Source organism: Nothoprocta perdicaria, unplaced genomic scaffold (assembly GCF_003342845.1).
Source record: "Nothoprocta perdicaria isolate Ctin4 unplaced genomic scaffold, notPer1 scaffold_313, whole genome shotgun sequence".
NCBI classification, from domain to species: Eukaryota; Metazoa; Chordata; class Aves; order Tinamiformes; family Tinamidae; genus Nothoprocta; species Nothoprocta perdicaria.
In genome coordinates, this window is record NW_020455548.1 from 271,624 (window position 1) to 343,712 (window position 72,089).

At 40.4% G+C, this 72,089-nt stretch overlaps 1 protein-coding gene and 2 long non-coding RNA genes across 4 annotated transcripts; 2 read left to right on the forward strand and 1 right to left on the reverse strand.

The window, feature by feature from the left end:
• Positions 1-685: 685 nt before the first annotated feature.
• Positions 686-29,709, reverse strand: CCDC158 (coiled-coil domain containing 158). 2 transcript variants are annotated; one of them, XM_026042742.1, is made up of 24 exons: positions 29,665-29,709; positions 27,609-27,645; positions 24,719-24,846; positions 23,879-24,123; positions 23,436-23,545; positions 22,824-23,160; positions 22,112-22,188; positions 21,320-21,430; positions 19,730-19,844; positions 17,208-17,327; positions 15,549-15,746; positions 13,874-14,356; positions 13,293-13,482; positions 11,869-12,021; positions 11,292-11,404; positions 9,909-10,067; positions 8,844-8,936; positions 7,412-7,537; positions 6,571-6,731; positions 4,675-4,734; positions 4,254-4,321; positions 3,671-3,871; positions 2,027-2,131; positions 686-792 (listed from the first exon to the last, which is right to left on the reverse strand). In XM_026042742.1, exons 2-24 carry the CDS (start codon positions 27,632-27,634, stop codon positions 716-718), a joined length of 3,456 nt encoding a protein of 1,151 aa, XP_025898527.1. In that variant the 5' UTR covers positions 27,635-27,645; positions 29,665-29,709; the 3' UTR covers positions 686-715. The 2 variants fall into 2 exon arrangements, with proteins under 2 accessions (XP_025898527.1, XP_025898528.1); XM_026042743.1 differs by lacking the exon at positions 29,665-29,709 and adding an exon at positions 28,824-28,838.
• On the forward strand, positions 28,533-32,584 carry LOC112950255. The gene is made up of 4 exons (XR_003249990.1): positions 28,533-28,662; positions 31,197-31,297; positions 31,819-31,882; positions 32,492-32,584. It is a non-coding gene; the product is annotated as an uncharacterized LOC112950255 (long non-coding RNA).
• Positions 32,585-36,495: 3,911 nt separating this feature from the next.
• LOC112950254 lies at positions 36,496-37,314 on the forward strand. The gene is made up of 3 exons (XR_003249989.1): positions 36,496-36,542; positions 36,750-36,838; positions 37,198-37,314. It is a non-coding gene; the product is annotated as an uncharacterized LOC112950254 (long non-coding RNA).
• Positions 37,315-72,089: the final 34,775 nt, after the last annotated feature.

Below are 72,089 nucleotides of genomic sequence, written 5' to 3' on the forward strand. Positions count from 1 at the left end.
ATATGAGTGCTGTGTCTACAAAGCTAACCCCTGGGGCGGGTGGTGGACTCCCCTTCACCTAAGCACAAAACTTAACATCACAACAAGAGAAAAGAAGGCAAAAAATACCATTTGATGAGTCCATTCTGCTTCAAGGAAACATGGTATAGGATGAAATCTGTGCAGTCTTGCAGCTGTAGGCATGGGGTCAACACCTCCTCTATCCCAGCGTTAACGAGTGCCAAGGGAAACTTCCTTCTTGCATTGCAAATATTTGGTCATTCTGGAAATCCAGATGAATCATAATTTATTCAACTAATAACAAGAAGGATAGGTAGAAGGATAAGGGATGGATTTTTTTTCAGAAGTTTAAAAAAATGAAATAAGATTTTCCAAAATTAACTTTCTAAACAAGAGTACCTGAAATGGTGTGCAAGCAGCAGAATATACAGGGTGCACATGCTTTGCTGGAACTTGGCGTAGTCAGCAACTCCCTGTGGCCGGCGTCCCTCAAGGCACGTAGCTATTCCAAATGTGTGCCAGTGAAAGAGTCCGTATTTAGATATATGCTCACTCCTCTGTACTTCACACTCATTTCAAATGAGGACCGCAATAAATGTGCCAGTTCCAGGCAGAGATTATGAAACTGCAAGAACCTTTATTCATCTTCAAAGGTATAATATATTTTTAATACAATATACATACGTGAAAGCAATTACTAAGGCATAAGATGTCTTCATTTAGCTATTTTTTTCTCCTTTTCTTTCACTTTCTCTATCTTCTTCTCCTGAGTTCTGATCATTGATGACATTGCTGAAAATAGCAGCAAGAGGAGATTATCTGAACACTGTCCAATGTTAAAATGATTGAAGTGCAGACACATAAAGCTGTATAAGACCATCCCACATGTCATACTCTGCACTTACCAAGCCCTTACATATATAACTTCATGTTGTATTTCTTAAACTTCAGTCTTTTAATAGCAAAGATCAACCCAATTACCAATGGACACCACTTAATCTGCTTTCTGGACCAAAGGGTCACATCTGAAGCTGGACTAAGTGACAAAATGCTATTGAATTTAGCAACTGAGACTTTCTCTTATGTAATAATTTCAAACTAATTGCATCACTCATGCAATGGGGCTTACTTTGCATGCACATAAATTGCTTTTTGATTTCATCCTTTTCACATAGATAACTTACAATACTTCAATATATACTTTGAATGTATGGTACAGCAAACATGTGACCTAAAAACATTAACAGACATGGAAAATAGTTACCTTATACTTTATATAAAACAATTTGACTATTTTTACCTATATCAGATTCTTTACATATCCCTATATGAACTGTATGATGAGGGGAAATAGGAATTTTCTAAATTCATGGAGGGAGACTTCAAGGCCAACACATGGAATGTGCAATAAGCATGGAAAAGACAGGAAGTCTGTCTCATCTGGCATCCTGCTATCATGTGAATTTATGAAGGTTTATTTTATTTATTATTATTATTATGAAGGTTTATTTATGAAGGTCATTTCAAAGATGGTAAAGGAATGAACTTCAAGAGTCCTCCACAGACTTGACTGTGGTCACCTCAGATAAAAAAAAAAAAAAAGGACAAACAAACAAACACAACACTGAGGAGGAAAGGAAGTGCTTGATGGCCACTGCTGGGAAACTATGGATGTTTTGAACTCTTCTACCATGAGAATATCTATGTTTCCCTGAAAGTATCCTCAGCTCTTGAAAATTTTCATTTAATTGGACGTGATAGCACATGGGGTACCTGAACAGATACCACATTTGAAATGTAAAGGATCTTGAAGCTTGTTAGAGTTAAGGGGCTGAGCAACAGCGCATTGTGCCATGAAGCTAATTACTCTCATAGGAGCTGGATAAAGTGCAAGTGGGTGCTACTAAGTCAGACACATCTGAATTGATAGAATACGAAACCACAGCTAATTCTATAGCTGGTATCACAAATAGTTTATGGCAATATGGGTATTCTAACAAGGCATTGTTTTGATAAATTTTGGCACCTTGATTTTTCATCTGTAGTGTTTCCACCAGGTTCTGCAGACTTTCCATCTTGTTCTGTAGCTTCCTCGATGTATTGTCACTAGTCTCCACAGGCTGAGAAGCTACTGAAAAAATTAGACAAAGGTTATTACAGATCAAAAAATAAAAAAAAAGAAAAAGCTACTGAATTATTCAAAGATGCCACCTGAAGGGAAAATCCTAGAAAATAAAATTACCAATGGCAGAAGTTCCAGTAAAAAAACAAGGTTATCAACACTGTTTTAGACTTAATAGTACTTCTATCTCTAAATGAGAAGGGAACCAAATTTTCAGATTGCCTGTAAATGTGTTTTGGGGAAAGGAGACAATGTTTCATATTATTAAAATAATATTTATGCCCACAACTTATAAACTGCTCTTTGTCAGTAGATCTGAAGGAGTTGTACAAACGAAAGCAGTAGCATAATTTGCATTTTGCAGATGAGAAAATTGGAGGACAGAAGGATGTAACTAAAGCCAGAAACAAAATCAAATTCCAGATAATCCAAAAGCTAGATCAGTGCAGAATTCAACAGGTACTCTGCCTTTCTGACAGCCACAAGCCTATCTGAAACATAAGGTTGCAACAGCAGTGGACATCTTTGCAGCTGCCACAGCTGGGCTCTCTAGATGCCCAGTATTAAGTTCAGAAACAATCTGAGATTTAACTCCAACTACAGTTGCAGAGATATCCACACCACAAAACCATTTACTACTGATTGCGTGCTTAAGAGAGATACCATCCATAACTCAGTCCCACTTCAGGAGAACATCATGTTGCTCTCCAAAGTACAGAAACTTGCCTGAACCCACATGGTCAGGTCAGCACTTTGATGGGGAAATGCCACCAACAGCTGAACTCTTTATGAGCAGGCACTTCTTGGCTGTTAAACAAGCATCAGAAGTAGAAATTAGCTAACAACTGCACGCTTCATCTTTGCACAGGAAGACAGGCCACGGAAGCAAAGGTTATTCAGCAATAATGTGACTGTTCTAGCCAGGACGGCTGCTCAGGCCAGCTTAGGCATTCTTCTGCATAAAGCACAAAGAGCAGAACCCGATCCCTCTAAGACATAACTAATAAAGTGATTGGAAAAATGCCTGTATTGCTGTGATAACAGCACAACAACATGCATGATGATTTTAGATTGAAACTACCAAAGAATCCCACCACAGCAGCAGGAAATAACTGCCTTTTTTTATATTCTTTGGAGCCACAGTTAGACAGTTGTTTGTGCCAGAACTGGCTTAGAGCTCAGTGGGAAACTTCTCAGTTACACTGCTACCTGCAGTGCTTACACACCCTCTGAAAGAAACCATTTTCTGGTTTTTTTTTTGTGCCAAGTTAGAACAAGAGATTTTTTTTTTTTTTAAAGGCTATTTGGTAAGTCAGTATTGCCTGAGAGGTTGCTCTCTCACCTACTGTACCTAACCATTTTGAAGGCCTTTTGCAACTTCTTGTAATAAAGCAAGCCTGAAAGGCTGGTTCACTGGCAAGCCACATGAATCTTCAGCAACATGGATTATGTTAGCTACACATTATAAACATACATGAAAATTCAAGGTAGTGCCACAATCATGTATTGCACAGGAGCTCTTTGGACTGGAAATAGGACCACACTTACGTATCCGGGTGCCTGTGGCTGTAGCTTCTGGAGAGCCTCCCTTCTGCACAGCCGATGAAGTGCTAGGAGCATCGTCAAGGGCGAGCGTCGGAGCAGTCAGCAGCGAGTGCACTGGGGACCTTGGTCGGCCCCTCTCTTCCCCAAGGGCCTTCTTGGGGGAGGATGTGTAACGAGGAGCTGCTAAAAAGAAGGATGCTCCACCTGGGAAATGATCAAGCCCCATGAGCACGTTCCCAAACACGTGTACCATTACCTGTGTTCATCTTAGCTGTGCAATGCGTACAAAGTTGGGTGCCCCTCGTTGCACCCTCCAAATGTTACATTTTTACACCAATTGCAACAGGCAATTTGTAAACTAGTTTCTGCTATTGAGCTATTTCAATAAGTGACTTAGGACTTATTATAATTATAAAAATAATTATAGTAAAATATAATTCCCATTATAATATAATTATAACTACGTAATTATAACTATATAATTATAATGATAATAGGAAGTATAGTATTTGGACCACATTTCTTTTTCTACTATTCCATAACGTTCCAGTTCCACATCTAAACAATGCATTCAGTGCAAACTTACCCGTGGATGTGAAAGGCAGCGAAACATCCTGGGACTGAAGATCTGCTGTACACAAAGGTAAAGGATCCCTGCAAGCCAAAAGAATCAAAACTCACTTTTGAAGCATCATACTCGGTTTTTGCACTAACTTTGCACTAACTTGCACAGTGAAGCTTTAATATGCAATCCACAGATCTCATACATGTATATTAAACACTGGAAATAAGTTCCAGAGCTCTTGCCCAAAGGGATCAAATAAATTCACAGCTTAGTCTGTAATTCCCAGGAAGCTTTTAGCATAATGAATAATTTATGAGAAAGCTCAGGACTAATTATTTTTAGAAGTGCCTTAGAAACTGCTTCTTAAATCAGTACCTTAAACCTTTCAACCTTATATCAGGTTGAAAAGCAGGTAATTCAGCTAACTGAAAACACTTCTCACCAGCTGACGGTATCCTGCTCCATGCTGCTTACTGTGCCTGAGTCTCTAACTGGCGTTTCTCTGCGTGGAAAGACATATTGCTGTCAAAATCACAACAAAAGCCTTGCCAAGACAACCCCTATATTTTATATTTTTAGATGATTATTTTCTTTTTTAAGCATTTGCAAAAATGCTCTACTCACCTTTCAAAGCACCACAATTCTTAACTGAGGCATTGGGAATAGCTACAACAAGAACCCAAACCATCTTAATTTCAGTTTTCATGGGAGACGGTCAAGGAAGTCTCAGCTCTGCTTCAGCTAGCTAGAAGCAATTTTTTTTTCTAGCTCTCCATACACCACGTATTTCTGTTCAATTGAACTCTACTCAATTATTTTCAAAATCTATTTAAAAGGAAATATATTAATTTCTAGGGCTTTCAGTAACATCCTAGGGATGTCATTGTCAAATTTTTCATTACAGAAAAATGTGAAGGTACTCTTCTGCGAAAAGAACACCTTTTACATGTGACCTTCTCAGTCACTAGACACTGAGTCACTGGCACACAGAAATGGAATATTAGGATATTAAGGACCACAAGTCTGGTCAATTAATTTTATACTACTTGACTTATTCCCTCAGAATTTTGATCAGCAAGGAATTCCTAGCTTTTTGCAAAATCATTAGTGTATTCTACATTTTTTAAAATCCATTTTGCTAAGCATCTGCCTTGGTTTCTCAAAATATTATCAGGGTCCTTTTGCTGTATCCACAGTGAAAGGTGGAAATTTCTCACCTTTTGCAAGGATCTTAACATGGACTGAAGGTAGTAGCACATTCTCTACTTGCACCATCTCCGTGTATACAAAAAGACATCAGAATCAGCACAGTCAACAGTATTTAGAAAGCCATACGCTTTAACAGATAACTTGATATTTTGAGTGATATTTAGGTGTAGGATTCTCTCAGCGTTGCTTAAATTTTGAATGAGAAGACTACTGGAGGAGAGAAAACACCAGAAAAAAAAATTTTCTCCTAAACCCTGCTTTATTCCAGTCCAAACCTGGAAGTTTTGGAATATATCTAGGAATATAGATCTAGGAAGCAACAGAAATGCTGGCAAATGAGCACTGTTGACATCATAGAATCAAGGATTCTATGAAAGAGAGGCGAAGTTTACAGAAAGAGGTAGCATATTTATTACTTCAAAGCTGGGATAAACAGATAGGTTTCTTAAGTCCTTTAGAGGGCTAAAATAGAAGCTTTTACTCTTTAGTTCTTAAAAATGTGCATGTTGATAACAGATCTTTGAGTCACTATGAATAAGCAAAAAAAAGAAAACCATAAAAGGAAAAGAGAACAACAAAAAAACAAACATCAGTATTAGCAATCTGAGAGTGATATAGTCTCACTAGTATATAATACAAGAGAAAAGTCATGTTTGTAATACAAGAATCCTACTGAAAGTCCTTGAATTAAATTTTCCTGTTATAAAGGGTCCTTATTTACTGAGCTGGAAAAAAAAACAGAATTTGTGCTGTACTGATTTTTCAAACTCCTGCCATTGGCATTATCATTTATATGATCAGAAACATTTATCTGCTTCCAAAATAAGAAAAGGGATATTTAAATAACACACAAAAAAAGCAAGGAGTTAAAAATTAAAAACAAATAAATTCCCAAACAAAAACAATGAAGGCAGATGATGTAGTCACTTCCTATTTCCATACCACCTAAAGCATCTGATGAATCAGGCAAGCAAGAGAATTTGAAAAACCCTTCGGATACCTCAACTTTATTCCTTAACCCATTTTTCTGACAGAAAAACTCCTTTTACTGCTTGTCAAGTGCACAATGGCCAGACATTAGTTCCAGATGGCAATGCAAGTACACAGCACACAACCGAATTAGTCTTACACGGTGCTCCTCACGGTCGCTGAAGGTGATGTTCTTGCCCCGTCACTGTCATTCTTGGTAAGAGCCACAGCGGGGATCTCACTGTCTGAGCTTAATTCCTGAAGAATCTTCTTTAAATCTCGAAGTGGTTCCTCCTTCAAAATGCCTGATTTGGGTGTGAACTGAAATAAAATCCTTCTGTTATAAAGTACTTTGATAACAGCAATCTATTTTTCAGTTCATATATGTATATATATATTCACTCAAAGCAGTTATATTCCCCCTAGTTGACCTAAAACTTGGAAACTAGTAATTTTCTGGTCATTTTAGTGGAAAGTTAGTGGAGATAAGACAAGGTTAACTTTTATAAAATCCACACAGCAAAAAAAATGTATTTTAGCAAGAGAGATTCAAGATGATGCTTTCTATGATGAACAGTCAGAACAGCACTAGCACCTAACCTAAGTCTAAATGCAGGTGCACAAAAACAAAAAGGAAGGTGACACGTGTAACATTAGGAAAAAAATGGTCTTAATCTGTCCAAGTGAACTTTAAGAACTCAAACATTGAATAAGCAAAGCTATTACTGGTGAACTAGATGTACGAACGCAGTGAAGTTAATGAGATGCTATGTAGAGGTCTATTTTTGCCACCACCAAAGCGAAGTCATTTACACTAAGTGAACCACTAGCAGAAACAAAAAACGAGAAGCAATGAGTCTATAACATAAGAGAAATACAGGGAAAGATCTAATCTTTAGGGGTAGGAATCTTGCCACCTGCTCTCCCCTTTAGAAACGCCGTGCATTTGTCCCGTTTGGCAGAGGCCCGTTGCGGGTGAGCACGGGTTGGCAGGTACTCACGTGAGGAAGGCAGCTGGCAGCGGGCAGGCAGGGCGGCCCGCTCGCGTTGTGCTGCTGGGGCAGCGCCAGCGCCGCGCGCTGCCGGCCTGGGGCCGAGGCGGAGGAGAAGCCCGGGCCCTGCAGCTCCTGGCAAAGAACACGAGTCACAGGCCAGGCACGGAAATGGCATGCGGAGAGCAAGGCCTCTGGAATAGGGCCTCTCTTCGTTTCATGCTATAATATCCAGCATTCAATTCTCAAAACACTCTCTAATATTTACTACGCATCCTCAGACATAACCCCTTCAAGTCCTTTTGGGATCCAAGTGGAGGCAATAATGATTGTTTTATTTATTTTCAGGCACTCATTGTATCCTCTGGATCCATGCAAGCAGAGAAAGTCTCACCATCATTACAAAACTGAACTGTGCCATGTTTCTTATGTGCACTTTTCCCAGTGAGGTGACAGCTGTTTTCATCAGTGTGAGATTCTCCACCTTTGTCGCAGTTCATATGAAATTCCCTTTGCATCCTTTACTTAAGTCTGTATTTGGAAGATAATATTTCATTTCCCAATTAAAACTAAAAGTTTTGCCCCTCCAAGGTACCTACCAATCATATTTGCTTTACCCCTGCTAACATCTTAGTATGCTTCTTAAAAACGTATTTTTTCATTAAATACCAAACTATTTGACATCATCAAGACAGACCCAATTCCATCGTTCTCAGTCTGCATATAGCTCAAAAGCTGTTGCTTCTGTTTCAAACCTGGAGCAGGATAGGCATTCCCCAAAGTTTAGCACATTCCAATAACTAAATTGGATCTAATAAAGGGCACCAGCCATCCCTATAGACCTTGCCTCTACACTTATTTTGAAGTCAATATTCCTAGAATTGTTTACTTTTTTGATGTCCTTCCAGTATATAGCACTTCAGAGTAATTCTCATCATGAACATTACATCGTGCAGTAAAGAACTACTCCACATTAATACAAGTTTCCTAATGCAAACTTTTGAAAGCACCTTGAAATAAATGGGCTTAGTCCTGAAATACAGACACAAAGTTAATGCACCTACTTTCGATCTATACGTAGAATCACAGAGCGGTTGAGATTGGAAGGAACCTCTAGAGATCTAGTCCAACCCCTCTGCTCCAGCAGGGACGCCTGGAACACGGGACATAGGGTGGCAACCAGGCAAGTTTGAAGACCTCCAGAGAAGGAGAATCCACAGTCTCCCTGGGCAGCCTGTTCCACGGCTCTGTCACCCTCACGGACAAGTTCTTCCTTACACCCAGATGGAACTGCCTGTGTTTCAGTCTGTACCTATTACCCTTTGTCCTCTCACTGGTTGGCACTGAGAAGAGTTTGGTCCCATCCTCCCTACATTCTCCCCTCAGATAGTTAGACGTGTTGGATCAGATCTCTTCACAGTCTTATCAATAAAGTACTTACCTTCACATCTAAAGCATGCTGCAACCTGAAGCGCATTGCTTCTTGTTCCTGGCACTGGATTATGCACTGGCACTCTGAAAACTGCATGGATGCCTGTAAGTGAGGAGATACTAAATTAAGTTTCCTAAAATTTACTCTTTTACATATATATATATATATTTTTGTAAATGACTTTCTCTTGTGTTCTTCATCTGACACAGGAAAAAAGTGCACACATGCATTATATATATCTTTTTAACCTATTTCTAGCAGTAGGGAAAGTGTTTTATAGAAACCTAAGATGGTCAGATGCCTTTCTCGATAGGGTTACATGGGCAGACCTGTTATATGATCCCAGGAGCAATTGGCATCTCCTTAACACTACAACACCAAGAAAGGTGTTAATCCTGTCCTAAACTTACTGAACATTTTCAGGATTAGACAATTGAAATGTTTTATTAAAACTAAAGCCTACTCAGTGTTTTAAAGTACATATTTAATAACTTTCCTGATGTATCTCAATGTCCACTTCATTTTCAAATCCTATTCTATTCTTCCAAACAGTATACCTTAACTAGATGTGGCAACTTAAAACAACATAAGTATTTTTCATATCAATTAAAATTGAGGAAACCTCTAAGCAAAAGAAATAAACTGCACACAAAAAGCATGCTCTTAGGGAATCAGACTGCTTTTATTAGTTTAAAAAAACTTAATCTTCAGAGTTAAAAACAAAACATGACTTTCTGTGCTTCTTTATGAGTCCCACTGATGCAAGTGTCAGCTCACTCGGGCAGTGTGTGTGTATGGTTAAAAGCAGCAGCTTTTTGCAAATATACCATACTTCTATTTTACCCAGATTTCTATTTTCCTTAGCTCGTAAGGGGTAAACCAAGAATTCTTACCAATATAGTAGAAGTATTTTACCGTAAAAATCCTTATAGGACTCACAGATTTGTCCTCAGGTGTGCAGCTTGCAATACACATTAGCAGAGCATAGCAAATACAACCTGGATAAGAGGTCAGACTTCTCTTCTTAGGAGACCATGGTAAAGCTCCCTGCTCTCTTACCGAACCCAAAACTACCTTATCAAGGGCTGTCTCCATCCTGGATATTTTTTCTTTCAGACGTTTGTCTTGCGACCTAAGGATCTCCAGTTCCCCAGCCATCTTGGTATTTTCTGTGACAATATAGCTCAATTCGTGGCTTAGTTTATTATTTTCTTCTTTGAGATAATGCTTTTCCTGAGGTTAAGGAGAGGAAGAACAGTGTGAGACTAAAATTTGTAACTGCCCATGTTACACATTTTTTCCTGTGATGTTCCATTTTTCAAAATTTTGAATGAATCATTCCAGAAGCTTAGCTATTATACTTTACAGCAAAACAAGGATTTTTTTTCTCCTCAGCAAGAAGATAAGTTCTTACAAAAAAATGATGTAGTTGGACTTTTAGACCCTTTTTCAAACTGAAATGTTAAGTGCAGGAGTATACCACCTGGTCAAAGTTCCCCATTACACTTTAATAAGTACATTATTATTTTTTCTCTTCTCCTCTCCTCGCATTTAGGGCTTGAAGAATTTTCTAAGAGTCCAACTACTACTGTAAAGATATGAAGAGGTCCATTGTATATGCAAAAAGTTAACCATAGCCATCAAGCATCAGTCCAAACCCATGCAAGTGCCAGAAGCCAGAGAACAGGTAAGCGCAAACAGATAAAAAAACCTTTCCATCACAGAATATGATGGACAGACCTCAACACACAGAGTTCAGCACCAGAACTGCAGAGGTTGAAAGTAGGAACCATGACAGAACAATCTGCAAAACAGTCTTCCCTTGCAACCAGCTGATTGTATTTCCACACAGACAACAATGCTTACAGAAACCACGGAACCAAGCTGTTGTACTGCATAGCTCATACGTATTAGTTGCTAAATTAAAAAAAAAAAAATAGTTGACACTGGGAAGTATGAACCCTAAACATCCCTGGATGGGGTTTCCAGCTTTACAATATAATGTTTTCTAGCTATGTAGCTGGAAAATGATTATTTTGAGACAGTGTGGCTTAGGAATCCTTGCCAAGATAAAGACCAGAATCTACAGGAACTATATCCAAAAAATCATAATTTCCTAAAATTTCAACAAGCCTCATCTATATGAGGGATGAGAAATTCACACATTGTCTCAAGTCTACCTTTTTAAAAGATCTGAGATCACGAGCCCAAATCTCACCGATAGTTGCACTGTTTTTTCAGAGAAACTAATTTTCAGAACTTAGTCTGTGAGAGTCTAGCTTAAACCATGGACACATTCCTTGATCTATCACTTGCTAACAGGAAGGAAAAGGAAGGTGCCCTTTACATCAAATAATACTCCCTTTAGTACTCCTTGGACTCATCATGATCCTACATCTCTCCAAAGACCAGTTTCTCTTAATACGGTTAAATACTTCTACTTGGAGCTCTTGGGACCTTAGCTGCATTTGTCATTGCCTCTTCCAAGAATTTAATCTTGCTCTGTAATGCATCTATCTGTCCTCTCTTGGCTGTGATTTGCTTCTGCATTCCCATTGCAATTTTCATAGCTGTAAAACAACAAGATTTGCAACTGTTAATTCTGAATAAGAAAGATGAGTTAGGCATTCTGAGCTCTCGTAAAGGACTCTGGAAACCAGTTACCAACATTACTCTAAGATGTATTGTTGATATGCTGAAGCAGCACCCTATTGTCATCCACACCAGCAAACCACTGACTAGGCTGAGCAGAACTTCTCTAAAGGTGGTGGTACCAGGCCCATAATACACGCAAGACAAAGAAAAAGTCCCTTGGAGTCTTTAAAGATCTAATCAGAAAATGCAGCTCATCGTCTAAGTTTTAGAGTATGTAGTAAGTGGTAAAATGTATGTATATCCAACTTCATTCTATCGCACAGAATTTTTAGAACATTTGGAATACCCTTGAGATAACTAACTCATAAATTTTATCAATACTTATAAAAAACCTCTTGCGGAAAAAGACAAAAAGGTGGGAAGATCCCACCTTAATTACCATGGCCATCAGATCCTTCCATAGTCTTTAGAGCAGCTCTGGTCTGATCTAGCTCAGCTTTGGCTGATTTCAACTGCATTTTCAATTTCTTAGCATTATTCTCCATCTCTTCAGTTTTACCTCGGAAGTTTCTCTTTAAATCTTCATATTCCTCTGAGCATAAGACAGAAATCACAGTGGGTAAAGGTTATCAGTCTTGTAGACAAAAATTCCTGATGTGTTCCCAACTTCTTTTAAGGGAATATTAGATATGCAAATAGCTAAGACCTAAAGCAAGTAACAACCATTGCTAACAGATATGGAAGCCATAGCACAGTGTTTTGCACATCAGCAGAGGCTTCTGTTTCATTTAAAAAAGATGTGTTCTTTAATTGCTGACCAAAGCAATACTTGAACAAGGTGAGAAAAAGGTTGATTTCTGACTCCCCACTGCTATAACTTTGTGAAAGGTAAAGTTACTAATGAGGGCATCATTTTGTCCTCATTACACAGACCACTGTGCTCCAACTGTACCAACAGCTTGGCCTTCATTGCTCCATGCCATTTATTGCGATAAGCCTTCTTGAACCTCACGGCTGATTAGTACCATAAAAACCTAAGGGTCAAGTCCAGGGTCAAGGTCCCACAGCCAGGAACCAAGGTCCCTGGACATCGAGGTCAGGGTCAAGGCTGGGGTCAAGGTCCTGGGTCCCACTTCAACATAAACTTACTTACTTTTTATAAAACTCAATAAGCTTCCAAGTGTTACTGTGTATTTAGCATGATTTTGAAGCAGATGTCCCCAGGGACTACTTTATCCAAGCAGGGGATTGCTTAGATAACAAAGGACACAAACAGTATCATGAATGCATTGCAGCTATAACAAACTCCATGAGAGTTTTGGTGAGCTTACTCAGGTAGGGGCCCTCATATTTAACCTTGAGGGTTTTTTTTTTTTTTTTTTTTTACTATTTATTTGCTCCACTTGCATCTGTCATGTGTTAATTGTGAAAGTAGCAGCTCTAGCTAAGGCATAAGCATTTAAACAATGATAAAATGCAAACACATCAGAAGTCACATTCCTCTGTAATTTGAGGATAGTTAAGGATCTGCTAGTGTCCTCTGAAAAGCCTTATGTAAAGCAGTCAAGTTTACATTGTTTGATTTATTAAACATGCTTCTCTGGGCCCTAGACAAAGTCATTCAAGCAATCACTATTTTGGTGCAGGATGGAGACAGCCTGCCATAAAGATTACACCTCTGTCACTCTGTGCCCAAATCCCAAGTCATGACTTAGCTCTCCAAAGCAGCCTGACCATCACACACTGTTAGGAAACCTTCTAAAGTACCAGCAGCCATATTTGGATTCAGCAAGCAGGCTGCTCTTCTATTTTTAACATCAGTCTCATTTAGCAGCTGACTTAAGCTGAGCTGAGGCTACCTACCTGTAAGGCCAGCTAGCTCACCACGACTGGCTTTCAGCTCCTTCATTAGCTGCTCTTTTTCCAGTTTCATATCCTTAACTGTGTGGAGCCTTTCAGTGCATGTGTTCACCAGCTTAACCTTTTCCAATTCCAGCTCGCTCAGCCTGGCCTCCAAATCAAGTATTCTGGCTTCTTTTTCCTCCTTTACAATCTATTTATGCAAGGAAGAAGTGGATGTATGTAAAAAAACAAAATATTGCAATGAAAATGTGCAGACATTATTTTAAGTCTTGTGTCAGAGAATAACTTGGAATAAGCAAGAAGAGTAGAACAGAAATTACTTATTTGTTAATCCAGACAAAAAGGGTATAATGGAATCTGAACTGGCTTTAGAGCCCATTTTACCTTGCCAGATACAATTTGAGAATCATTATCACCTTTTTTGGATAGTTCATGGACCAGTATCGTTCTATCAATTCTTTTCACATGATTAGCATTCAAGATACATTGTCTGAGCTGCTTGAAAACCAGACAGCGCTGGTATATGAACTTAAACAATAGAACAGCCTTCAAGTAACATTAATACAACAGTATTTCCAGACCTTAATTTCTTGTGCTTCCATCTTCCATTCATTGATTTCTTTAATAAGCTGGGACTTCTCCACTTCCATCGCTCCAGCAGCTCGACTGTGCTGGCCCACCATCTGGGTCATATTATCAATTTGCTTTTGCAAGATCCCAATAATCCTTTCTTTTTCTACCACCTGCAGTCTCAGCGTGTCACACTCAGACTGCACGCTCTGCAAACGGTCTCCTTCATTCTTCAGCTGCTGAAGCTCCTGCGTCCTACTGCTAACTTGGGCACGTAGCTTCTTGATTTCCTTATTGGTAACATCAATGGCACTCTCTTTCTCCTGCAGGCAAGTTGTCAGATTTGATACTGTTCTCTCAGCCACCTCCAAATTCATCTGCTTGACTTTAAGATCTTCCCTAACTTTACGGAGCATCTCTTTGGTTGAGTCCAGTTGGACAGTCAGGGAAGAGATTCTTTCAATGCTTTCATTTTTTTCCTTAATGGCAGCCATCTAAACAAAAGCAATGAAATATTAACTAAAAAAGTTTATTTCTATTTTCAGAATTTCCTTTGTCCTCCCTATTTTCTCTTCTTGGTCTTAAATATTTAACAGTCTCACAAGAAAATTATTCTGGCATAGGCACGTGTAAAATGACCAAATGGTTCTTTTTGTTTCCTCCCTCCTCTCCCTGCTTATTTAACTCTTTGTTGCAAAATATATATGAATTGAAAATAGAAAATCAAAAATTAGAGTAACGTGAAAAAACATGTTTGCACTGTACAGCTTTTAAAGGAGTTTGGGGTAAAAATCTTTATTAAAACTCTGACTGCATCATAAATTAATCCCATACACAGATTTTTCAAATTAGCAATGATTTTATTACTGAGGCCAAAAAATGCACATGGAGCATCACCATTTATGAGTGTTGTGTTGTCAGGATTTGCTAACAGCACAGACTGGAAGCAGTAGGAAAGAATGAACATAGGAGGAGGACTGAAGGTAAAAATAATGGCTTGGAGAACTGTAGAAGATGCAAAGCAGCACAAGGCCAGTGGTTTACTTGATTTTTCCTCAGAATGCCAAGGAGCTAGTAGAACTGCCAGTGGTTACTTAAACATAGCTTATCTTTGAACAGCTGAAATCCTGCAGAAACCTCAGTGTTTGAAATGTGGTTTGGTGTCTAGGCGTCTATTTTGTCAGTAGTAGTTCTTCCTAGTCAAGAATTGCCTTTAGCTTAGAATCTGGGTTATAAATATGCATACCATGATAGTCTTACTAAGCACCGCATCAAGCCGGGCAAGAAAGAATGAAGGTCTTGAGTTTACTCATTCTTACAGAAGTGCTCACTACTGGAAATAATGCCTGGAACACTTCTGCTACTTCTGGCAGCACAAAACTTTTATAAAAAACAAAATCATATATCAAGTATTCATTTTCTCATGAATCTTATGCCACTGATTATACATAGAAAAATCATGCTTCTACTATAACAACAGTCAACATGGAACAAGGCAAGAATACATAGATTACCAGAGAAAAGATGCACAATATGACTGTCATGCGTTCAAATATTTGATTGGAAAACTTTGACACTTGAGCTCCAAAAGCGCAGTCACCAAAACCTGAGTTGTAGCAGCTCTGAGCTACAGTCCCTCTCATGCCACTTCCTCTCCAGGACACMGACATGCAGTAGCTCACCAACCTGGCACTCCATTTGTTCCTGACATTCAATCCTCATYGCCTTCACTGTGTTTTCCACGTGCTTCAATTCCATGTTCTTGGTGTCCAGTTCTCTCTTTAGATGGTCAATAGTGATGCTGCTGTCTCTGTCCCGATCCCAAAATCTCTTGTTCTGCTCTTTTTCTAGATTTAGTTCTATCTCTTTTTTATGCAGTTCAGACTACGAGAAATTACAGTGATCTCACTCTTAGTCATATATATTTTGTTCTTTTMCTTAATACTAGCAACATTCAATTACACAGTTGCATATCTGAACAGGAATTATTGCATGGATTTAAACATAACAAGACAGAAGTATTGACTGAGCTTGTTTTACACCTCCTACACTTACATCCTTACAACAAAGCAGCAGCTTTCAACTTTGTGCTTTAAATACTGCTACTATAATTATACTGAAGCAAATAGCATAGCCACACGGAAGTCTTTGATGTCATCTACATTGYCCAAATCAGTATAAGCAGCAAAATAAAAAGGGATGATATTGTGCCAACTTTAAAGGAAAAAACCCACTATAACTATGCCATGGAAAGCTTCTCAGATAAATATTCCTCATTTAGCACTATTAAGAATTATTCCTTTCTTGTTTGATTTCACATAATAATTTGTGACAAGTTTTCCAGACCTTAGATCTTATCTGTCTCAAAGATCATAACAATAGTACATGATTAAAATTATAATTTATAATTAGAAAGGTAAATCAAGTTAAGAAACTGACATGCATATTTCAGAGTTTCTAATTTAAAAAAATGAATTGAATWGAACTCTGAATAGATATTTCTGCTATAAATAACTTTTGATGTTATATCAAAATAYAGTTTAGACTATACATACATGATTAGAGCTGACTGAAGAACAAACTAAAAAGCTCAGGTAACAAAAATACTAAGTGAAGGCCTAGAAATAAWTGCAATCTAAAATTGCAATTCATAGCTTTCAATCTGACAACCATTATTCAGAGTCTATGCTTCCCTTCAGCTATGTGTAGCTCTATAGGAAATCTATAGGAAAAGACTGACTTGAGATATTTCTTACTATAAGCATACCATGGTGAATGAAATAATCTCAGCCTCTCTTTCAGAACACCATGATACTAACCAAGTAAACGGACCTAATGAACCACACAAACTAATCTACCAAAATTCAGTCCTTAAAGCATAATCTTTASTAAAGGATAGGAAGGGTGACTTTAATGCATGGAGCTAGCAGTGACAAAACCAACTGAACTTGACAAAATTTTACTACTGCACATTTAWTAAACATAACATAATAAGATAATAACATAATTTGTCAGTGCTTAAAACGGCTAAGGACATCTTGATATGTCTWACAAAATAGGTATAAAAGGACTAAGTTTGCTTAAGGCGGTCTACACTGTGGGATTAAAGGTGTCTGAAATAATCAATATGATTTGCWTACTTTCAAGTGTTTTGAACCTCTGACCAAAAAGCTTATTGTGATCATTTGCCTTTTCTAGTGAGTAGAAAGGTTCTTGGGAATACCTTCCTAACAAGTAATTCAAAGTTATAACAAAAGGTGAGTCTCAAACATAATTCTAACTCGGCTGTCCTATTCCTAAAACAAGCAATGCACAATTTCTTTAAATATTGTCATTTCTTCTTACCAACAGCTGATGAAGCTGGTCATCCAGATTTCCAGATTCTTGGCTATATTGATCTCGTTGTGTCTGAGCCTCTGCCATCTCAGAACGAGCTAGGTGCAACTGCTTTTCAAGRTCTTCTACCTAAAATAAAAGCACAAAAAGCAACTCAACTTCAAGGCAATTATTCTCACTTGCTCTACATGAACAATAGGTCTTCTTCTAGACCATTTCTAGCTSTTCCATAGATAGTGAAAATTAGGTTTTCTTATTGCAGTGATTAAACTGAGTTTCTTTGCAGAATGAACTCAGGTCCACGAGTATAAGTAGGATTCTACTCTGACCTAAACATCATCTAAAATTCCTCATCTTGTATAAGCAAGCTGCAACTTATATGGAGCTCTTAAGAAAAAACACACTAAATAACCTGCTCTTCTAGTACTAGCCTAATAATCATTTTAAGATCTGCAATCTGTTCAAGTTAGCACCAAAACATGTACATTTCATTTCTACTTCTTCAGGAKAGTTTCTTTGGCATGGGGCAGAAGTAGTAAATCTCTTTTTTTCCCTTTTCCTCCTCTGCAACTTGTGCCAGAGRCATTTTAGGAGACATGTATGAGATGGTAGGCCTGTTTACATTCTTTTCTAAGAAAAGAGAAACATACTGCTACTGCCTAACCAAACAGAACTGTAAATAAGCATTCAATATTTACATTGACAATTAAATACCAGATTTCCTGACTGCTGAAGTATTTGATATCCACAGCTGACAGTGACTTTTAATTTTCACCAATTCGCCTGAAACTTTTACTTTGTAATAAAGTTGGTAACTTTATGTTTCCAACCARAACAGCTGTGGAGAAACCCCTGTTGTAATAGAAATCCAATTGCAAAAGCTTCCTGTACATTCTCTCCCCTCCTCCTAGGTAATCATCTCAGAGTAGCCCTACATGAAATTTGTCACCTGTGAACTTATCTCTTACTCAAATTTAGCACAGTAATTCAGTATACTGTACCTCCTACTTGGAAAAAACTATATCAATGGACCAATTAATATATTTTTATAGGCACATGAAACCAAGCTTTCTTGGAGCTAGTATACTGTCAAATAAAACCTTTAATTCTGTATCTGTCAATTTTCCATGTGTCACGTGCTAAACATTGTGAAAAGGTAGACATGTCAGAAATATACACTACATTTAAAATGACCTATGTAATCTCTTCTTATGCAATGGACTGCCCATCTCATGTCAAAGACATTAGGTAAACAGATCAACATGAGAAGCACAACATTTGCCTGAGAATGAAATATAGCAGATATTGATAGTGGAAATAAATATTTTGCTTTTTGGATATGTGTGAATCAATGAAATTGGTAAAGGTATTTGGATGTGAAAAGTATTTGGATGTGAAAAAAAGCAATGCTGTTCAAGAATGAACACAATTTGTCTCTCTCATCCCTGCCACTCCATTCCCAAATGTTTTTAGATTGGAAAACATCAGCTCTGTCCATGTCATCAGATCATGGCCTGAACTTTCCAACAGCAAGTAGAGGGTTTCCTAAATGCTTATGCTTCCCCATCTAAACTGTATTTGGATCCGTTAARCATTACGCACAAGTCAGCTCAACTACCAGAACTGGTAATAATTTCTATCTGAGCAGATTTCCCATCTTCTAGGAGAGGCCTCAACAAGGTTGTTTTGCTTTGAAGAAGTTAAGTATTCTGAAATCAATCTTGCAATTGTCTTGCTGTTTCCATGGAATCAAAATAAATATATTTATAATAATAAATTCCCAATAAAGCCAAAGATTCTCTGATGGGACTGTATCAAGTTCCCTCCATCTCACTGCAGAAATTCCATGCCATATTACCCAGAAAAAATATCTTCATCTTCATGGCGGACTATGGCAGAAAAAAGTAATTTCAGAGTGCTTTCTAATAGAATAGTAAAAAAAAAACAAGTATACAGATCCTCACCAGCCTGTCTGCTCTGTCTGTTATTGTATCCAACTATTAAAAATACACTATGGATTTCAACACATTAGGTTTTAACAAAGTGAAAACAGTAGTGCATCTCCGGGTATTTGAAAGCRTCTCCAAAACTTCTCTAAGCTCTATGCTCTCACGGCTTTGCACTTAAGAACACAGTTATCAGGGACTTGTTCTTGCCACTACAATTTAAATGAAGCTCTTTTTATCACCTGACAGCTTTTTGTCCATATATTCTTCAGTGGCTGAGTAGAACTATGTCTACTACGTGACACTGATAATACAGAAWCTGTCTTTTAATGTGTTCCCCAAAGACAAATTTGCCTGCATTATAACAGGCATTCAATGCACACTGTAGAACCATTTCMCACTAGAGGAACTTTATTCTTAGGAACACAATTTTATCGAGTTTGGGATAATACAGCTTACCTTTCAATCCACCTCATTTTTCTGAAGTGAAGCCATACCAAAGCGTTTCCTCATCTATCCAGAATACTTTACATGCACACACCCAGTTTAGCTAGTGCTAATCCTAACACAATTATCCGTACGCACCTTGTGCTCGTACGTCCTCTTAGCTTCGCGTAATTCAGAACGCAGCTGAGAAACAGTGGATTCCAGCTGACTAACTTGATGTGCATGCATTGAATTTCGGCTTCTTGTCTGTTCCCTTAGAAATAATTTCAATTAAAATATTAAAAACACGTGAGAAATAGAAATTTGAAATATTTCTGGTTCTTCTTAGACTAACACTGAAGAATGTTTTTATAAATGTGATAAAAATATCCTTTTATTGAACAGACTTGGTCAGAGTTCYCACATAAACCTACATAGCCTTAGTGCTGATGACTCATTTATCAAGTCAATAAAGCTGGTTTCAAATGCACCTCAGCTACTGTGCAAACAGAAATGAGTAGCRTCTTGCTATCAGTGATTCAGTCTCACCTATACATGCCAGAAATAATACATATTGATCTCCAAATCCCATCTTACATTTGTAATATTTCAACACAATCTTGTCTTTTAACTGGCAAATGAATCAGCCATTTCCAAGACTTTAATTGGCTGCTAAGAATTACTATGCTGTTTTATTCACACTCAGTTATCAGCTATGTCAGCAGTACCAAAATAGTCACATTKCCCCACATTGAATTCACCCTTTATAATTACCATTCATTACTATTTGTATATGTATGCAAAAAGCAAAATTCTTTACCCATTCTGGTCCRTTTTTCTGCTTATATTGCTGGAAATATTTCTTGTATCTGATTATGTGAAACACTTACAAGGCAAAGATCACCYTACAATATGGGGACCCTCATAGCACCCACAACCACAGCCCTCAAGTTATGATTAAGAACTTAAACTCATTGTTGCAGTTCTGCTTGAGGAATTCAAAAGCAACTTTGTAAGGCAGCTAAAAGTTAGCACGTAGTTTTCATCAAAATTGCTAAAATGGATAAATGTATTTATGTGCTGAAAAAATGTGTTTTGACAAAAACCAATCTTAGCATTCCTCTTAGTTTTTTTCAAAATACAGAGTGACTTTGTATGAAAAATCACAGTTCCAAATATTTCTTCGAGTATGCTCCAGCAGGATACCCTGCACAACAGTAAAATATTCTTTTATACACACACACAAAAAAGAAAAAGGTTAAGCAGCAAGACAAGTGGCTTTGAAATGATTTCCTATTTTAACTCTTTCAGAAGGAGCATTTCAAGCTTTGTGCTGATATGATCCTTCAAGTGCTGCCTCCTGAATGGAGGATGGCTGCACGCACTGCAGAAACTGCTCACAATGGAGATGCCCCAACAAAATAATGTCAAGGGCTCAAAACAGGTCTGAACCTCAACTGACTCSACTTACTCTGCTTAACTACAGGAGGCAAAAAGAACTAGTTCATAAGCCTGATTCTCAKAGTTTGCTTAAAGGATGAATGTTTTCCATCTCACTAATTTAGCATAGTTTTTTTGTTCGTTTCTGTACTCCAATTCACAGTTTATCTAAGAACTACTTAACTCCTAAACAAAGACCCTAACAAACCAATAGGGGCAGAATATACTAGCAGTGTAAACTTCCTCTCAATTTAAGGTTACTCTTAACATGTTTTATACTTTCTTAACATTTTCTATGAAGAAACATACTGAATGATCTCCATCTGGCTTTGGATACTATTTGCATGGCTGTGCGCACTGTTAGCTTTTTCAGTTAGTGCTGCCACCTCCTGTTCATGTTCACTTACTAGCTGCTCAATCCTGTTTTAAGAAGAAAACATGAGTTATRTTTTTATATATTTAGATATATAATATCAAGTATTAACTTCTGCAATTACCTTCATTCTGTATCATTTAATAATGGAGATACTCTCAAAATAAATTCCAACCATCTCACTGAGCAAAAGTGCCTCCGCATTCGAATAAAGTGAGGTATACCAATATTCATGACAAAAACACATCAGGCAGAGAAGGTCAAACCTAATGAGCACGGCCTTCCCAATGCAGATGACCAAGTGCTCTAACTGTAAAATAGGAGGCAGAAGAGGCCTGACCCTGGTTAAAGTGTCCAGTCAAGCCCTGAGCTATGACTGAAAACTGTAATGCCTTAAATGACACTGCCATCAGTCAAGATGATCTTGATGCTTTGTTCAGCGAATAACATGCATGTGCTACATCCACTTGGGAAAAAATCCAGTACAATATGCTGGTACCTTTTTTGTCTAGATTCTTGGTAAATATTTCCTTTTGGGAAATAATTATTACTAGAAATTGTCRGCATGGAAGGAAAAGAATACCAGCATCATGGGCAAATAAACACTCAACATCAGAATAATCAAGAGCCCCCAAACAGGGACTGCATAGCCTCACCACTGCACAACTTACCACAACTAAAAAGTCAGAATCATTGCTTTAACAAATAAATAAATGGAGAAGAGGTACCTATTTTGATGCTGCTGAAGCAGAAGATCTGTTTTGGTCTGAGAGTCTTTTTTCAGTGATTCCAACTCTTCCTCCACCTATTACAAAAATATAACACTAAGCCCTGAACAAAACAGTTTAAACAGGAGCTTGCAAAGCAAGAACATAGCTATTCCTTCTGCGTTATACAACAAAAATTTGCAAATGTTGAATTCCCATCATTAATGCAGATGCAGCTAGGACAGAGCACAAGCCTAACATGCCAGCATTTGCCTTATTAACTCTAAGAGCATATTTTTCYTCTTTATGCCTGGCGTGGATTTGATTTTGCATAAAGCTTTTAAGTAATCATGTAATACAGATCAAGTATGTCCACTGAGGGTATAGATTTTTGGGGGAATGAACAGCCACTCTCGATTAAAGTACCRGGCTTCTCAAGCAAACAATATTTATTACACATTAAAAATCCAAGACTAAGTTATCCTCTGGACAATACTTCTGGACAATAATGCAAGAGTTGTCTGGAAAAAAAAGATTGTATACCTTAGCTCTGTCATTTGTTTGTCACAATAATCATTTCTATAGGGGRAAACTTCAGCTAACCTCTATTTTGTGAATAAACATGAATACTTTGTTTTCTTCARTGGAAATGCGAGCTCATGGAGTTTTGCAAAATACATGTTTCTGTATAACAAAATATTGCAGAAAAATAAGTAGCATACGCTCCACATACCCGAACAACCTTTTCTTTGAGGTACACCACCTCTGAGTCTAAATCCCTTAGGACCTCCGTAAAGGCTGTGCTCAGATTGTGGATGTGGAAGCTGGCAGTGTTCTCCTGCTCTTGCTCCTGCAAGGCTTTCTTGCTTGGGCTGCCTTTGTAGTCCATGAGGATGCCACGCAGTTCCATGAGGACTTCCTCATGGTCACGGACCATCTTTTTGAGATGCTCTCTTTGGCTGTCAGCCTCCCTCAGCATCTCCTCCTGCAGGCAATTGGCTGTTTCTAGCTCCTGAATGGTAGTTTTAAGCTGCATTTTTATGCTCTCTTGGCTGTGGGACTCCCTTTGCCTGAATTTTCGAAGTGAAGAAATACTTTAAAAAATAGGACTCAACAAGATTTTTATTCCAAATAAGAGTAGCATTATTGTTAATAGTTTAATATAAATTTATTAAGATTTAATAGAATAATATTTTGACAATTTAATAAGCTGCTTTTTAAGCCAAGAYGCCATAATCTCATCATCTTTACTCCTGACGCCAAGTCCCACATTAGGAAATCTGGTCTGCCCCTCAACACCCACATCTAAGCTCCACATAATGTACAGTTGGCTTGACATTGGTACCTCATATCCTCAAGTGTATCTCTTTCCAGCTGCACTTCCAATAGTTTTGTTTGCAAATAAGAAATGGTCTGTTTTAAACTGATTTTTTGTTGCTCATGTAGCTCTGTGGTCTGGAAAGAAAAAAGTCAAATCAACCAAACCAAAAGTGGCTAACTACACTCCAGATATTAACAGGTCTTTTTAAAATATTTCTTGGTTAACTAGCTACCCAAGCTGCACAGGTTTGAATCAAGTATGTTTGGGACATCAGTGGAGGGGCTGTGACAACACTACTACCTATCAACTCTTCTGTCTGCCACATAGTACTTAAAAAYCACAATAGCCAAGTAGAACATACAACAGCCAAGAGGCTGTTGMAAGTACTATTAGTCAAACTGTTCATAGACCTAGCAATTACACCAATGACAAAAGCTCAGCTGTRCTTAGGCAAATTTGCAACTTACTTCACTGAGCCACCTCTGTAGATCTCTGACTTTCTGAGAGTATTCTTCCTGGGTATTCTCTACGTGTTTTTTGCCAGAATAACCTATGTTTTTTTTCATGGAATCAATGTCCTTCTCATATTTTGAATAGAAAACAYTTCTGGGGTGGCTGCTAGCAGTATCAGAAGAGGCTGAGGTTTCCATTGCTGTGCTGAAAACAGAAGAAGCTAAAGTGTTTGGGTTGCTGAGCAAAGGGCTAACAGCACCTGAAAAGCAGAAAAAATACATGTTGAAATGGGGTCATCGCAGAAGAACAGTCATCTCTTCCTGAACTGGCTATTAGTGCCACTGAGCACTGATGTCTCTCCATCTGCCTCTACATAGAGAWGGACCATCTTTCCTAAGGACCAGAAGCTCAGGCAATTTCTGTCAGGCACATTCTTGCCTTCTGATACACACCACACTGGGTGTGGAGCACAACCACAAGCAGTGGCTGGCACAGCTAAGGCCTTGCTGCATTCCCCTGACACCTKGCTGGCTGGTMAGACTGTTGGTCTGGCAACCTGTCTGATGTTTTTCCTGGGATCCWGTATACATATGAAATTAAGTCAAGMACAATACTTTTGTATARAACCCTCTGCAGTCACCATCAATGGCTATGTTTTGTTATATCTTTGCAAAAACATCCTTTTCCACTGTTCAAAAGTCAAAATGTTTTCACAAGACYGGGAAGCAACTAGCTACCAATGTTTCAACTCTCATGTGAAATAGTAACTTTTTAGCCATCTTTAAAAATGTAATAGCCTGGAATATTAACAACGATTTAGTCCTAAACCTCTCTGAAATCTGCTTAGTACTTACCCATGCTAGGCATGTTGCCCCTTGGTAAAGTCTCCTCACGATTAAGAGAATGTGTGAGAGATTCCACTGAGAACCTGACAGATTCTTCCTCGAGTTTCACATCTTTCGTTTGTCTTTCTGGGGCCTCCCTGCAAAATGGTACATAAAAGCATTTATTGCAACAGTAGGTCTAAATACAGAAGTATACACAAGAACATTACGTCTCAAGTGGTACCTGCAGAATTGGTTGATGCTTTTCTGTTCTATTGATTTACACTTACATTTAGCAATACAGTGACAGAGCAGTTGACTGCAGTCAAGTTGCAGCAGTTGATAACTACACATTTCTGCCATTAGCACACCTAACAGAGGCCCCAACAATAGTACTTCATCTAAAAAATAAATGGTTTTATATTACAAAAACATATTTTCTTCTATAGCCGTATTTTTCTCTCAACCAGCCAGTACATTCTCACTTTACTGACACAAAACTTGATCTGCAACATTCAGCAACTGTTCGGATCCCTAACCCCTTTGCAAACAAACTCTTAGAACCGAGAAACAGTCATTTTCAGGCTTTGGAACACCTCAGAAAATTYGTACCATTCAATAAATGTTTTTTTAGGTAAAACCTCATTTCCCAAAGTAAATCAGTACAGCTTAATTCTTTTTTTCTTGAAATTGATTAAGCATCAGTTCATTCCCTACACAGTTCTAGCATTTTGTAAAATGATGAGATGCAAACAAGAGGATAGAGGAGAAAAAATCTTCATAATTATTTTTTGGAACAGATAAAATAGTCTTTTTTTCTTGTAACTGAAGTTTTCCTGTTTAATGATTACTTTCTCAGTAGCATTTGACTCATGATGGGAATTTAAGAACCCTCCTTTCTCTTGGGACTTCAAAGCAGCTGCCAAAGGGACTATTTCTCTCAAAAACCTGCAGTAAGCAAGTATGGAAAAGAGTAAAGATCCTYTGCTCATTCCTCTGTCTGAAAGAGCAGTATTTATGCACCTTGTAAACATTAAGTTTGCATTAATGGTTGTCTCAATCTCAAAATGAGAGATAACCCATTACAAATATTTAATTCACATTCCCCTTTTAGGGCTTGCCAAATCATATGCTTAAATGATGTTCCTGGTTTAAAAGGCAATGCAAGACCCCCAAAATGTCAGAGGAGTAAGTAACTTTTTTTTATTTTAGCAGAGGTAAAAATCACACCCACAAGACTCAGAGGAGGATGGCTGCAAATTTTAACAGCAAGCTGTGTGAAAAAAAGGGGTCGTCATAGACACTGGATCCACTGCTGACTGACTGAAGCAAGAACACTTTGGATTATTAAAACCATCAAGCTGAATTTGTACTCGTACAAACTTTATATACAAATACAAAATAATTTTAATTCCCTTGGAAAGGTAACTCACAGGACACTAAAGGTAACAAGGAAAAATAATSAAGTTCAAARGTTGTACTTAATTCTGAGTACTTGGAATGAAAACTGACAAAAAATTGTTGTGAATAACAACAATTTACAAGCAATGATCATAATCCTTKGGAGGGACATGAATCCCTTCACAGACTTATTGACTGCTGAAATTGGGCAAGGATTTCTCAAGTAATAATAATTTGAAGTCTATACAATATATACGGAATCATTTATAAACCTAGAAAATACATTTTGTGCCACTGGGAATTAAGGAAAAGATAACAAATGCAAAAGAGATKTTTCTTAACTAAAGAGAAAGTAATTCCACTTAAGTGAGTAAATKAACAAGATTTGGCAAATCATCTACAAGTTGAAAGAGACAAATTACAAAGATACATGAAGAAAAAACACTGAGACAGAAACAGAAATATAAAATTACAAAAAGAAAGAAGTTCACATAAGCCAGGAGATTATGTGATCAACACAGCAGGCAGCTCAGTGTCACTTGGTGTAGTTAACTACTGTGCATAAGTMGCAGGGCTGTTATATTCAGAAGTGACTCATTTTTTTCTCCTTAAACAGGAGATCACCATATGCATGTGTGTGTATACCATGCTTGTCATGCTGTCTCCCTGAACTTCATTCACRTCATCCTGAGAAATCTGGATTTTCATTTCATACCACATTAAAACAAAGGGAAGAGAAACACTCAGGTATAAAGCTATACAAAATACAAGGAAAAACACCTTGAAAAATCAGCCTGCAAACTGTGGAAACAGGAATCAGCTACATGCAAAGTAAAGGATTTTGATTAATATATTGAGTTACTGTGGAGTAAAACCAAAAAGCATGAAGGATCTCAAGACAATAACTAAAACAAGTTTTGATTTAGGCCATCAATATTAATCACTAGATTAAAGCTTAGAGAGTTCATGTTCCCATTCTTCTACTTTAGTTACTACTTTTCCAACTCAATCAAAATGCACTTAGCAAAAAAAAAAAAAAGACCACAAAAAAAAAATACAGACACAGCTACATATCCAAATTGTTAAATTTAGCTTAAACAATAATAATAATAATAAACTTAATAGCAATTCTAGTGGAAAAAAGAATTCAGTTCATCTCACAAGCATCTCTTTCCCAAGGTGGAACATAATAGCAAATAAAACAGAGCCCTTAAACTTCAATAGTATAGGACCATATTAGACCCAACCTTTACAAAAAAATTACTCTGCTGTTAAACAAATATATATTTCACTGTCGATGAAAAACATGCAAATCCAGAACATAACTCACTACAAGCATTGTAATACAKCCCTCCCTTTAGAATCTCTTGGGCACCTATATTAATTCTAATGTTTACTTTTTTTTCTGATAAGTTATTACAACAAACTATACCTTCACAGTGAATTTGCTTCTATTTTCARTGTGCACAATGGCTGAAAAAATAAAAAACTGATGCAGTATTTCTGATAAGTATCCTACCTTATTTCCTGAATATTCTTGCTCATTGTTACAGCACCTGCCCAAAATAGTAAATGTTAGCACTATAATATTTAGGTAGGTAACTTTTTGTGCTGAAAAAAGGCATTTTGATMCTCCACCCCCCAGGTCAATAATGCACAAACCAGAGGAAGTGCTATAGCTACTCTCACTTATGAAGTTTTTCCAGTAATTGACTTTCAGTGAACACAASAGCATACTTTCACAAACAGCATGCTTTCATACATAATTATTAGGAAGTCCTGTAAGTTCTATAAGAATACTTCATTGAAAAATAGCATATTAGCATATTCTTGAAATTCATTTTCAGATATATTAAGGCAAAGCTAGTCTCTTTACCTGTTTATCTTGACCTTACCTAAAGGCTTTGAGTATCAACATCACAAAAACCACATGGATTTTACTGCTCACAGACACRTTTAAGAAGCAACATACAGAGAAATACACACAATATAGACTAAGGTAAGCCTCATGCTAGCTAATCTGGACTCCTGCCCTTYAAACATTAGAGCTAAAGACCAGTACACAACGGCTAAACCAATCAAACAACATAAAAGATAGCATATAAGAAAAAACTCTCCTCTCTCAATATTCTCATATACTGCCATGCAAAAACCTCATTTTTTAGTGCATTTTATCACAACAAGACAAGAAAAAAAATACGAGAGATGAAGAAAACCTCTCAAAATGGCTGTATTAAACTGGAACCCTCCTCGGCTGGGTAAGAAATACCCCATGGAGGGGGCGGGCACAACTCAACCCACCTGCGGTACAATCTTCCYAGCCTTTATAAACCCTTCCACCACSCATCCTGYCTCTTYGGGTTGGAAACAACCCGGATTTCGTCTCAATAAGGTGYAGCAAGTACAGTGTATTTTCTTYTAAGCAGTAGTGATTTCTTCTGAAAAAAAACTGCTTCATGCCTACTACCCCCCTTCGTAGGGGTGAATGGTCGGTTAATGTTTCACTTAAAAGCCATAGTAAGGCTGGAGTTGGGGTTAGAGTTCTTCTTTTGTGGGGGAGAGGAACGGAAGAAGTAAGYCGTTATGGGGCGTTATGCACCGTCCTAAAATTGAGCCTTCTTAGTGCCTTGTACTTTTTCATCGATTCAGCGACCGCAGAGTCGGTGACTTGTAAATGACTTCGATTTAATTAGCTTTTTGCTCCACCCGGGAGTTAAAAATCCCCCAATAGCACCTTTATTTTCGCTTTCCGAAAGAAAAGGAGCGTCCTCTCGCCAACGGTTACTTCAGCGGCTCCACAGGGAAAAGGGGCGGGAAACCGGTGTGTGGGGGGGGGAGGGGAGTGGGGAGCAGGGCGGCCCCTGAGGCGCCTGCGCCATCTTGGGCGGTGGCTTCAGGTGCGGCCGTTACCGCCTGCAACGGTCCCTGATCAACTGTTTAAAATAACCGCCAGCAGCCTGGGCCCCCTTGCGGCTCTCGGGGAGTACTGGCCCGGGAAGAAGCGCCCCAAAATGCTCGTGTTTTCAGGGAAAACTGCAAAATTGCATGCATGTGTATGTGTGTCTGGTAAAATAACTGTCGGTAAGTAGTAAAATGCTTAACTCTTTATCCAAAGAAGATAATGTTTTTTTAAGTTGTTAAACCAAGCTGTACAATTGCTACTCAGGCTAAGCAAGAAAGCCAGAGGAGGAAAGGAGGTATAAGAGGGATTGYTTCAGATTGAGGCAGAAAAGGTGAGAATTAGCCAGTGGGAAATAGAGCCCTGGTTTTTACATTTTTTTTAACCTAAATTGTGGTTGTGTGTCTGTAGTAAAACACAGATGCAGCTTGTGAGACAGAAAAAGGTCTTTATGCAGTACTGATTAGGAAAAAATGAGGCAGCACAGGAGAGATATGTCCTAAYTTTGTCAAAAATAAAAAGGATGAAGGAAATTTCATGGTTAGCTTTCTGACAAAGAAGGCATGTGCTGTTATCCTGTAGTGTCCTGCTCCTTGAGCCAAGCTAGGCTTTAATGCTTTGTCTCAGGTATTAAKGAAGCATTAAAAACTTTTCTCAGATGTGGGCTTGTACCTACCTCTGACAGACACTGGAGACAAGTTGTTTTTCTTCGGTTTCAGCTGCTCTTGATGGGCTTCTTGAGCTGATAAACTCCTCTGATGTTTGTTTGTTCATGAGGTGAGGATCACCCTGTCGGGGATGCTGTGTCCTGAGGCACTGCTTCCTGCAAGGAGGCTTGTGAAGGGTATGATCTGATCATATATTTGCTTCTGCTCTTTTTGTGTGGAGTGTGCACCAAGTTCCTAACTGCAGGAGCCGTTAGGAGCCACCTGCCACTGGCCCCTGCGCTGGACTCTGTAGCCTTGGGAACAGACCCCTCCTCTGAAGTGGATCATTTGCATGAGGGAGAGCCAATAAAAAAAAGTGTCCAGTGTTGGATTTCTCTTCCAAGTTTTGTTCAAAATGCCCTGGTTTCTGCAGGGAACTTGATAGCACAGGGGAACATTTCCTGGCCTGGTAACAGGTGCATTTKTTACTTGGGGCTTGGTCTTATCAGAGGACTGATGTCTTTTTATTTTCTGCTGCTTCTTCCTCTAAATTCCTGTTATATCCTTGGGACAGAATAACTCTTTTAAGTATGTTACTCTGCAATAACTTATTTCTATTTTGGCAATGTTTCTGTCAAGAAAATGTAAGATTTAGTTTTCCCAGCCAGGTGGAAAAATGAATTCCTGTCTCCATAAAAAGYATGCTGTGTTCAGGGAATTAAGGCTGTATAGCAACACAATGGAATTGTGCATGCCAGCTGAGGCTCTAGTTTGAAACTATCTGGGCTATAACCATCAGGGACTTGAGTTTTGGATGAAGGTGCTAACTACTTCTAGTAATTAAAWTTTTTTTTTTTGCAAAAAGTTTTATAGAATAAAGAAATTATAATAGAAGCAATATGAAAGCATCTAAGTTAAAAGCTAATATTGTTGCCTCATGTTTTTGATGAGTGAGAAGTGCATGTAAAATGATCAGGCTTTCAAATCATCTRTGTAAATTGCTAAGGTCAAATTCAAGAAAACACTGCAGTTCTATGATGTTGATCCAAGTCATTTCTACTTTCTTCTTTTAAAGAAGTATATGGTGGAGCCTGAGCAAGGTAACCCTCTTTTGGTAATGGCATGATAATAACAGTTAAATCCAAATACTCAGAATTTGTTATTGAAATGCATACTTGGTCTTCAATGTGCCTRCTTTGGTCAGTTTTGATCGATTCTAGTGTTGAGAGCATAAAATGAACTTGCTTCTCTGGAAGGGCTTAAGGTAGTACTCGCAAAGTCAGGGGTTCCTGKTACTGAAATAGCCTTGATATTATCCTTTTAATTTGTCTTTGTTGTAGGTTTTGCAGGGTGTGTTTTGAAATTCTATTAATTTTTGGTTCACAGCTGAAAGAGTGATTAGCAGGAATCCGTTTTTTATTGAATTGCATGGGAGAGGTGAAAATGGAGAGGGGAAAAGCAATTCTGTGGCTGTGCGATCATTTACTCAGAATTCAACTCATTCAGTTGTTTTCTCTCTGAAGGAATAATTTATTTCTCACTCTGTCTTGTTCCTTTTCAGTTGGCTGTGAGTAACTGAGGAATGGAGGGGTGTTCAGTGCTGAAGGCCGTATTGTATGGAGAGGATTCTTTGCTCACCAAAACTTTTTTCAGACTTCAGAGGTAAGCAACCTTTTCAAAATTAAGAGAACAGTTTTATGATATTGTAGCTTCCCTCTGTTTCRCAGTTCTTCTTTCATCTTGGGGTGTTTTGCGTTCCTTTTCTCTATATTTTTTCATATTTTATCCCAGGCCTGCCTTCAAGTAGGCTTACTCTCTCCCCTTGGAGGGGAGAAGGACTGAAATCCACAGCTTGTGCAGCCTTAGGACGGTCTTCTGCAGACATATATTTTGAGCATTGCTACTTGAGGCAATCTCTTTGCATATTAAGACTTATCTTTGACCCTTTCAGGTGCTCCATAAAATGACATTTTATGGAGTTGAGTGCATGAATATTTCACAGATTCAGCTCAATGGGACTAGAAGTAAGTGTAGAAAAAAACACTTTTCTGTTTACCTTTTCTAAATGTATGTATACACAATCTTCTGAAGAATTGTTACCCAAAGGAGTCATCTTTCACCTCAGAGGCCATACTCTAATTCACTTGTGGCCTTTGATAAACTTTTTTCCTGTCCTCCTACAGGTGAAAGTTTTTCCTTTAAGGATTTGGGGGAAGAGTAGGAAACTGAGATTTTTCTCTGTGAAAGGTATGAGCATCTCCATTTTTCACCTCTTGTCCACCTTGATTATTTCAATATATCTTAAATTTAATATGGAAAGCATCATGTACTTTCTGATGACAGGAGCTTTTTAAGCCTCTAAGTCAAAAGCAAATTTACTTTGGAGTGARTGTAGCTAAGAATTGCAGTAGCAGCTCCAAAGTGTTAGGCTCTTAGCTTAGGTGCAGACCTGATGGTCTTGGGTGCCCTGATGGCCTTGCTGCTGCAGAAGAATCCGGAAAAGCTTTGTGAAGAGCCATCCCAGTGCAATGCAAAACTTGGATTGGTATCACATCTGATTTGCATGGCCATATACAGGGTGTTTTCAGACCATCTCCAGAATGGTTTTCATTCGCCTATTTGCTTGAAAAGACTGGGATTGAGAATCATAGTATCATAGAATCCTTGACCTTTGAAGAAACTTGTAGAGATGATCTAGTCTGACCTTCCTGCACATGCAGGGTCACCTAGAACATATGGCACAGGGTGGTGTCTGAGTGGATTTTGAAGATGTTCAGTGATACTAAAACATTTTAAATATAAACAAATGTGTTGAATGCTTTCAAAGTGAGTGTGGRCCCTTTATTGCTTTTGCAGAATTAGTCCAGTAAGGTCAACAGAGTTAAGTTGAAGAAAACCAGAATGAGGAGTGTGAGGCACTTGAGAGCTGGCTCCAGAGGATACTTTTCTGCCAAGGTCAGCCCTTTGGGTAATTAAGCTTTTGATTTTGTTATGTACAAGTTTGAGCCATTTCAGCATGTTATTTCTTAGGAGTTTTGGCAATGCAGATGAGGGGAGCGTTATTTTACAAGTTCTCTTCAGAAATAAGCATGTATTTTCCTTTGAATGTGGAAGATGTAGTAAAAGGGAAAGCACATGTGAACTGATCATAACATTYAAATCTGCAGTGAAAGAAGCACCGAGGAGCTGTATTGTCTGGCCTTGCTAGATTTCCTTTTTATCTGACCTGATGGCTTCCCCAGCTCAGGGACTCAGATTGCTGTTCTGAAAAAATAAAAATAAAGCTTCCTTTCTGGGGGGGAAAAAAGGCATAGTAGGTGTTTATTAATATACTGAAATCAATAAAACTGAACTGAAATCAATAAAAACAAATTGCTAAGTAAAAACTTTGAAAAACCTGTATTAACTGGATGGCAACAGATGAGGGCAGTATAGCTCAAATGAAAGTGTTAATTTGGGAGAAAAACATGTAATATTTGAAGGAATGTAAAAAAAGGCAGAGAAGTCAGCACTAAGGAGGGCAGGCAGTGTGTCCTAATGAGCGGTGTAGAGTTTGAACTGGGCTGCTGGAAAGTGAAGTGGCATTTTGGCCMCTTGAAGGCAAAAAAAGGCATTTCTTCCACACACATTTAGTAATAAAATACCAGACAATTCAAGGAAATAACTGTGACCATTTTTTTTAGCCTACATTTTTCTCATACACTGAAACATTTGAAAGTTTTAATTCAAGCATATCCCTCTGGGAGCTGTATTTTTCAGATCCTAGGTCTCTCTTGTTTTAAAGCCTAATGAAAAATTATGTGTTCTGAGAGGATGTTTCAATTCTGTTTTACAAGTTTCTGGTAGTAAAAAAAAGCCAAGATAGTTCTGGTATTTGAGAACTGTTGAAGGTAAGATTTTTTTTTAAAAAAACAAGCTTGTGTTTAAGACTTGAAAATATTTTTTAGTGGATGGAGACTATTGTTTCAACTGCATTCATCACTGATAGGACAACTGGGAGTGTCTTAGAGATTGTGAACTAGAGTCTGTGAGCAGAAAGACTGAGAAAACAGCACCTTACCTGGCCACTGGTTTTGAGTAATTAATGATCAAGTCTTTCTTGTTAGCTGATCATGGCTTTCTGATGTATCCAAGCATCTTTATGCCATCCTCTTTACAATTGGATTAGTTTGCTGAAAAACTGAAAACRAGTGAATCTGGAAGTAGCAGGGAGAGAACTCTGAAGTGGTGCAAGTGTGACAAAGCTATTAAAATGCACTGGAGACTCTAAGTGAAACTGTCCCTRTAATTTGCAGCAGAAGATAGTATACTATATGCAGAGTAGGAAATGTACAGGAAAGATCTAGACCCTAGAGCATTATCTAAGAAAAATGTCTCAATTTCCTTTTTAGTAGATGAWAACCTGCCACAAAATGAGATAATAGACTGGATGTACCCATGTGTATGATGAGGAGGAGCAAATGTGCATGTCTGAGTGGTTCTTAAAACAACTCYTGAATTCTCAGGCTTCAAGTTATTGTTTATCTTGCCAACATTTCAGGAAACAAATGCTTATGACTGGACAAAAAACTCGGAAGTGGTCCAGGTGTAAGTTATTGCATGTGTGGTGTGAGTCAGGTGAGAGAGGCCTTTGCCTCCTTAAAAAAGGAGACTTAAATTATTAGTTTATCAGAACATCCATGCTGGTGGGAAATAATGCAGAAGAACTACAKTATGCTGTAGAACTTGAACATGCAAGCGTGCTAGGAGAACTACACTTTACATGCAACCTAATGTCAGGAAATATTAGGAGAGATGATACTGGGCCTAATGTGGATTTAAGTGCTGAAGCAGAGGAGAAGCAGAAATCCCCTGGAGATGGTTTCTAGTCTTGCCCCACTTAGAGACCTGTGGAGAGGGACAGAAATGGATTCTTCTTTGTGGGAGCTCGAAATGAGCAAGGTTGCGGTGAAACATTAGCATTATCTGGTTTGCAGTGCTCTAAATGAGTGAATTCCAGATACAAGTGATCTGAGAGACATGAGGATGTGAAATGAAATTGTTCCCTGAAAGGGAAGCAATGGGGGACAAAGTTCAATTGGAGAACTGAGGATCAGCTGAAAATAAGCAGGGATCACATGTTTCCATTATTCCTCTTGGCTATAGGGAGTAGGTGCTGTGGTAGAGGGCAAATGCAGGGCCATGCAAAGGGTAACCCATCTTAAATGAGATGAGAGTAGGGCAGCGTGAAGGACTAGAAAAGATGATATTTTAGATGCAGAACTTTCCCCCCACAGCCAGATCTGAGCACTCTAGAAATGACTAGGGGTATGTGAATGGGAGATCTTTACTGCTCTTAATGCATTGAGGAAGAATATTGTACACTCCAGACCCTGAAATCACAAGTGCATTTACCTTACAGGCATTATTGTTTACCCAGCTACATATGCAGGCAGGAAAGGGAGTGGTGTATGGGCTTCTCTCGTTCTGAGTGGCACATACATGACAACTTTTTGTCAGTATCTTAACTGAAGCATACCAGGAATAATGCCAATACTTGCTGCAGCTGTGAGTCATGTTTACGTGTGCATATATAAGTACAGATGCAGGCACAGTGAGATGTTCTACTAAGTAGTGACTGGCTACATTCATAAAAATATTCTAAGCTCTTAGTTTTATTTGTATGTATGCTAGGAAATGATTGACTTCATATGACTGTATTTGGATGAAAAGTTGTATCTAGTCAAGTTGTTAGGCTCCACATGAATAAAAATCACTTGGAGAGGAAAATTACTTTGCAATATTCCACTGTTCTTATTTGGAATAGGTCCATTGTGTTTTGAGGAAGTGGCRGTTCGAGTTACTACAATTCTTTAGCAAGTACAATAGAAAGATGGAGGTTTCTGGGGCATTATAAAAGGGTGAGCAGCAGTTTTTGCAGACTGGATTTTTCAGTTGTGTGCTTGATGTGCATGATGGGGCAGTGCTGCCTTGTTTGCCTGAATCCTTTTCTTGCTCTCTCACTCGCTCACCCTCCCTCGCAGCAGCAGTAGCTGCTGGAGCTTTGGCAGATGAACGGGGAGAGCACAGCACATGAAAAGAGCTCTGCTCTTAAACTTTCTTCTTAAAGGATTAATTTCACCTGTTTATACTTGTCCCAGGGGGACTTTTTCATATTTTTAAACCAAGAAGTGTGGATTTATTTCTTTTTGAAAACCTAAATAATTTTAGGAATGTACTTTTGCTTTCCTCCCTGGTTTTTGACAAGTCAGAAAACTGAAGTAAGCGGATAGAGTGAGGGAGCGTGAGAGGGAGAAGACGCTTTCATTCTTTTAGTGCAGTGGACTGAGGCAAAAAGGCCATTGTAATGGTAAATTGCATGCAGAAAGGAAGAAAAGGCTGATAATCAATCACAAGTGAAGCATTCGTTTGGATTTCAGCRCTTTGGTGGCCAATGGCTTTTAAATCTATAAACTTTTAATGACGTTTAAAAATGCAATTTTGATAGACTTGAACAGGAGGATAAATCTTAACAGACCTGTCAGTGACTGAAGGAAGCATAGTGCTGAAACGCCATTAGAAAGCTGAAGTTCTGAACRGACAACCTACGGAGATCTTTTTAAAAAGCTTCAATATATCATCTTGGACTTGGAAGAAAAATTTCTGAATTGTCTTTCACCTGCTTAAGAATGATTTGTAGTGTGCTTTTAGGGACTTTTATCATCTGTGTCGGTTTTGTATCTGAATGAGTATGTAATAGGACAGGAGGATGTTAGACAATATTAACAAGAGCATATCGTCTTCAGAGTCCAACATTAGGCGAAAAGGAAGATATATTTACCTGGAAGCACTGCTACAAGGAGGCGCTCCTTGGGGTTTCRCACTGAAAGGCGGACTGGAGCATGGGGAGCCATTAATCATCTCCAAGGTATTTTTCTTTGTTTAAAATGACATAAACAGGTGGGGAAGGGTGCCTGATTTAAAGGGTGAGAGTAGTAAAGTATCACTTAAATGGTAGATTAGGCACTGTTTGTCTTGATTGTGAAAACSGCTGAGCACCTATTGAAGTTGGGGAAGGGTTTGCTCATGATCTGCTTTTGCTGGGTAATGTGAAAGAATTGTGGGCTCTGTGCAGCTACCAAGGTGTATGGTTCTTGTCCCAGAAGAAGGATCTCTGCTTTTGGAAACTGGCTGTATTTCACTACAATCTCTTCATGGATGGAGGTAGGGAACTCTCCACTTGGTGATATAGTTGCTTGATGTTATAAAATCATATCTGAGTATGTCCAGTAATAAATGACAAACTCCTCTGAAGTGCAAAGATGTTAAGTGCTTTCAGTCACATAATGCAATGGTTGGCTAGTTAAACATGTGTGGTAAAACAAAAGAATARTATGTACTTATCCATATTTGGCTGCATTTATATTTTGTTGTGTGAGCAAGTTTCACATCTGCATGGTCTTATTTACTATGTATAAACTCTAGTGCTGCTAGATTTATTTAATTATTTGTGATTMTTTTGTCAATGGATCAATAGTACGGCTGGCGTGATTTGAGAAATAAGATAGAGGTCTTCATTTTAGGACTAGACTTTTMAAAGCATCCAAATATCTGAATGTAATCAAGTCATGCATTTTTTCAACGCATCAGATGGAATCTACGAATGTCTAAGTGCCTTTGAGCTATAGCCTTAAAATCTCTCCAAGGTAAGATTTATCATTCTAAAAACGTGTGCAGTGGCTGTTAATCTTATTCCTATTCTATAGTGCCTGTCTAGTCCCTTTTGTTTATAGTGTCAATTTATACAGTGTACCATTAAGTGCACATGTACTTAAGTCTCATTTCCCTCATGGAACCTGGGATATATGTGAAGCATTAAAAGGRCTGGAACCATCAGCTAAAAGCATATACTGGAATGCTAAATCATCCTGTTCAAATCCTGCAACTCCCTGTGAAAATGTGTTCACATAGAGACTGTTAATGACATGAAGAGTTCTCATGAAATAATTGTTACTTAGCTCATTTATGTSATGAAAGGAAGAATTTAGGCTTTGATTGTAGGATTTTCATGGAGGATTTCTATGGAGGATTTCTAAGAACTAAACATCCTGCAGAACCTCGTTGGAGACGGCATAGCTGCATGAATCAAAACTAGCCTCACTGAATTGGTGTCCTTTCCTTTTATAAACTAAGGGACAAATATTTTTAAGTTGCCCACATATGATAAGCTTATAGTGGTGAAACCAAGATTTTTTTGTTGTGATGTTCTATGATTTAAGAACATACCCCACTTTTTAATTGGGGACAGGGTGTCGGGGTAGAGATGGCTCTGCCTGCTAAACAWAATCATCTATGGGATTTGGTTTCCACAACAACCAGCCACCTTAATGTCAAGCACGCCTGGAGTGTGTGGTACCACTGGGAGCTGTATGACTTGTACCTGCTTGCCTTCCCAGAAACAACACTGCAAAAGGACTTTTTTCTTCAACTTGTGGCTACAGCTTGATTTGTACTATTAAGGTTAGTGTTTTTATTTATGCATCAGTGAAGCAGAGTTTGAGAAYGGCATGCATATGCAAGTTGTGCTTTGTGAAGTCCAGGCAGCCCCTGTGCCTTTTCTGTAGTTTCTGATTTCAGCACAGAAGTAATCTAGCTTAGTCTTGCATTTGAATTGTTTTCTTTGACTATGTATGGCTTAGAATGAATTACACATGAGTCATTTAGCTAATTCATTATTCTTCATCTGATTCTACTGTGAAGTAATGAGGAACTGGGTGAAAGTAAAAAAAGACAATACTAGAGTTAAAATGTTCACTTCTGTACTTAACACTTAGGTCTTTCATGAAGGAAAGGCATTAGGAATAATCTAATGGCAATTCTGTGTCATGCTATCTATATAGAGGTTTAATTTTGGATCATGCATACAGGAGTTTTTCACCTCGATGTTTCCGTAGGCAAATAACATCCACTTAAAGGTACTTTTCAGTAGACAAAATGTTGTGAAATATTTTTGTATAAATGAATGTAGATTTGGGTCACTTTAAATGTGGAAGGTTGCAATAGGACTCTGTATATATAACATTGTCATATTGTAMTGGAATACTTAATGGTTGTCAAATGTATTTGAACACAATAGTTTGTAGCCATCAGGAATGGATGCTCATATCAGACCTATCAAATGGTCCATCTCAGCTTCAGATGAAAGGCTCTGTTAAAAGTTTAAAACAAAGGTGAGTGAGATTACAGTAAGTTCAGAGGCTTGAATACTGGCCCTTGCAATATTGTATAAGTCCTTTGGAAGCCATCTTTTTCCACCTGGATAGGATATGTCCAGGAATGAACTGATAGTGATGGGGCCTTGAATATATACAGATTGCAGGATCATGTTGGAAACTTCCTATGAATGGATAAAACTGTGGTTGTGTTCCCTGCCCAGTCCCTGCTGTGTATCACCTGTAAAGATGCTTAAATGAAAGAATTTGATAAATACTCTGGCACCAAGTAGATCTATGTGCTTACCAGCAGCTCTTGTAATAACCATATAGCTGTGGAAGACAGTAAACTATAAAAACTGATCTGTATGCTCAGCCCCTAGAACTTTTAGTGTCCCTTTGAAAATAGCAAGTTACCTTGACATGTTGGTGAAAGTCCTGTTAGATGCATTGCTATGCAAGGAGAGCTTCATTGTCCAATGCATGTATGTTTAAGAGGATGGAAGTGCCTACTTAAATTGACATGTTAGTAAAGGATTTCATGAGTGAGGCCATAATGCTGAGCTCATGGTAGAATCAAGTCTAAAATAAGCATGTCAAAAGTGTTACCTATGCAACTGTCACGCATTTAGGTGGTTAAAACAGGAGAGCTTTTTGTTCAGGGTGTCTTGTGGGGAGACAAACCTATATGGAGGGCAATTTCTTGACAGGTAAGGCCTAGTCCTGAGCACAGTTTTCTTGTCAAGAGCTTTGCGTGTGAATCTCAGGAGCTTTCTTGAACATAGTCTCCTGCGCTTGAAATAGGTGGATTGATAGGGTGCTGACGGCTGGAGTGTTTTTTCCCCACTCTCCTTGTCATCAACTGGAAAATCAATAAGTAGCGATGCATAAGACTAAACCATGATTGGTTATGCTTGGTCTCGATAAGGCCGGTGGTAAGCTGCTTCTATGAGCAGAASGAAATATAAACTTGTTCTCATGGGCATCTTGTTTGGGTTGTGTTAAGAGGATCAAATGACCTTGGATCACAGAAAAACCTTTCTGAACTGTCCCTCTGCTTGCTACTTGATTCAGATTTGGCCTGGGAAAGTACTTGGGTATGTGGATGTGCAAAGGGATTCATTGTGCTGAATCATCTCTGGCATGTTGACATGCTGCTGCTATGCTCTGGCAATGGGTGAAGCTTGATCCCACATGATGAGGCCATTTGGCTGATGTGAACTGTGGCTTGCAGAGAAGGGAGCTCATGCTGTAATAGGTTCAAAAAGTAAAGGAGCAGTTCATTGGCAACCTCTCCTGTTTCTCAGGGCTCAAATCAGGTGGGGTCTTGTGAGAGACTGCTGATGCCAGCACAGGAGACAGGGTTGTCTACCTTAAAGCTAGGGAATTGCTTGCTGAACAGACTTCTGTTGTCAGCCACCTCCATTAGGCTGCTGATGGCTCTCACAAAAAGCTTATCCACTTCCACAGCACTGAATGTGCAGTTGCAGATTTTTAGTGACTAATGTGAGCAGAGGCTTACTGGGACAGGGCTGCTGTACCAGCTGAGACAGCAGGAGCTTTTCTGATTGCAGACACCTTCTGTGGTAGTGGCAGTTGATCTGGGATTTGTCATTCATGATGAGACCGTCTACTGACAATATCTTTGTTTTCCTTAATAACAAAGATCAACACTCCAAGTCTTCAGGCAACTGAGTGATGCCCTTTTTCTGAAAGTGTGTGTAGAATGTAATTACCCTGGAGAAGCTGTGTCTCCCTGCTGAGATGATGTGCACTGACAGCTGTCTAGGTCCTGGGCACYTTCCCCAGGTGTTCTATGCTTTCAAAGCTTGAGTGGGTCACCATCTGGTGGCAGCCGAGAACTCAAGATTAGYGTATAATATGTCAGAAGCCCTGAATGAGTCAATATATAGCAGCCTAGGAGGAAATCTTTCCTGTTCTTTCTCACTTGAAAGCTGAGACATCCTGCTCCCCCCCCCCAAAAAAAAAAAAAAAAAGGGATGTGAGCATCAACCACACAATGAAGGGCTTTCTGCCATCCTTCCAATATCTTCCAGACTGCCTGGTGCAGTCTTGCTCTTTCTGTCTGACTTGAGCCTTATCTTAAGCTTAGGAAAAGGAATATCCAAGTAATGAAAAAGCAAAATGATTTGGCATCAAGACTAACTAGCTTGTCCGCAGGCAGAATTTGGTGTTATCCAGCTTGTTACCGCCCACCTGGAACAACCTTGATTCTTGGTTTTCCTCACAGGAAGTCAATAGTGATCTGCATTGAGTGCCAGCCTTTGTGGGTGTTGAACGTGACCAAAATTCTTGGTCTAGTACTAGAGCTATAGAAAGTTAGTTTTGGTCASCACTACGTAGATTAAGTGCAGTAGATGGTTTTTCTCTTTTTACATGTGATTCCAACTTGGGTAGTTTTTCCTTTCTATGTTTTCATCTTACYTAAAAGAGTTTATGTCCCCTTCTAGGTATGTTAACTCTCAGCTTGGTTCACTCAGTAGATCCTTGGTTTGGAGGGAGATGTGTACTTGCCCAAGTTGCCTTCTTGAATGAGACAAAGGTGAAAATGTGTTAAATGCGGGGAAGCATATATCCCGTGYGGAGATACTGCTTGTGTCTAAGAAGGACAGCAGCCTTGGTGAAAAGTATCTTTGGTAAATATTCTAAGTTTATTTAGTCAGAAATGGCTTGTCATTCGCATGACATTCATGGAAATAAACTTCTACTCGTCCTACTTGCAGCTAGATACTGCCTTACCTCTCTCAATGTAATTCTATTTTGCTGTGAATTTTAGTATATGATACCAGATTTCTTGGACTATTGAAATGAGGATAAGTTTAAGTGGAGCAGAAAAGTCCAGCTTATCCAGAGCACAGCATGTTAACATCCTAAATAGTAATCAAGCATAATATTAGTTTTTCACAGTTGTGTTAAATATGTACCAAAAATAGTTGAGTAAAGAATGATTCCTGGTGATAAGAAAATCACTGTGCTTCATTTCATTAATAGAAGAGGCTGTGGGGTACATTTGAAAGCACAGAGTGAGAAATAAGCTCCTAAATCCCATTAAGAAATAACAGGATTTATGTGCATTCCTCCCATATATTAACTCTGGTCTCTGGAAACGTCTTGTGCTGAGCTGGTGCCAGTTTTCAGGCAGGTGCAGTGCTTTGCTGTTCCCACAGACCCCTTCAGATAATCTGTGAGGCTGAAAGCAGTTCCTTTTTCTTCCTCAAGAATGGGGATTTTCCAATGCACAGATGAATGACAAGTTTGGCTGACTACTGTCCTAGCTGTGTGTTCTCCTGGGTTTCGGTTGCATTTTCTGTAGTGATGCTGTAAAGCACCTCAGGGCTCCCATTCAGTAATTAAAATGTTTGAGATGTTTCCAGAGGTAGGTTGCGTTTTTTTGTGTAACCACAATCGATACTAGGTTATGTACTGAACACAGGTTGACATACAGATTTATAATGAGAAATGGAAGTCTTCAGAAAGTTGTCTTATTTTATTAGTAGAGTCTTTCTATGAGCACTATCAGATATTCTTCGTTTTTCAGTGAAGGCAACTTTTTGATATGCCAAATATTTGTTGGTCATGACTTAAAAGTTTTTCATGATTTTTTTTAGGCCATGCATCAAGGGAATCTCTTTGATCAGTGTCAAAATAGAGCTAAAATCATGTGTTTGCTGAAGAAATGGGAAATGTATCTATTTCCGAGTGCAAAATGGAAACAGTTGTATGGGATGCAAGGAGGCYGCAAGGATCTCTTGGAAACCTGACAAAAATCTTTGTCGCAAGTAGCTGCCCAAGAAATATATATTCAGAAGAGCTTGAAGAGCATCCAGTTCACTTAGCTGCCCAAAAAAAAAAAAAGAAAACCCAGCTACAGGGAAATACTGACTTTTTGTGTTATTGCTGACAGCTGCTTGAATGGATCTTTTTTGCCCTGTTCAACTTGTAATCAGAACTTGTTTTTTCTATAAAGGCAATGGCAGTAGGTCACAGATCAGGCCTGGGACCCCATTGTGCTAGCTGCTATTTGAGTGTAATAAGATCTGCTTTGAGGGTTCAGAATCTATAAGTGTGATAGAAGCAGCAAATAGAAAAATCTAATGTGGCAATGGGTGAATAGTGACGCAAGGATGAGTCTGCAAATGTCAGTGACTTTGCTATCTTGTTGAGTGTTTCTGTTGCTCAGAGTTTTAAGTTTTTCAAAGTTGAGTGTGGAGATGCATATTATTCCTGAATCTTCCTCTTCATGGAAACTTGCAGTATTTTAGGGTCCGTTTCCACTTTTTAGTTGTTCTGTGGACATCTGCCTTGTTTAAGTCAACACTTAACTTAGCAAACTGCATCAGTCCTTAATGTCAGATGTGTCATTTTGATGATATCAAATAATTGATGGCTAGTCTTGCTGGTGGGCTAAGGGAGCTCTGCCTTTCTCAAATGCAGTCTCACAAACTAGGAAATGAGCTGATGGAATTCAGATGAAAGACSTGGCAGTTTTCCAGGAACAAAAACATGGCAAGACATATCTCYAGTTTCAAGAGAGGCTTGAACTGCAGACAGACATGTGAAACACTTGGAGACAAGTGGGTAGTGGGGCTGGGGCAGGGGAGGAATCTTCATTTTATGCATTATCCTCCTTTTCTCTTAGCCTGCTTGATTTCATGTTTGCTTAAAAGCAGTTGCCAGTGTTTGCTGAATAGTGTCAGTGCAGAAGGGATTCAGGCACTGACCTGACTATAAGGCAACAGCGAGAGGTTAGAAGAATTAGAGTTGTACTGCAGACTTGTATTAATAGTTGTATTGTCATGCTGTTGGCACAAAGTCTGCAATTAAATAAGTTGTTGGCATACTTCCCTAGGTTAAATTACTACCACTGTTCCTCTKCTTGCAAGTCAATGAATACAACACTTTGGGGGAAGCTTCTTGTGGGATCCTGCACATGGTTAGTTTTAAGCTAAGAGGTTTCCACAGGCTTTCCAAGCAGCCCTTCATTGTTCTGTCTGTACAAACAGGCCCTGCAAACTAATGCTCGAATAACCCAGGCTGAGAAGGAGGTGGGTGAGGGGGGAAAGATGCAACAAAGGATGGATGGAGAAAGAAAGGTTCTGTGAGGGATCCTGGCTTTTTCTCATGATGGGAGTTAGGGGTGTTTCTAGTATTGGGCTTTTGTTGGGGAGGATTAAGCTTCTATCACAGCTTCATCACCCTTTTTAAATTGAAGAAAGTCAGCCACACATGAGAAGCGTTGGGGGTGGTTCTTGCCAACCTCTGCCCGAAAGTGCAAAGCAACCTTTCTTCAGGCCAAGACTCTCCTCTTCAAGTCAGTGACAATTGGCTTTGGTTAATCCAGAGACCCCTCTCCTTTGKGGGCTGCTCAAAGCAATAGACCCACCCAATACTACTTAGCAAGAGCCCAACCTTTATGATAGTTTCAGTTGTCCTGATTTTTGGAGCTCTGTGTTCTTTTTCTCCCTGAAAATTGGGTGCCTATCAAAGTAGATGAGAAGCGAGTTCCCTGTAAGAAAACTCACCTTCATATGTAAATGAACTTAATATACTTTTTTGAAAGCAAATGAAGGTTATGTCAAAACTGAACTGAAACGGCAGCAGGGAAGGAAGAGGTAGCAGGGATTGCTTCTGCCATTTAGAAAGGGACAGTTTCTTCTTGTGGCCTCAGGTAGATAGAGGAATGTGGTAACATCCCTGGTCTTTCTATTGCTGCTGCTCTGTCYTTGTTCCCTAAGGAGCTGATCGAGAAACCACTTGTAACCCAGATGGTAGCATGTGCTTAACATGGTCTTTATACAGTGATTTCAGTAAAACTAGGGCATCGATCCCAGTCAGTCATGCTATAATAACCTTCCTTTTCCATACCTTTAGCTGCCTCCTGCAGCTGGASAAGTTTCTCATTCCTGTGTGCAGTATCAGAGAAGCATGTGAAATAGCCTGCTCTATGAAAAAAGGAGGGTGGGAAAGCATTGGTCTTTGATACATTAATGGTGATGTTTCTTTTCCTGTGTTTTCTTTATTCAYGTGCAGCATGAAAGTCTGCCCGTTTTTCAGGTTAAGATGCACTGGTCATAATCTTTTTTAGCTTTTGGAATATTATTAGTGAATAAGGCCTTTCTACCTTGATTTGGGTTTTAGCAGGGATAATTACAAGGCCGTTGTACCTCCCAGTGAGTCTGAGGACTTGGATTGTCACTCKGTGCTTTCAGTGAAGATTCTAAGCTGAGTATTTTTCTCTTTTGTGACTATTGGTAGCATGTGAGAGAAGAGGTAAGTCTGAGAAACTTTTGTATGTAACAAAATGGTTTTCTGAGAGGGGAAGACTGAAATGTGTTTGCGTGGTAACCTTAAGTGGTGTTTTCCTAGAGACTGTACACAGTCCTCATCKCTCAACACAGCTAATGCTTGTGTACAACATTTCTCCTAAGCTGTTTTCAATTTTGTACTTAACTGCAAAGAAACAGATAGGGTGGCGTCATTGACATTTCAAAGTGTAGGCTTGTGACTTTGGGTCAGTCTGCCTGTGGTTTTGATTTATAATGGGACTAAAATGTTTCTTGTATTAAGTGTGTAAAAGTAGTGAGCTAGATTCCAGACTGAGATACAGAGCAAGGGGCAGCTTCTTGGCTTGGAGCAAAATGTTGACAGTCTCTGACTGCATCTTGGTGCACCTGTGAAAACAAGGRGACCTGATTTTTGTCAGTGGCCTTAGATTTTTGTAATCTGTTTAAGAGGGCATCTATGATGCTTTTTTGCCTACAGGCTTTGAAAGTGCAAAGTGGCCTTGTCATGCTGAAACATTACTGAACATTCTCAGTCTTGTCCTGCTGATTCAATGCGCAGGGTGTGTCTCAGAAGATTGAATTTCTTGCATCAAATATTAATAGAAGAAAATAGGCTATTTAGAGGTTTCCTTGCCCATCAATTTCATATTCTTTTTGTGGCTTATATCTATGTTAAATAGGGGTACAAAGTGAATCACTAGGACTTCAAAGCACKTGGACTCACTCTAAAGAGATTGGAGAGTTGGTAGAAAGGAGCAAGCAGAAGCGAAGGTCTTCTCGAGTGACTTGGCATTTTTATAGTGCCTTGTGTATCTTGTCAGCTGCTTAAACGAAAAGCTCCTCTGCTGGTCAGGGTTGGGGAGAACTCAGGGTGAGGGGCTGTTCTGTGTGTTTGACTCTCAGGCTGATGTCCTGTCAGTCCTCATTAGCTCGATAGGTTGGACTGTGTCAGCTCTTGGATAGGAGACTTTGAAATGCTATGAGAAGTGACAGGAAGGGGCCCAGTCTGTGGCCTTGCTCCCTCTGAGTTGATACTGAAGCACTGACCCGTCAGAGATGGGGTGGAGGGGGTGCGATAGTGCTGCTCTATGGGATGTGCTGGCTTGCCRTGATGGGAGATAATAGAAGGTCAGCCAGTGGCATATTTTACAAGAAGAGAGGAGTGATCCTCTGAGTTAAAATTCTTCTGGGATAAATTGCATACCTACTCCATGGCTATTCTGTTTTTTCCTCTGCTCTAGAGCGGCTAAGGATAATTGGTGATGACTGGGAGATGGTTGAGTTGCAGATGGCAGTCTCTTCAATGAAATGATAATTTTGTTTTTTATGCAGGTGTGTAAGTGTCTGTAAATGTCTGAACCTGCATTCCAATGTGAGGTTCCATACATCTTGATCTTGAATAGCATTACCTAGAAAGAGGCAGTTGAAAAGGATAGAAGTTCATGCCTGCTGGAATCATGTTTTTATGTATTACTTTGTACTTTTGTACCTTCGTGGCATCATCTGTTGTTTTCAGACAACAATGATAACCAAAGTAATTACAAAGCACATGATTAAACAGCAGAGTAATTTCAAGGACTGGTATTGGCTATTTGTGAAGCAGATTCATGGCAGACTTATGGTGCCAGGGTACGTTTTTAGGCTGTTTCTAAATACTAAGTGTGTCATGGTCAAAAGATGTGAATGAAGCCATATTGTTCAAGTTGGTGATCTGGGAGCTAGCTAAGGAAGCCCGAGGAAGACCTCTCTCTGAACATGTGAGATTACTTGGTTCCAAATACCGCATGTTTCCACTCTGAAAAAGAGTAGACAAAAGCCAAGTGTAGTTGTCTCATAGCTACTCAACAGGCATCTCTGAGATACTCCTGGCAGGATCAACTGAAGCTGAATTATTCATTGTTTGGCTTGTGTCACCCAGCTGGTCGGGTCAGAGAGCTTCTCTGACCTGAGTGCTTGAGTGATGGACAGGTCTGTAGAGGGCTTTATCACAAAGTAATCAAAAGGAAAGAAAGGAATACCATGTGCATTTCTTAACTTTTTCCCCATTTCCTAAATCTTCAGGATAATACAACGTGTTTTTGTTATTCTGAATTCATTATTGCTTCTTCTATGTAATATGGTTTTCAGAGCAAAATATGGCCTATGAATAAGTAATGGAACTCTTCCAGAGATGCACTTAGATATTCAGACTGTTAAAGCAGCATTAATCATGGTGAGAAATAGTTCTTGATGGATTGCCTTGTCTAGCACTCGGGCAATTAGTAAGAGAGGTGGTAGTTTCTGTAGTAGTTTAAGGTAAATGGATTTTGAAATAGAACAGAAGATCTCTTAAGAGTTATTGCTCTTGCCAATAGCAAAAGCAGCCAGGGAAAAAGCGCTCTTAAACTTGACTTGATATACACACTGCAAGGCAGAGACTTGCCCGTGAGAAAGTGTCACCTTCTGTAAGCCTTAACGGTGTGTTTGAGAACTATTTGCTGAGAGGATCCTGACTTGACTGTTTAGGCTCTGAGATAGATGCATATTCTTTTGAATCAAGTACTGTTACGTGTAACTTTTCCTTCTTCCTTCACCAGGAGGTTATCTAGAATTACTGAGTGCAACAGTACTAGAAAAAAAAGAGCAAATGTATTTTTGGAAATGTTCTTCCCTGCAGAATGACCTGTTAAACTTTTTACACATCCTCAAAATGTACTGTCACTTAAACTGATTTGATGTGCTGTCCTTGTACTCTGCTTTTTTGGCTACTTGGTAGTTGAATTAGGTATAACCTCTCTTTTCCTGATCCAATGTGATGGATCTAGTCACTTGTAGTCACTTTCTGATTTGATGATGGCCTTGGGGACTGTGAAGGGGGCCTCCATGACCATATAAGCTCTTGCTGCTGTGCTAAAACTTTAAGCTGTAAGAAGGAGGTTGTAAAGTACCTGGATAAGGCCTAGCAGGACAAAATGTGTGCTGAATGTTCCTGTTTAACCTCCCATCAATGCCCCAGTTGCCCAAACCTTGTTATTTCAACTATTCCAAAGAAATAAGATTTTTCTCTAAATCTAGGGATAGCACTAATATGGGGAATGGGATTTGTGTAGTATTAGGCCTTGTCGGTAAAGCAGCTTTTCTTAAAGCTGCTGTATTTATACTAGAACAGTATTTTTTGCCAAGGTAAGCTGCTGACTTGGCACTTGATTCATGCATATAGCACCCTGTTTTCCTGTGTTTGCAATGGCATTTAGTAGAGGAGTGAAGACATCTCTAGTCAAACTGGTGCTTCTGCTGCGGCTGAGATCAAAGCTGAGACAGCTGAGGAGCCARACACTTGCCATGCATTTGTGTTCCATGGCTGTTCAGTGTTTAATTTGGTATGGTCACACCCAAGTTATTGTTCTGTCTCTGCTGGACATGTCACATCTGGCAGCTAAATATGACACCTTGTGATGACCTTGGTGATCTGGGCCAAGGGAATGGTAACATGGATGCTGGATGTTCAAGATGGCCCTTGAGCAGCTGAAAGACATGTCAGCCTGAAGGTCCTTGGTGTTTCTGCTCAACCTCATTCTCAGGTTGGGGGTAATTTCTGGTCCCACAGTGCTGCCTCCTTTACTTGGGCCTGCCTTTTTCAAAGAGTGGTGGAGCTAAACTAACTCAGCCAGCTTGAAGGTTAGCTGGGGACAGCTGCCATGCCCAGGCTGCTGGCCTGCTCCACTGTGGCGGCCTCCTTCTGCTGTCCACATGGAACGTGGGAGCAGCCAGCAGGAGATTTCAGAGGGGGCTGGGAGCACAGGCCAGGCATTTTTGGGATGTGTGCGTGTGCGCTAATGAGGTCCAGAGGTGATGCCAGCCAGCAATCCCCAAGTGGAGTTTGCACATGAGTGCACCAAGAATGCAGCTGCTATTCAGCGATAATAAGTTTTTATAACCACACGTTTCTGACCATGTCAAATTTTGTACCCATTCAACTGCTAAAATCCATGGAATTTGACACTGGGGAAACAATCACCTTTGAGAGGGGCTTGTACAAAGGGGAAATCACATTGCCTCCCAGCTAGAAGAAAAAGCTCATTGGTATTTCTAACCCAATAATGCACATTTATKTCTAAAACAAGATTAAAATTTTAGAAGAAAGATTAGTCAGCAAGATTAAAATAGAATGCGTTCTTAGAGAGTTACAGTGACCATGGAGAAATATCTGCTTTCCCCAACTGTAGAAGGAAGAACAGGTTTTTCTTGCACAGTTTTGATGGAATTCTGCCAGTGTGCAGAAGGGAACTGCTCTGTCTTCAGCTTAGAAATCCCATTATTTTGTCTAATGCTGTTGATRCAGTTCAAGTATAACATGTGCCCAGGGGTATGCCTAAGGTGAGCAAACAGAAAAGGGTATTTTTAGGGATTTTGGTATCTAAATACTAACAAGGGCAGAAAATGTTGATGCTGAAGAGGGATACTCATTGAAGCGGGAGTGGACTGAGTTGTCTTTAGAGGCATATGCTTGTAAGCTAAATTATTCTTGCAAGCTAAATGATTCTTMCTGTCAAAAACGGCTCCTCAGAGAGCTGCACTGTTGTGAAGGAGGGACAATGCAAAGAAATGGAATTTAGGAATGAAGAGAGACTAGGGATCAGGATGGGATAAAAACAAGAGAAAACACGAAGTGAATTGTTTAAACTTCCTCTTCATAGGGTAACTTCTGGTCATTTTGTCCACAAGTCCTATACTTGTGGCACAAGCTTTTCCTGCTCAGTGAAATTTAACAGGCTGTCTTGGGTCTCAGCTGGARTAAATAAGCATTTCATTGATGTCAGGAGGTGAGCCCTCATTTACTTTGCTGGTACCTCTTCCTGCTGTTAACTACCACATTCCACAACTAYCTACTCTTTAGGTGAAACAAAAATGGTGCTGGAATTAAGTCATCTTGCCTTTCTGGCAAGGTCAGCATTGTACTAGGAACAAGGTGCTGTCCTTCTCCCAGAGAAGGAAAAAGCTCCTAGACTGACTTTTTTTGTGTATGTTACTGAGGAAAGCATTAAGTATGGGAGATGAGGGCACTACAGTTTTTTCCCACACTGTTAGTCTGAACTCAGTTGACCACAATAACCATTCTCTGGGAAAATAAACATTAGCTGAGAAGGCAAACTGTGAAATACAAAGAGATGAAATATTAAGGAAATGGTGAGAAGTCACTTGGCTTGTATRGTAGCACTTAACTTCCTTAGACCAAAGACTCAAGTGGGATCGACTGTTACTGAAACTCATTAACCATGAATCTATTGTTCACTTGAAGCTTTTTCTGTGGTAGTGGATGCTTTAAAACCTGTGTGGGAACTGAAGGGAGATTAGGGACAAATAAAAGTGAAATGAGATTGCAGGCTTGGTGATTTCTCCACCGTGGCTTTGTGCCCTGCTGGAGGATCAAGGGCTTGCACTCAATTGGATTCARTCTCTGCTCTTTGCTCCTACAAGCTTTGTCTCGCTTCTGTTCCTTTCTAGCTTTGGAGACTTGTGCTGATTATTACTCTCTATTGTGCAACAATGGTTTTAAAATTAGGGCTCCTGGGTTGATCTGCTCTTGAAACTGTCCTGGAGTWAACCTGGAAAGAGGCAGTGAAATAATGTTTATATCTTTTTCTACTCGGCCCTGAGGCAACTTGAGGSTGAATTTGGTTCTGTCTATTTGTGTGTGAAATGTAAGAGCATCATTATCTGCTCAGGAAACAGAGACATGGCCAAGTCATCTGAGGACAGGCCTTGTGAACTGGCCAACATCCCAAGTCTGTGCTATGGCAGAAAAAGGCAGCATATTTTGATCCGAGCTGCTTTTCTCTTGGCAGCAAGGGAAGTAACTCCTGTTTTACCTTTGCCTCAACTGCACTTGGAAAGAGCTGGTGGTGAGAGAAAGAGATGAGAGCTGGGCCTGCGTTTGGAACATGGGAAATTTCACAGAATGAAGAGGTCAGGGCTTGGGAAAATCTGTCTCACTTGGGTGGGGSGGCAGGTGTCAAATGACCTTACTCCCTCTTCTGAATTAGATCTGGTTTGAACTTATTTCATCACACAGATTGCTGTGGAGCTACTGGTACAGAGCCCAGACTGAGCTGATGGGGAAACAGTCAAGGGATTGTGGTGTGGAAAGTCTAGTGTCTGTCTAGTGACTGTCTGGTGAAAAATAGAACAGAGGAATTGTACAGATAAAGCAAAAATCATTGCTGCTCATACATATGGCATTTTTATTTCAGGTCTAGAGAAAAGCACATGTGAGGCTGAGTAACAATGTGACCTTAAGTCCTGGGTCAGTTTTTGCCTCTTCCTGTGAACRAATGCAGGAATGTGCTCTACATGCTCTAGGTGTCCCTGCTGGAGCGGGGAGGTTGGACTAGATGATCTCTAGAGGTCCCTTTCAACCTTTAACCWTTCAGTGATTCTGATTTTGTGAGTGTAGGCTACCTGTTTTAACAAATACAATCTATGTAGACATGATTTTCAGAGGCAAACGCATTGAAGGAGATCCTGGAACAACACTGGAACTTAAGATCCTGGAACAACACCGGGATCTTAAGTGAGAGATGGCCTGGTGTTGCTTTCTTTTGTTCTTCCTTGTTTGCAGTTCCTGCAAAGTTGCAGTGTGATTTTTCCTGCTTTGCCCTGCTCTCTAAGCAAAGATGCCWGCAAAACCACAGTGGAGGACACTAGGATCCTTTTGTTGTTAGGAAGATGGCCTATTGGGATGAGRATTCAGCAGGGAGAAAACAGAAGTAATGTCTTASGACAGAAATTCTTCTACTGCCTCTGCAGTGCATTGGGAGCCAATATGGAGAAAAAAAAAATGCAAGGARAGAAACRAAGTCAGATGACTTAGGTCTCTTAGGCTACACATCRTAGGAGTCATACACACAGGTCATATACACATAGGTCATACAGGGTTTGTTGAGAGAGAAGAGCCTTTGCTTCTAAAACACAAGCTTGGCGAGGGCCACTTCAGCCCAAATGGGAAGGAAGAAATAGCTGTGGGCTGACATTTGTTTTAAGATCAGCCACTTCCATCTTAGCGTGTGTTTTTGGAAAAGAGCACAAAAGGATTTGATTTAGCAACATGGTGGCTATTTGCATGATGGAAAGACCAGTCTCAAAGCTAAAAGTCTGAAGACGGCTCAATGGCTGAGGTGTCTGTACTATGTGGCAAGTTGCTGTCATTATTACTATTAAATGAGATTTTTTTCACAACACAAGTCTTAATGGACCTAGTTTCTGGTGTGTATTTAAGGAAACAGGCCATTTGGACCAGAATTTGAGTTTGTGCTATTCAACATTTGCTGTTTCAYGTGCTCTTTATGCTTAATGTTGAAGAACGGAAGCTATGTTTGTTATACTTTGTTTCCACTTTTTTTTCTGTATGCCTGGCTACTTGATATCTACCTCTCTCACTTACCTTGGCAAGTAATTTATTTGTAACAATGGGCAATCTGAATGTCTAATTCCCACATTAGTATATGCTTATGTGTCACAGTCAGTACACTCAGGGTTTGCACACCTGTGAGGGATGCTTATCTGAGTGTTTGACATTATAATTCTAACAGTTGYCCATGGTGTATACTTTATTAGCAGCTTGTATTCTTCCATGATTTTTCCCCTCCTTGCAAGAAGATGAACTTGCAGTGTAGAATATCAATGTTGCCATTTCTGACATCTATCATATGTGTATGCCTGACGTGTCAGACAGATCTAATGACCAAATGCCTCAGCCTTTTGCTGAGGCCTTTTAATGCTGGAAGGCTGACAAGGTGGCAGGTGGAGACTCTAACTGGGCATGCGAGCTGCAGTGAGGCGCAATGGCAGGGATGTGATGTTCCTCAGCACCTCCTCTCTGTCTTTAAGCATTTGTAGAAGCTACTGAATAAATATTATGGAGAAATGAAATCCAGACTCCACAAAAGATGTTTATAAGCTGCTATCTCATAGAGTTGAGAGGATAACAGTGTGAGATAGAAGCCAGTAGGAGCTCATGCTTCCTGGTGAAAGCGAGGAATTTGTTGGATAAGTAAGGATAACTAAAATTCCTGAAATTAGCAAGTCCTCTTTCTTAAGTTGGTATCAGTTTGCTTGCAATGGAATTTCTTCACTGATCACAAATCCCCAAGGATTTAAAATGCTTGGGTAATATTTGTTATTTTGTCTTAACCTTTGATCTCTTTGAAAATGGAAAAGCCTAACTTGTAGAAAACTCTTGCAATTTCTTGTTCTCTAATGCTGAAAATGAGATACAGGGAATAGGATCTGGATAGTCATACATAGATCTGTTTCTAGCTTAAGGATATCAGAGTAGCCCTGGTAACTTTCAAGTCTAATTTCCGTGACCTGGCGAGCTGAACTCTGTTGTATATTGTTTAATTCTGTGAAYGTGGTGAGTTCTTGGGGCCAATTTTTGAACCTGTACAAACTGGCATCCTACTGCTGAGAGGCAGAGGAAGCCTTCTGCTCMGTATGACAGTCAAGGTGAGTTCATRCACAGGACAGAATCAGCTGGGCTCTTCCAAAGCTTTGTCTGGACCATGATGTTTATGTACATATGTTCCTTAGCRAAYTGAGATGTGCTTTTCGATAGGTGGATGTCTAAAGTGAAAGTGCTTCATKTGGAAAAAATGGTGTCAGTTTAGTTGGTAAGCTTAGAATACTTGTTGTGCAAGAGCTTACATAGCTAACAGAAGCCCTCTGAAATGAGGGATGTCTTGCTGGTTTGTGCCAGTTGAGGTGCTCTCTGCAAAAGRCTGATGACAGTTCAGTGCTGTAATATTTTGACTTGAAAAGGTTCTGCRAAAGGATGAGAAAAAGGAAACCTTTCCCCAAGTGGTAATTTAGGGTGAKCTTCCAGGTTTGATCCCTCTGCATGCAGTAAAAAAAAAATGATGTGGACTTCCTCAGGACCTAGACAGATGTCAGTGCTGAGCTGAGCCCTGTGGGGTGCATCCTCCCGTACTTGGCACCTGGGTAAGCATTGCTGTCRATCACCAGCTATCTCATTACAGCATCTGTGATCTCTTGGCAGTGGTGGAGAGCAAGAGCTTGATGAGAGATTTCATTCCTTGTCCTCAGAGCTAGTTGAGCAAGCCTAACAATTTGGTACAAGTCCTGCTAAGATGTGTCACTGCCTCATTGATCTGAGGAGAAACTCAGGTAGAGGAGGTGAAGCAGTTTATTAGATTAGCTTCTGATTTAGCAAGATTGGGATCCATGACTTCTTTCGAGAAAAGAAAGATGAGTGGAAGGACAACCTRTAAGTTGAGCATCAGGCTAGGGCTGTGCAGTGTGAGTTCTGAGATCAGTTGCAGTTTTGGGCATACAGCAARTCTCAATATGCCTGTATTTTCACTTGTAGTATGACGATTTCATCTCCTTGTACAACCTTACAAACCCTTTATAACTGGGATGCATCTGTGCACACACAGCTGCAGCTTTGCTTTAAGTAGGGATCTCTGGAATTTACTAGTGTGCCAACAGGAGCAGTTGAGAAGCCATCCCATCACTGTGTTCTTTTCATACCTTTGTGGGAAAAAACATGTTTTGGCTTGCTGGGTGATGAAGGCATTAATCCTTGTCCCAGTAATGGCCAGAATGCTAGACAATCTGATGACTAAATCTCTTCAAATCTCAGGTCTGTCTTCCCGCAAAGGATAAGCAAAAAAAGAGCTGGCTTAGGTCCTCATTCAGTGTGAGGAACAGCTGTTGGGGTGTCTAGTGTACCTGTTGTACCGTGCAGCTTTTCAAAGAGCCAGCGTTGTACATGTTTAGTATGTTGGCATTGGTGAGGAGAAACAGCAGCAGTTCAAGATTAGTCTTCACTAAAGTTAGTGCTGGAACAGAGAGACTTGCAGCCCTAAGGTTTATTTCAGCCTTGCTTTTCTCCTGCCAGGCCCTCGGTATAGAATCTGAGCTCATGAAAGCTCAGCCAAGCTGTTCACATGCTCAGCAGTCTTGCGACAAACTAGACAAAACTTTGGTTTGGACTCCCTAGGCYCCTTGTAGGGGGGTTACCTTTAAAAGGGATCCTTATGGTGAGGCACAAGGTAGCTCAGCTGCAGTTAGCCCTGTGAGTTGCTGTCTGCTKCTTTAATTAGACCAGGCTTAGCACAGAGAGGGCTTGATTGGGTTGCTGATGAATTGTCTTAGCGGACTGCAGATTTCAGGCTCAAAATGTGGGTTTGCTTTGGCTCTGAGATCCTGGAGGAAGGGCAGGTGCCAGTCCATCTCTTAGCCAGAGCAGACTTCAGAGCTGTACAGCATAGATGGCGTTTAGTTAGAGTGAAAGGAAAGCTTTATGGAAAGACCTCTCGGGAGGCCTCGTTGAAATCCCATTAAAGGAAAAAGACACTGCCTTTAGCTGTTMTTGATTCCATCCCCAGTGGGATATTAGTTAAACTCAATTTCAAACTGCCGAAGTAATTTTGGCTGTACTCTTTCTGCCTTGAGGCCTTGCGTGTTTTGTTTTTTGCTCTTGGACCTTTTGTGCTATCTTAGTTTTCTGCAGCTTGATTCAGAGCTGTTGTTGCAAACTTGTTTGGCAGAAAGGACATTTTTGTTGTTCACAGGATCTATTATAAAATTCCTTAAAGATTCCTTAAGTGAGACTGATATCCCAGAGCTGTACAGGCGACTATAGGTATGGGAACTGATCTCTGATATGTTGCTGAGTGACTTTGAGCTGAAACAATTGACCTCATTCATTGAAACTGCAGGAAGGGCATATTGGAACAGTAGTTATTTTCTTAGGAATTTGGCCAGCATCCCAGCTACCAGGGATGCCTCTGCTCTTATAAGAATGTCCTGGGATTTTCATTAAAGTATGATTTGGCTTATAAAAACATGTGCCTGCTGTCTTAGCCCCTGGAGCTGTGGCAATTGAAGAAAGCCAGTTTAGCCCATGTGTAACAAACAACTGACATGATCAGGCAGGTTGCTCGGTGTATAAGACGGGAGATCAGAAAAGGAAAAGAGTGTAGAATATTCAGATGGAAAGTCTCCAGGTAAGCTCATATGTTTGTGCATTMCCCTGTGTCTATAATCCTGGCACTTGGGGGATCCAGCACTACAGGTAGGAATGGAAGGGCCTTTCTCACAGTTGGAGTGGGARGATTTTTTTGTTGGTTATCCTAATTKAAGCATAAAATATGACCAACCCTAGCAGTAGTCATCAAAGACAAGCTTTGGCTGTTGGACTCTTTCCTAAGATCAAGGACCTTCTGTTGTTGATGACCAGACAGGTCATTCTGCATTGTCCTTGTTAATGGGCATCTTAATTGTTTGGCCCATCAGTTGATTTTCAGGGACGTGTTCGGAATTGGAAGAACAGCCAAAATATTGAGGCTGAACTGTGAGAAGTCAGGAGAAAGGCAGGGAGTGGCGGGGCCCTGTCAGAGTGTTTTGAGGGAATTGCCATGGACTTGGGCTTGGAATATACATCAGAACAAGGATTGAAATAATTTTTTAAAAGCTGTTCAAATGTTGAAAGACAATGAATCTAAGCTCCGTGTTTCAGGTGTAGGGCAAGGTGTAGATATAGACTTCTATAATGTGAGCAGCTATCTGCGCTGCATTTTGATTTGTCCTCCACAAAAAAAAGTTTCAATCATGAGGCTAATGGCAAGGGCTCTTCAGCAGGAAGGAAGCAGGAAGAGCTGTGGGCCTGGTGTTTTTAGAYGTATGTTTATCTTGTCCATCTCCAGAGCCTCTGGTAGCATCACTGGCAGTGAAATTTTGGACCTTCCCTAAAAGAGCTTGATCAGATAATTCCAAGCAGGGTTTGATTCCTTCATGGAATTCAAACAGGCCRAGTAGTGTGTGCTGTGCGCATACTTGAACCACCCCCAGGTACTGCTGATAGAGGTGGTACAGGACAAGACAGAACAGWGTCTTACTGTTGGAAATGCTAACTTGATTTTCTGGGGTGTATTTTGGAATGTGAGCTCTGTGCTTGGCACTGTTGCTAGGAATCCTTGACCTAGCAGCGTTCCAGTTCCCTTGGTGCATCCTCAGGAGCTGCGGTGGTTTGGGAAACTTGTCTGCTGAGAGTAGCTTAAAGCTGCAGTGAAAAGTGGTGTCCTCTGAAAGACGGTAAAGGGTGCATCAGGAGAAACACAGTACTACACAAAGTTTAGGAGATGTCACTGTGCCTCAGCCATGAGGGATACATGGGAAAGAAATGTTAACATCTTTTTTGTCTGCCTGTGAAAAGAACTTCAGAGTAGCCTGACACCCAGATGGGAGGGATTTTTTTCAGGTAAAGAAGTGATGTGCTTGATGGTTAGTGTCTTTATCTGCAGTGTAAAATGGAAAAGAGGGCTATCAGATTCCTTTGCYGATTGATGACTAAATATGCTTTTATACTGCCTTAGTTGAAAGTCTCTTATCCAGCTTACTCTTGATATGTCAAGAAGCTCTGGGTGAAGATGTTTAGGGTGGAGATGAACAAGGAACTCAATGGCATCTTAGGCACTGTTAGAATTGACCTAGGTCTGCTACAAAATGGTGCTTTAATAATGGGGTTTTTCTTAGCACAGTGGTTATCTGATCTTTAGTAGCCCTGTGCATTTTCAGGGCAGTTGTATTGGGCATGTGCTTGAACTCCTAATTCAGAGGTTGCTCAGCAATGGTGTCAGAGCTGCAGAGCAGGGAGAACAGAACTTTGTGAGAGGAAGAGTTATAATGAAAATGTACCAGCTGGGTTGCCGGGTTGAAGAGTGAGTGCCTCTTTTGTCCTTGGACTAAGGTCTGCAACATGCACTTCTGAGACTGCCAACATCCAAACTGAGGAATAACCCAAATTATTAACTATATTATTTAACTAAAGTCTATTTGCTAGTCCAAACCATCTTCATTAATGGAGCTGTCATTGAATCTGAGATATTTAGCCTGCTTGAGTGTAGGAACTGCTCTGTTTTCATGATATGGTAACAATTAAATCATCTTGCAAATGAGTTTGCAGCTAGTGTACTTTTCAAGTAAATGGAAATAGAAGTGGTCCATGGACTGGGAGAGTAAAATTGAGACCTGAATCTGGCTTTCAATTGGCAGGTTGTCCTTCTTGCTGTCATTAGCACTCACCAAGCTGCCAAGCTGTCTGGCCCATCCTTATGAAAGCATCCTGCATGGGACAAGTCCCCTCAAACACTTGAAATCACGCTCCGTATTCTGTTTACAGATGATGGTAGCATGGAGAAAAACTGAGCTGGAGTTAGGAACTGCCACAGGGTGGCAGCAAGGGACAAGGATAGGRGTTGGGGAGAGGCTGCTGGCCTGAGCACCGAAAGTTCTGGGTCGCCCCTGTGGAGACTCCATCTCCCTGCTCCCAGTAAGACCTCAGAGCCCTCCAAGGCACCTGCAAAGCCTGAGCAAGGCCAGGCTTTGCTACTCTCAGCTCCCTTTTTTCCCTGCCATCTGCATAACCTGTTGGGGCATGGTTTTTAAAGTTTAGGAAAACACTTGTGAAGTGCTAAGGCTGTGCACTTGGGAAAACTTCAAGTTTTTAGTGAATAACTTGATAAGACTCATGATTCTCTCAGTTCACCAACACTGCCTGCCCTGGCACAAAGTCAAGGTATCATTTGGGTGTGCAAGTGAGTGAGCACAGGTAGAGGTGGRTGCCTGTTGCAAGTGGACAGCTTGATCTTAAAGGCATTCATGCTTCCTGTATGAAATAGGAACTGGTTGTACCATTTTTTTCTATTGCTTTAGAACATTTCCAAGTATTTGTGATTCATTATGGTTTGGGGGCTGGGGTTTTACCTGCCTGAGAATCTTTTGGCTGAGAATCTTCTGGATGGATAAATCTGAGCCAAAAGGACTCTTACCAGTAGTGCCATGAGGTACTGCCTGCCTTTGCTCATGGATGTTCATCCTGCTAACAGCTGTGTCTGATATCCCCCATGCTTCATGTACATGGGACCAGAAGCAAAGTATGCTTCAAAAATGCCAATCTTTTAGATATGACTGTTACACTTGCATCAGGGSCTGACTGTCTTAGTGGGACCTCAATGTTTAGGGGCTCAGGGCAATGGACTTGCTGTCGTCTCTGAGAAGCTTTTCCTTCCAGAGAGAACTGAAACCTGCAGGAGAGGCGCTGGAGAGAAGGGAAAGGGAGGCAGGGTGACAGGCAGATCTGTAGGCAAGGGATAGGAATCTCCASGGCTGTGAGCCTGCCATCTTTCACGGGCACTAAATTCTCTTGAGAAGACTTTTTAATAATTGTGCAAGGCAGAGGGAATAAAGGAGAGGGTTTGCAAAGTGTGATGTGATGACAATGTCTGAAACCATGAAATTCCTCTTTTGTACTGGCACCGTCGTTCGGAGCTGTGCGTTGTTGCCATTATCTGGTCCGAGGGGAGTTCTTGCTGTGTTATTGTGGAGTGTGTGTGAGCTGGCAGCGAGTCAAAAAGCTTCAAGCTGTCGTGCTGGGATGAACTCGGCGAGCTGCTTTCAGAGAATCCCTTAGCATTTCCTTCCCGTGACCAAGGGGTGCCAGCAGCACTGTCGTGCCCTGAGGGATACGTGTTGCTTGATGYTGAGCTGTGGTTTAGTTGCTGTCAGCTGCTCTCAGCTTTAGCATGCCAAGTGCCCCTAAAACTTGTGATGTGTGATTTAAAGAGTGAGATCTGAACCTCAAGGCGGCTATTGAGTGTCTTGCTAGAGCTCCAGTCACTTCATAAAGCTTGGCTCTCCTTTATCTCCTTTTTTTCCTCTGATAGAGATCACTTTAGGACCTATTAGTTTGTATTAAGTTGAGAGATTAAGTGATGAAGGAGGGAATGTGGGGCAAAAGAGCAAAAAGGAAAAAGGTAGCCCAATGGGAGAGAGGAGGACCAGAACAAATAAGAGAAAAGCAAGAGGCAACTATGGCTAGAAAGAAATATGAACTGATACTCGAGCAGGTCTACTTTGTTGTGCAGAAAACTCTCAAAGCTGGACATGGTGGTAGTAAGAGGGGAGAGAATCTTATTTGGCCTCAGTGGAGCATTACCTGGTAGTCAGAGTAGAGAGMTAGAGATGGCAACTCCAGTGCTCATGTGTGACTCCTGTGACCCTGAAAAAGTTACATAAACAATGCTTCTGTTTTTATTTCTCTCTAATTTAAGAACCATACTTCCTTCTGKCTTCCCATGGTGCTGAAAGGTGAAATCAGCTAATGTCATGGAAGCTGCTGGAGAGAAGCGTTACTACCGTTGTTGCTGCTGCTTGTAAATAGGTCTAACAGCAGTGTTAGTATTGGGGGAAGAGAAATCAAAAGCCGTAACTAAACATACTGGGGTCTCCTAAGCTTAACTTTTTCAACACTAGGAATATAGCAGCTGTGAATTGTGAGTTTGGGGCTTCCCTGATAGATGGAATTACCTCATCTCAGGGTAGACCTCCACGGAGCCACCTATGCTGTGATGGGCACTCTCATGCCATATGAATTGGGGTTTTAATTATGGAAGCCTTGTTTGTGAGAAATGTGAGCAAGGATRGCAAAGCTGGGGGCATGGTGGTCCCGGCAGGATGAGTCCCAACTGTAGAAAGGTTATGGTATTCAGAGCAGAGGAGACTTTGACAAGCAGCTCTTTTGAACTCTTACATTGAGATAAGTGTTTCCTCTGAGATATGTGCAATCACTGGCTTTATATAGGGGAGAGGAGTGTCAAATACAGCAGAGCAACAGGCAGTGATTCCTTGTAGCCCTCTGAGCTAGTATTGCCTTRATAATCACTGCAGACCAAACAGGGTCAAGCCAGGCTGTTACAGGCCCTGTTCTTTGCATCACCTGGTAAAATAGCCTGTGACATGTGGAATGGATTGTTTGCAAAACCCAAACTGGTCAGAGAAAGGAGGTTCCTTGGGTTCGCTTATGCACCACAGTGGGTACCACAGGCAACCCCTCTCAGGGTAAAATCCTGCCTCTCGGGGAGCAGAGAAAGCAGGAGTTGGAGGTATCAGCTTTCTAGGCACCCTAATATGGAGCAGCAGGGGAGAGGCAGGAGAGAAGCTTTGTCTCTAGGCTTGGTTCAAAAGTCACCATGCAGCTGAGAGCAGACTTAGCTGTCTGTTTGCTGTTGACTCAACTTTTCCACAGCTCTTTCCCTTCTTTCCTAACCTGTCCATTTATACTGTAAGCTTTGGGGCAGGACCTGCTTATTGGTTGTCTGTACCCTATCTGCTAGTAGAGGGATCTGATAAGGCCCCAGGTGTTAGCATAGAGCAAACACAGCCTAATTCCTTGTTCTCTATGTATGGAGAGGAGTGGAGAAAAATTACTGCTWGTTTTCCCTTGCTACAAGAAAAGATCTTGCATGTATTTAGAATGCTTGAACTAAGAGCTGTGGTGGTGTTCTGTCTCTCTTGAGACATTACATAGAAAGAAGACCTCATTGTCCCTCTTCCTTTCAGCTTTTAAATGTAAAAACCTCTGTGGGAACTTAAKTGTCCACCTTTTTAGCAACAGTCCTGTTATCTGAAGAGCTGACTTGACACAGGTTGTCAGCAGCTGAACGTATGTGGCATTAGCAGAATTGGGGGCTGAGTCAGGACTGGTGCAATATGCGACTGCTCTAGTGTGGGTATGTTAGATGGAACAGTGGAGCGGTCAGTGAAGGACCCCAGTCTTGTGGTAGGTGCTCCAGGCTGGCCCGTGAAAAATGATTAAGAACTGCAGTGCTGAATTAAGAAATAGTATAGGTGATTTTTGTCTGCTCACAAATGCAGGAGTATTTGAACCCTTTGACTGGGGGGGGCCAGAGTAAGTGACCAAGGGAGGGATGGGGCAGAGAAGCCCTGGAAGTACTAGAAATGCTTCTTTGCAGTGGCAAGAATGAAACTGGTTGCATCCAAGTCTTTGGAATGATCACAAGCGATTTAGCAGAGTAGATGGTGTGTGAAGATGCATCTGTGGCAGATGCCCTTTGCAAAGGGACATGATGAAGGAGTCTGAAGCAGGGAATGTATTGGTGTAACACTTGACCTGGGCAAATTAGGGGCTCCTCACACTAGGTAAGGCTCTATTCTTCCATTCCTGTGTGGAACCACATTTCTCGATCTTAGACTCATCTTGCAGGTTTCTATAAACCTGTTTTCTGCAGCTTGGGAGTTCTGGACAGCCTTTTCCAGCAGTTTGTCTGCCATGCTTCCTTTGCCAGCATGATAATACCTGACACAAAAAGGGCAGTAGTTTGTTGCTGCGATTGCTGCTGCTTCTGTCAACACCAAGCTAAGCTGCCTCACTGCTTTTTTTTCCAGAGCATCTGCCAGTATTACTCAGCAGTTGTACTAACCTGCAGYGTGACACCGCTCTGCCTTGTGTAACTGCGTACAGGCTGTGTATATATTGCTTCTTCCTTYATTTTCCTGAGAAACTTCAGTAAATAAGTTTACTCTTTAGGAATCACATTCATAATATAAAAGGACACAAAGCTGGAATGATCCATTCTAAAAGGTGCAGGGATTTTCTTACAAAAGCTCCTCAAAGGGAAGAGAAAAACTCTTAAAAATAATCAGGAAAGGATCTCTGTGAGAGAGCATTCTSTGAGCCTACAGTAACCATAGCAAACCAAAGGACAGAAGTAGTAAGTCTCATGTATCCTTGGTGATTTGCTTAGGCAACTTCTTGCTTTTACAGTAATCCAAGAAGGAGGAGAACAGATGGGTTCAAAGTCTGCTGCCTGATCTACTGAATGACAAGAAGCCTTTTCTAATGCAAGCAAATGGACTAGAGTGCTAATGCAAAGCAGGCCTGAAGWGGCTTTCGGGCTTCTCATGAAAGGGCAGTGGACATAGCTGTGCTGTCGTGAAGACATCTGAGAGGACTTGGTTGGTATCAGCCAGGGGAGACTGCAATGTGTTCTAAAGTGGCTGAACTGAGGAAGAATTTATTTTTGTGTTTAGGAAAACCTGAGTGAATTGACTAGATGTGGTTGAAGATCAAAGCAGAACAAAGTGTGTGGTGAGGGCATGTTGTAATCACAGCCTTTACTGAAGAGTTTGGTTTCTCACAGGAGTTAGAAACTCATAGTTTGGTGAAACATCCTCTAGAAAAGGATATATCCCTGRTGCATGATACAGAAAGTACAGAAAATGTCACCAGTTTTGGCTCTTTAGAGAAAGTCAAAAGCTCCCTTGTCTTAGGGAAAAAAAATGGAGATGGAAAGGACTTGATTCTGTCAGTGTCAAGAGAAGTGGTGCGTCAGGGTGAAAGAATCTAGCAATCATACAATCAGAAAACAGTAGTTAGAAATTCTGCATGATCTKGTGGTACTCGAGCTTGAGGAAGAACTTTCTTTGAGGTATTTCTAAAGAAATCGTGAGAACCCGACMATCTAACTTACTGAGGAAGGGCACTGTGCCTGCAGATCCTGGAATGAGGACAACCACAAAGTTATGCTGGGGCTGTTACCTCCAATTTACTAGTGTTTTTCTCCATGTTGTAGAAAGGAGAGCCTGGGCATGTTAAACATCAATTCAGTGTAGCATTCAAGCATCAGCTTGAGCAAGCATTTAAGTGCCTTTTTGGTTACAGTTGGACTGTAGCACACATTTGTAGCAAAGCACTTCTTGAAGCATTGTGCTTCATCAGTGAGTAAAAGATGTGTAACTTGACAGACATGATCAATGCCAAGGCAAAAAGTTATGTGATGGGAATCTTGACTCGGAATACTGGAGCTTGGCATGCAGTTGCCCCAAGCTTCCAGAGCTGCAGTGAGCTGCAGCAGATTAGCTCCGGTGTTAGCCCAGAGGCAACAACGTCGGTGACTGACTGCTTTGGAGAGATGGGCAAGCAGGAAGAATCTTGTGGTGGCCTCTTATTTGCCAGGACATGCAGTGTCAGGGCTGTGCCGYGGCTGGCTGCTCCCAAAGTGGACAGGGGCTGGTGGACTCGAAGGACCTGGAGGCAGCAGCTGAGCTCAGCTGGGAGTCCAACCCATCAAATGAGACTGTGGTGATGAGATAGCTTGCAAGGCAAGCCAGGACTGTGAGTCAGCATCAGGTCCAGGGATGGCAACACAACTCAGCAATCACCACGTGGAACCAGAGTGACAAGGCAAGTCTGATGTCCAAGTGAGGAGTTGATGAGCATGTTAAAGTCTTGTTTTTTTCTCTTTCTTTTTACCTGGAACTACAGTCTGCCTGGGCAAGGGAGGATATGGACAGCAGTCAGTGTCATTTCTGGGGTTACACTGGTGCCAAAAGATTCATCTTGCCCTCTGTTCATCCTCAGCATGTCTCTGTCCCTTAGCTTGCATCTGCTATAGTGACCATGTAACACCTGTGCCTATAGAGCCAGCTTGCGAACTCCAAACTTGAGATGTGTATGCACATCAACATATATATTCTCCAGGCTAAATTTTGTTCAGGCTGCCAAGCCCACACATAGAGTGGTGAGAGTGAGGGAAGAGTGTCTCATAGCCAGGTAAGAAGGTGGCAAGGATGGTTTGTCTTGGTTTCTGGGCTTAGCTGTGCAAACCACAGGTGGTTATTAGCTGCTAGATGGACAGCCTGTATTAAGTTAATATTTATTTTAAAGTGCTGAAAATTGAGTGTTTGGAAGGAAATGTTAGCTGAAACAAAAAGACATAAATGGAAACATATCAAGAAAGACTCTTTTAAAGCTTTTCCCAATGTTACCACCACTAGTAATGTTACCAGAAGCACTGTGGTATTTAGTGTTTCTGTGAAGTCTCAAATATAAGGCTACTTGTGACTTTGATTGTGGAAGAATACAACCTCCCATTTGCATTGAGTGGAAGAACAAATCTCTAGACCATGTGGCGACRGGGGATCTTAAGTGATCCTATGTAATAAAAAAAATTAAAAAAAGTAAATACAATTGCTTTATTAAAGGGTGGTTTTTTTCTCACTGAATAGTTTTCAAAGCAGAAGTTAATAGAAATGCTTTTGATGAGTATCTCTACCTTTGAAGTAGTTGGTATTTGTTACAAGTAAATGCTGGTCCAAGAACGTCTTCTCCATTCTATGTGATAAAACAAAACAAGAACAAACCTCAAAATTGCTTCTGTTAACTGTATTGTAGGTTAATCTACCCCATGGTATCCCACTCTATTGTATTTGCCCTACATGGTACCCACCTCTTTCTTTAGAACAGCAAGCAACTGAAGCAATATTGTGTTTTTAGTTTGCTATTTATATCTGTTGGCAGCAAGGTCTAATGTTTCATCTCTGTTCCTTCCGGGTAATTGTGATACAAGGCTCTTCATATGGAGTCTCATTCCTGTGGTTTTATCCAGCTCTTGAGAAGAAAAGCTCCATTCATCAGTGGAATGACTTCCTTGTAGCAGGAATGACAGAATGATTTTTACCTGACTTGGGAAGGGGCTAAACAATTGATTAGCTAATGTTTAAGTTAGATTTTAAGTGCTATAAGATGCATGAGCTCRAATGCCATTCTTTAGAAGAAGAGGATGTCTTTGCCTATGAAAATTTGCCATTCAGCACAAAGTAATGTACTGGTAAAGAATCTGGGTAATGTGTCTACATGTGCTGAAGTACATGTCTGAGTCAATTATGCTTTGTTCAGCATAAGTTGAAAAGAGTAGTAACTTTTTGAAGTGTGTGTACAATTTCACTGCTCAGAAAATGGCACTCCTGTAAAATACTCAGCTTTTTCACTGACTGAATGACTCTTAATCCATTTCAGCTGTGTCTTTTTGTTTCCATACCTTAGAATGTATGGGCATGTATTGTTTGGGGGGTTGAAAGACTGAAATGGGAGATGGTACCTCTGATGTACCACATGATTTTATACTTGAGCGTGGGCAACATGCTGATTGCTGACACGGSCTGCAGAGCGTGGGCTGCCAAGTGCTTTGAGCATCACATTTCTGTGGTAACAGGCTTTGTAATAGGATCAATTTTGGTTGTACATTATTGCTAATATTCATTATTATTGTGCTCACGTGCCTTTCTGAGGAGTAGTTGACTAGTGCAGAAGGGCAGGAGTTGGAAACCCAGGTCCTGGTTTTCTTGTCTTCTGCTGGCATACTGTTGGAAAGTGTGCAGGAAGGACCGTGCAGTGGGCACAATGGACCATTGCAAACACACAAGGCAATGTCCTGAGCTTCTGTTAGTCATCATGTCACTGCAAAGCCTTTGGCAACGTGCTCACTTGCTCATAAAATTCATTCTCTCCTTTTGTAATGTGCTTTGAATCCTTATCTGAAAAACACTGCAGAGCTGCTGTGTGCCATTAAGTACATGTACCTTGGTACTGTAACAAGCTGTTAACCGGCTAGCTCCGTGATGAAGAGAAGCTTAAGCAGAAAATCATACCATGCTCTTCAATCCAAGCTTTGTACTTGAGTTCGTGCCTTGATGCTCTTATCGGAGATTCCAGTACTGTTTTGCTGGCATTTACTGCTTCCAACTGCCAATGACTTTGCAGGCTTATTCAAAACAATATTTCTTGGCAGAATGTGTTGGGTTGCCAAGTCCCACTATTTATCCATATGAAATGTAGATGTTTTGGGAAGCTGACAGGGAGGTGATGTTTATTATTGGTAGAGCTGATGATGGGTTTTGTAGCCTTGTTCCCTCACCAGAAACGTATGTACAGCTCTGCAMGTGATAGCTAAGCTGTCACAGGCGTGCCTCACATTTCTTTCTTTCCCGTGTAGATCGAAGAGGGAGGTAAAGCAGCCTCCCTGCCTTCCAAGCTGCATCCTGGTGAYGAGGTGGTGAACATCAATGAAGTGGAACTGAGCAGCTCCAGAAGAGAGGCCATCTCTCTGGTTAAAGGGTCCTTCAAGAAACTGAAACTAGTTGTCCGCAGGTAGGCAATACACAGCACTCCCTTGCTCACTTAGTCTGTAGAGTGTCACAGCCTCCCCCTTTACATATCCTTCTGAAAACTTATGACTGGCATCATCTAATGTTGGCAAGTAGCCTTGTTTTAAGCACACAAGCAGAAGTCCAAGGGCAAAGGYTGGTTCCTTTCAACCAGCATTTCAATACTTCTTTTGTATTGTGAGGTCCAAGCATGGGAAATATTTATCTGATTTTTTTTCCCTGCTTTCCTGCTGTATGACACGCCAGGAATCATATTCAGTGATTTACAAGCAGTCCCTTCCTCCTTATAAGTGTTTGTTTGAGACTCTGAGTGTTGCTAATCTGTGCATTGCAGCTACCTCATGTAATGCCAGCACGAAGGGTTTTGGCTACTGTGCTGAACTCAACTCAGCTATGCTAATTGTGACAGTTGTCTTCTGCAGACATGCGGGATAAAAAGGAATGTCTTAGGATCAGGCCACTTCATCTTAAACTTSAATGCACATTTGGGATCGGTTTTAAGACCTTAGCAGAGACATTTCCCTTGTRTTTTCTACTGTAAGTATGTCCAAACACTTGTCTGTGCCAGTTAGATGATAGCTAGTATCACCTTTTAGAGGGCCATGTCCTCAATTTGCACGCTGAAACAGAGGAATCTGGGTCAAGATCAGCATAGCTGAAGAGCTGATGTTAGCCAAGCGAATGGCACCAGCTTGAGGGATTCATTTGGAAGAACTGGCTAAACTGTGAGTAATGATGTGTGAGTTGGGCAGGCATGAAGAGCTTAGGCACTGTGCTGCTTTCTGAAGTGTATGTTACATTCCTGCTGGCTGCATGGTGTTTACTTAAATGCTTACTTAAAATATCATTAGGCGCTGTAATGACCTGAGGATACATTTTGGATATTCACTTACAGATTTGGTAGTTGGTGTAGCCACTGGGAGGATATTTGCAAAAGAAATTCGGAGTATTTTCTCAAATCAGTAAAACTTATTCTAAAAATTTTTAAGGGTTGTTTAAATCGYTGCCTTACTGTACTGATGGAATAAAATGTTGAATTCAACCTAAAATAGCAAAATTAGGAATATTCAGTTGCTTACACTAATTTTGCCTGGATGAGCTAGTTAAATATATGATTTTGTTTGGTCGAAAGAGAAAAATGTCTTCACCCTCCATCTATCTACTTAAAAGRAAAAAGAAATGACAAGGTAAGAAAAATGTAATGTGCAAACCCTGGAGTCCTGTTAGAAAAATTTCATCCCCAGATTTTTCTATGCACTTAAAAGTTGTTAGAAAAAAATTGAGTGGATCTGAAAACTGCCTCTGGTGGAAAATCCTTTAGCATCCTACAGSCTGGAACAAGTACAGTGGGCAAATTGGGCCCCGTACATCTGAAACTGAATGCAGTAGTGGATGAGTGTTCTCCTCATTATACATAGACATTCATATAAAAGTGCACACACCTATGGATGTGTATATTTAGATATCTGCTTATAAGCAGAAGTGACRTACGTAAGGTTAGCAGTGTCAGAATCAGGGTAAAACTCAGTTCCTAATATTTCCTTGAGGAATGTTGGAATTGCTAGGGCRTGTGTCAAAGCTTTAAGATTTCTTTTTACAGATGAAAGGAGAAAAAAAGAATTTTGTCCAACCTTGGCTATTTTTCACAGGCAGTAGGAGTCAAGCAGAGTGATCCAAATGCACGTTCATCACATRGTTCTTGGGAAAGTTGATGAGTTATAGAAAGTGGTATAGAAAGTATAGAAGGTACTTCAGAATGTAACATTATAGTATCTTCCCCCATTACTTGTAAGTTCCCAAGACCTATTTACTCTTTATTCCCTTTTTTTAATGARTATGAGAGGGAGTTTCATGTTTTCCAGGGGGGAAGACCATGTTGAACTTGAGGAAAATCACTTCAGACCCTGTCATGGTTTCATAGCAGCAGCAGAAGGTGAAACACTAACTCTGAGGTGCTTGGTTCACTTAAGTCCTTGCTAAGATAGTTCRGGCCCTTGGTGCATGTTAAAAGCTCTGTGACAATCCATACACTTGGCGCTGAAAGACTGCACAGAAGAGCTGAGAGCCCAACCCTCTCTTCAGGTAACTTGACTCAGTCCCAGCTGACTTGGCAGCGCTGGCTGTGGAAGTAGCAGCAGAACAGAAGTGTGAGGTCCTGGCTGCACTGGCGGCAGGGGCCAGAAATTGTCCCAATTCTTGCAGTCCCCAGAGGTGGCACGACTCRGCTCTCTGGCCAGCTGGTTGCAAGGTAGAAAACAAAGATTTTGTTTCCAGTTCAAGGAAGAAAGAGGGGAGGAGGGAGCAGGAGAAAAATTCCAGGGCACAATGGTGGGAAAGATTGAAGAAGTGAAAGAGTTTTTATATAAAGGAGAGAAAAAAAATCCAAAAATATGGAGTGAAATGCAGTAGCATTTAAAAACAAAACCACTCACAACGGACTAATTGAGGACAAGATCTCAATGCACATCCTGAGCTATGCGGAGCTACCTTTTCAGGTAAGGCTGTGCTGCAGGTCTCTATGTGATGATGTACAAGCAAACATTTGCAAGCCAAAATCTTAGATAAAGGTGAAGCACCAAGGATATGCAGATTGTTTTAGGCCACACCTAATGAGTTGAGTTTAGCCCTTAAGCCTGGCCAAGAAAACACCTGGTGTGCTTCCCGACTAGAGTTGTTCTTTATCTTACATGGACAAGATGATGGTTTTTGGCAGTTCTCTCAGCTGCAAGTGAACTATTTTGAGTGCTGAATGAGTTGATTGTTATAAATTGGTCATGACTGAATTGAAGCGGATGAGGGTTATTTGCCACAAACACCGGGAGTCTGAGAACTGCCTAAAAAGTCCTTTATATTTTAGAGGTTTTTTAGTGATTTTAGTGTTTATTAAAGCTTCTCACTGAGAAGTGATGGAAACTCATGCTGCCTTGCACTACAACTGCTAAAAACCACATGCAAATAATGTCTGCTTTGTGACTGTGCTTTTGGTTTGTACTGATGCATGTTCAAGGTSAGCATGTTTTTGAAAGGGTTTGTAGCTGTATCAAAAATTCAGGACATCTCTAAGGATGATGATTGCATCAGAAATTATAGCATGTAGAAAGCTCAGATGTTTTAATCRGGTTTTTTACAAAGAAGGTCAACTAGAGGGTTTGTAGTTTGTGTTTGACTGTCTCCACATAATTGTATGCTTCCCGTTTGAGCACACTCAGATTTCTGTTTTATCTCAGTTGTTACATCAGGACAAAGGTAAGTTTCTAGTATCTGCGACAGTAGAGCAGGTAAGTCTGAAATGATGCAAGATGACTTGATACTTTATGGATCACAAAATCAATTAGAGAAACAATGTAAATGCATAAATACTTGACTCAAAGGGTTGTGGAAAGGGCAGCTGAAATCTGTAACTCGGCTACAGGTCRGAAAAAAGCCTTTGTCTTGTGTAGCACTGAAATGCAAGGCAGTTGCATTTGCATCATCTGGAAAATGAGTTGTGGCAAAACCGTGTTGAGTAGGCTCACATAAACATCCTTGTGTCGGTATATGGTAGTGGGAGAAGAGTCAGCTAGTGGGTGTCTAAAATGAAAGCCTGAGCCACCAGCTCTGTCAGTTGTCGTTTTCCCAGGGCATAAAACTGCTTGTTGTGATTGCCTCTGTCACTTGCTTACAGTKTTGCTGTGCATTATATGGCCATTGAATGTGTGGGCTGTTGGAAGTGGGCTTAGGTTGATTCCTTTTGGACAAAATTCARTTTCTTGGATGGTTATGCAAATTATTGTTTTGAGACATGTCTGTAATGTAAAGTTGAACAGAGTGGGCACGTGGGCATTGGTGTATGTGGAGCTGTCACATGCTGGAGGAAACTTAATTATGTAGTCAGAATAACTACATTGCTGGTGAGTTGCATCTTTCACTGCAAGCTGGGAAGGAGTCTTTTGTGCCAGTCTCTTTGCATGTGGCAGTTCCTCATCTGGAGTACTAACAAACTCTTAATGGCCTGAATATTGTTGGTCCCATTTTGAGATGGGAATGTGAGTCAGAATGACCAAAAGATTTGCCTGAGCCTCCAGGTCACCATAGCAGGGGGAGTGTTTCTTGTTGATAGGCCTTAGGCCTGGTTATTTTGAGGGCAGTGGCCTCASATGTCTGTGTTGTAGGATTTCTGCAGACCTCAGGCCTGTGATGGGTATGCCAAGGACAGGCTGGGTGATACCTCACTCTTCCTTGTGCGGAAACCTGAGGAAGAACCACTTTGCATGTCAGGGCATTGCTTCTTAACACATTTACTACTGCGTAACCAAATTACCACATTTCTCCTTTCCCTCCCCGCCTTTTTAATACAAAACTTTGCGGGCCTTTTAGTTTTGTGGAAGGAGCTTTGTTTCTTCCATCACTGTGTTTCCAGCTGTGCTATTTGGCTAGGACACAATTCAGAAAAGACCCAGATCCTTTTGTTATTTCAGTCAAATCCAGTTGTTTTGCCCATGCTTACASGAGCTGAAGATAAGGCTCGAAATGCATGCGTTGCCTTGTCCACATGGCCGTGACCACAGCGGCCTACRGCAGCTGCCAAAAATAGACTTGTTCACAGGTCACTAAACAAGAATGGCTGCCGGAGCGTCACACTGTTTACACAGTTTTACATTCAACATGTTCATAACAGCAGCTATTAGATCACTGAGGCATGATGGCAAATGTAGCTGTTGGGCAAATATCGGGCTGAAGGCAACTGGAGTCACAGGGACAACAGCTCCAGGCGGCCTTTCTGGCACGACCACTGTTTGAACTAGGGCCTCGTACAAGGTATTCCTGGCAGCTGCTCTGGTGTTGGCTGTTGCTTGGTATGGGGAGAGCAGAGGGGGCTGTTTTTGAGATGCCTGGACCTAGTGAAATGGGCTTTCGGTGGGCAATTGGATCTGCAGTGTTGGTGCGGATGTAAAGCAGCACAGCTTTGTTGACAGGAGTGGGCTTCRAATGAGTTACTTCAGGTCAGAAATTGGCCACTGGATGCTTGATTCTTGGATGTAGTAGCTGTCTTGATTAGCGAGTGAAAAGCTCTGTTAGGAGTCTGGTGGGACAGCAAGGCTTAAGTGAGGAGAACTGCTCATGTTTTAGGCCCTTGCTCTGTATGCTGTGATGTGCAGGAGCCCTGCAGAG